At 32.8% G+C, this 62,592-nt stretch overlaps 4 protein-coding genes across 8 annotated transcripts; 1 reads left to right on the top strand and 3 right to left on the bottom strand.

The window, feature by feature from the left end:
• Nucleotides 1–4,130: 4,130 nt before the first annotated feature.
• On the bottom strand, nt 4,131–7,297 carry LOC120128696 (vesicle transport protein GOT1-like). 3 transcript variants are annotated; one of them, XM_039146321.1, is made up of 7 exons: nt 7,232–7,297; nt 6,958–7,015; nt 5,392–5,483; nt 5,217–5,297; nt 5,036–5,133; nt 4,872–4,953; nt 4,131–4,295 (listed from the first exon to the last, which is right to left on the bottom strand). In XM_039146321.1, the coding sequence occupies exons 2-7, from the start codon at nt 6,986–6,988 to the stop codon at nt 4,257–4,259; spliced, it is 423 nt and encodes a 140-aa protein (XP_039002252.1). In that variant the 5' UTR covers nt 6,989–7,015; nt 7,232–7,297; the 3' UTR covers nt 4,131–4,256. The 3 variants fall into 3 exon arrangements, with proteins under 3 accessions (XP_039002252.1, XP_039002253.1, XP_039002254.1); XM_039146322.1 differs by having other exon boundaries at nt 6,958–7,009; nt 7,233–7,285; XM_039146323.1 differs by having other exon boundaries at nt 7,228–7,260.
• Nucleotides 7,298–22,344: 15,047 nt separating this feature from the next.
• On the top strand, nt 22,345–24,485 carry LOC120128793 (sucrose transport protein SUC2-like). Its single transcript, XM_039146422.1, has 4 exons — nt 22,345–23,611; nt 23,907–23,970; nt 24,064–24,107; nt 24,270–24,485. The coding sequence occupies exons 1-4, from the start codon at nt 22,400–22,402 to the stop codon at nt 24,447–24,449; spliced, it is 1,500 nt and encodes a 499-aa protein (XP_039002353.1). The 5' UTR covers nt 22,345–22,399; the 3' UTR covers nt 24,450–24,485.
• A 207-nt stretch (nt 24,486–24,692) lies between these two features.
• LOC120128719 (tetratricopeptide repeat domain-containing protein PYG7, chloroplastic-like) lies at nt 24,693–32,924 on the bottom strand. Of its 2 annotated transcripts, none has more exons than XM_039146350.1 (5): nt 32,697–32,924; nt 26,039–26,094; nt 25,579–25,870; nt 25,213–25,359; nt 24,693–24,985 (listed from the first exon to the last, which is right to left on the bottom strand). In XM_039146350.1, the coding sequence occupies exons 3-5, from the start codon at nt 25,846–25,848 to the stop codon at nt 24,959–24,961; spliced, it is 444 nt and encodes a 147-aa protein (XP_039002281.1). In that variant the 5' UTR covers nt 25,849–25,870; nt 26,039–26,094; nt 32,697–32,924; the 3' UTR covers nt 24,693–24,958. The 2 variants fall into 2 exon arrangements, with proteins under 2 accessions (XP_039002281.1, XP_039002279.1); XM_039146348.1 differs by having other exon boundaries at nt 26,039–26,090.
• A 2,130-nt stretch (nt 32,925–35,054) lies between these two features.
• On the bottom strand, nt 35,055–37,487 carry LOC120128718 (NAC domain-containing protein 30-like). Of its 2 annotated transcripts, XM_039146347.1 has the most exons (4): nt 37,375–37,487; nt 36,346–36,518; nt 35,814–36,085; nt 35,055–35,720 (listed from the first exon to the last, which is right to left on the bottom strand). In XM_039146347.1, exons 2-4 carry the CDS (start codon nt 36,506–36,508, stop codon nt 35,202–35,204), a joined length of 954 nt encoding a protein of 317 aa, XP_039002278.1. In that variant the 5' UTR covers nt 36,509–36,518; nt 37,375–37,487; the 3' UTR covers nt 35,055–35,201. The 2 variants fall into 2 exon arrangements, with proteins under 2 accessions (XP_039002278.1, XP_039002277.1); XM_039146346.1 differs by lacking the exon at nt 37,375–37,487 and having other exon boundaries at nt 36,346–36,694.
• Between the last annotated feature and the right edge of the window lie 25,105 nt (nt 37,488–62,592).

The following is a 62,592-nucleotide window of genomic DNA, read 5'->3' as shown; positions in this document are numbered from 1 at the left end:
AAGATCTTGTCTTTGTACAGAAAATTTCTAATAACCTGTTAGTAACTTCTGAGAAGACAATTGACCTGAAAATCTTCGAGTTAAGAATAAATTATCGAGGGTGCTCTTTTGTCAGAATTGTTTGAAATGTCTGGAATAGATAATAAGTTGGAATTGAATAATAAGACAGAATGGAAGGAAATGATTGAAATACTTCGGATCTGTAAAATGACTAGAATACCCCTGTAATGAAAATGACTCAAGAATATCACCAAGTTCAGGAATGATTGGATATCCTCGAGCTCTAAAAAGAATGGATAGAAACTGAGCACCAGAATGACCAAAATAACCTTATGACCTAAACTTAGTAGAAGTGTTGGATTAATTAAGGAATCTAAATAAACATGGATGTGGTACTGCTCTTAAAAGTTATGGATCTCATATTAAGCCGAGCAATCAATGCTAGTGTTATATCAGTACCTGAACGGCATAGATATTACTTGAATGCGTGTTCGTCTTCTCAAGTGTGGCTCGATGATAATTTTGTAAGTATTCAGCTTAGCTCAACTCTATATCGTATTCAGTATTATGAATTTGATATTTGTCCGACAAATCAACCACGAAGACCAAATTAAATTGAACGAAATTACAATATGTATATGAAATTCAGAAACGTCTGGATTACCCTGAAAAATCCCGAAGTAACTATAATGTACTTGACTGCTAAATGAATTAAGTAACCTTAAGGACTAAGAATTAAGTAAATGATTTGGATGAGTCTGGAAACGTTAATGAACATACATAATGTAATGTTCTTATGATCATGAACTACAAATCAAGCACGTCAGCAGTTCATGATATAGTGAAAGCGTGAACATGAAATTAAGAGCATTGGAATATATGTTCGTCTCCTTAAGATCGGTTCAGTAATAACTCAGAAGATGATCTGTGGATAAGAATATTTGGTATTAAAGAGTAAATACCCTGGAAGGTTAATGAATTGACAAGTTGACAAGTATTAGTTTTGAGAGCTATTCATCTGGATTTGTTAGATAATCCGAGTAATCAACATAGATTGTAAATGTCCTGAACTTTCATTTCTTCCCTATTACCTCAAGTTTCATTTTGAATAACTGATGATTCCATCAGTTATTGATCTCTTCCAATAGTGACTCTAAATTCCAACATTCTATTGACATACTAAAGATCTATGTTTTTCTGTTTGATAAGATGTTCCAGTACCTCTGAATAATATATGTAAACTCTAGTGTGTTCCCTAATCATATAAATATTTTATCTGATTTCTGACTTGAATTCTGTTATGATACATTACCTGAATTCTGTTATGATTTCTGATCTGGATTCTGTTCTAATATCTGATCTGAATTCTGTTTTGATTTTTGATATCTCTGTTTACCGACGGAGAAATGTTTAATATGGGGGGTTTATTGTTAGAGGAAGATTATCTGCAGGCTTCTCGGTTGTGTGCTCAGGGCCTCACTGGTTGTATGGGGTCTATGATTCCGGGGAACCTACACAAACAGATTGTGAAAGAATGTGGGTGTATATATATATGTTTTAAAATAAAAATCTGTATATTTTTACTGGTTTTATGGGAGCACACTAGATAACCTATTCTGATCTCCTGAACCTAGATATCTGAAATATTTTCATTTGAACTGAATATTATCTGTTACTACCTAAAATATCAATGGGACCTCAGCTCAGCCAAAGAAATATGTAAATATCTGAACCAATAAGGAAAAAATATGTTTATCTGTATCTGCACGTTCTTCAGCAACATCTGATAGTTCAGTATTACTGAGCTTTCCAAAGCTCACTCTATTACTCACCTTTTCAGGTTAAAAGAATTATATCAGTGCATCTATCGATATCGGTAAAGAAGCTCTTCTTGCGTTGCTTGCAGAGTATGGTACATGTGATTAGGGGGCATGTAATTGTATTTTGTTTTATATACGAGTCTGAAAATCTGTTTTATTTCTGCATATTGATAAATCATTTTATAAGTTACGTGTTTTAATAAAAATTTTAAATTTTCCGCTATTTTTACAGTGGGTCGCTCCGGTGGCCCTAATGTGACACTCCAGATCGGATCGGGTTACCCGCATCAGTCTGAGGGGTTATATCAATATTGGGGGAAGACCTACTTTCTTGCTCACTCAAGTGTTGAATATTATATGTTTTAAGAGATGTTCAATTCCATCAATGAATTTGATTGTTAGACTGCAACATAATTAAAAGGCTTAATACCAAATTAAGTCCTCAAATTATACCATTTTTCCTGAATAGGTACATAAACTATTTTTTGACTCATCCAGGGGCTTAACGTTACAAACATTACCACTTTAGGTGCCTAGATTCTAGCGCCCGTTAAAATAACCCATTAAGTGACATGTGTCATAATTTGATAATTTTGAAATTTTACTATTAAAAAAAGACTTAAACATATTTTTATAATTTTAAATAGCTAAGAGGCTCAATAAAGTAATTCTCAATAGCCGGGGACCATTTGTGTGCTTTAGCCTTTAAAATATTAATAGAAAAGGCAAAATTTGTTATCAAGTTGAGCACTACATCACGGCTTCACAAATACGTTGAAAATGATATCATAATATTTCCTAGAAGGGTTACACATGTCCCATTTTTGAAATATACTTAAAATATTTTTAGTTTTACAAACTTCAATAATACAACCCTCTGCATAAATCAACCAACTATTTCATGCTTTATTTACTGCATAAATTAACCAACTATTTTATATACAAATATAAACCAAGAATGGTTCCTCCCTTAATGTCTGCACAAAATAGATGTGGTTGTGAGAGAATCGTGAGAGCAAGTCAGGGAAGTTCATTTTGAAGGGTAGGTCTTTAGAGTTTCTAATAATGAAAAAAATGTTATCATAAAGGTTCCAATTAATGAGTGATACACAACAATTCAATCCTTTTAGCACATTGGAAAATGACCGGATAAACTTCAAATCATTCTGTTGGTCGACAGCCACAATTAATGACCTATATTAATTGGGTTAGCATTGCAACTCAATTCCACTTTTCACTTTCGATTTTATATTTCAGTTCCAGTTCATTTAAATTCTAATTAACGGATGAACATCTTTTATTCAGTTTAAATTCTTTTAGTTTAGACCTTTCAAGTTTGAGTATGAATTGGCCAGGCAGTGCAATGATTGATAGGAACAGCATTTTGGCCATCATCTAAGAAATCCAATGGACCTGGCTCATTTAAGAAATGCTATTTCTAATGCAACATAACACTTTTAATACATGTATCATTCAAAGTTTTAATGGAATAAAAATACATGATACACAATATGCACATATAAATGATTGGTTAAAACAATAAAAAGTTTATTAATTCTTCATATAATTATCTGAAGAATAAGAAAACGATTATGGCACTTAAAATAAGGATGGGTCAAATTCAATTTGATTTTAAGAAATCTATTTTTTCCCAAAAATTTGAGTCGAGTTACTTAAATTAATAAATCAATTTTTAAATTCATAAAGCTCTCTTATTATTATTTTTATTTAAGTAACCTTTTATTTTTAAATTCATTTGCACGTCCTCTTAACTGGTTGAATAATATCCATTTAACTTAATGTTTTAAAAAATTTCTCAATTTTACGTAATTTTTAATTTCTTGTTCTTTCAAATCTCTTTTGACCAAATTTAAATTACATATCCCTCTACCTTTATTAAAATCATAATGTAAAAAATATTAAAATAAAGTCGTAGGCATACCATTTGTTCTTTTATTAATCACGTGCAACATCATTTTATTTTATCTTTTTGAAAAAATGTACAACATAAATTTGAATATGAAAATAGTCCATTTTGGAACAGAAAACAAAGGAAAAAGAACACTAAATAACCACTATTATTAAGAATCAGTTATGAAAATAATCAGATCACTGATTTTTGATGTAACGGATTCAAACAATTGAAACTTCAGGATAATAATATTTAAATAAAAAATGAAAGAATTCATAAACAAACAAACATTTTTCAAGAATTAAAAAATTGGTTTTCATCATATTTGGCACGGGTAGTACATAGCATGTTTCACCACTTGGCATAAGCTTTTCTTTATATGTATAAAACTCGCATCATTTTTTCAATCCATTCAACTTGCGCCTATTTTGTTCGTAAGAACTCCATTCAATTCCACACACTCGGTGAAGAGGACCTACAAAAGTCGAGTAGTCTATCACTATTTCCAGTTTAGGGGAAGTCCATTATACAGGCACCCTCCTGCCCCGATATCGGTCCAACAACTGCAGCATTAAGGGAAAAAAAGGGTCAACATTAGTTCAATAATTTCCTATATATAAATATGAAGATAGTCTGTGTAGGTGTTTGGTCAAGCACTTTTTTGCTTCAGCTGAGCTGCTACGGCAGGTTCTAAAGGCAACCAATTATATATGCCATCATTGGGTTAAGCTGTGCCAACCAGAATTTGACGATTTCATCTTTCCAATAATTCAATTCCTAGTCATTGAAATAGATAATTATTTAACCTTCTCCTTGCACCAGCTAGACGGAATACTGATTCAGCTACTGACTTATTGGATGCAGCACAATAAAATGGCCTCAAATCTGATTTCTTTGAACTAGTTCCAAATACCGACGAAATTCAGAATTTGATGATTTGTTGGCCTTCATTCATACTCTTGAGACTACTAAATATATCAATTACCAGTTTTTCAGTTTTTGGAACTGTTCCAGGATGCTTTTAAACTTTTACACCGATCAACCAAGAACAAACAAAATAATAGATTGCAAGCATACATGCCCACCAGACAGTTGGTGATTTAAAAAGAAAATTTACTTGAATTTGAAACTGAACATACCGATCTGACATATGGTTGCTGGAACACCCAACCAAGAAACGGTATCCTCTGCAGAAACACTGCCAGTGTCGGCCAAAAACCACTGAAAGAGAGGAGGATGTTAAACAATAAGCTAAAAAGTTAGCATCTGTGTTAAATCAAGATAATAAAAATTTCATGTAGACCTGAAGAGTACAACGAATCCATAAGTCTCCAATATCATGCCAATGATAGGCCACCCAATGACGACAAAAAAGAAGCCGACACCAAAAGAAATTGTTCCCTGCATTCAGTATCAATACATCATAAAGAAAATGAAAGATACATTTATACGTGAGAGTGTTTTTGTGAGAGAATAAATAAAACCTTAAAATTTTGAGGTTTCATGAAAAATTGCATGGCGGGCTTCAAACCAATGGTTAAGGACACTCCTGATATGAAAAGGATCTGATTAACAGAAAAATAAACGAAGTGTTAATCCAGTATGATTCAGTGTGGAAAACAAAATAGTTGTGCAGAAAGATAATAAAAATTAGCTTACATTTCCCATGGCAAGCAAGCCCTTGTCGAAAAAGAAGATAATTCCCAGAAATGAGAAAAATATGCCAAATCCCGTTAATCCCAGCCCAATTTCTGTTTTCCATAATTTCAAACATTAATAAATACAAAAGTTAACAAAATAAAAGTGGACAAAAAATAGCCTTTTTTCCTCAAAATATTAATGACAAACTAAGTCATATGTCTCCACTAGCCAAGTTCATGTGAATCAAATGTTAGAGGGTATCAAAGCAGCCCGCTTACCTCCAAACATCTTCATCTCAGAATAATCCACATAACAGAACAAATAATTTGTTCAGATAGGTTCGGTTTGAAACCAAAAGAATTAAATTCTAGCAAAAATAAGAGTTAACAAAATAGTCTATATCTCATATAGTTAGGGTGTTGGTAAAAGTCTTTATCACCAAATCATCTATTCAAAAATTTACATATGGTAAGACATTTTGCAATAGTCCTAAGAAAATTGCATAACTCCAAACCATTTCAATTAGCATTTCTATACGAAAACTACATGTAAGAGGGTTTGTCATTTTGTGCATCTTAAACAATACCATGATGAGCAACTCCAAACATGCATAATGCACATGCTTTGTCAAGAATAAATGAATACATAAATGAAGTTAATAATTGGAACTACAGCCTGTTGAATTCCCTATCTATATGAACTTTGAAGAACAAGAAGGCCGGTACAAATCAATTAAAAATCCTTCACTATATAACTAAATCAAATGTGATCAACAGAGATCCACTTGTAAAATTTTCTTGGAGTTTGGCTAGCTTCAATTTATCAGAATTACCGGCTGATAATTTTTTCTTACTAAAGCAGCATAACTTAGCAAACAAATCCTCATAACTTATTGAAATATTTGTTTGGATAATAGATTAATAAACAATAATAAAAGTTCTCTATAAAAAATGATCATGCTGAAGGCAGTGGAAAGTCATTGATAAGGAAGATTAAAAACATTTGTAATAGGCATTGGGATGTTAGAATTGATCATGGCCAAGCTTGAGCTCAATAATATGCCAGGTTTTTTTAATTAAGTCAATATGCCGTTGGGCACTGAGAACATCCTTGCCAAAGATAGTTTAGGATTTGGTTACGTTACGTAAGATCCCATTAATGTATTGCCAAGTGTTAATATTAGCCTTTTTCTACTATCAAATAATAATAATAAAGTTTTCTTCGTAAGGAAATATATTCGACTGACTTTGTCAAACATATTTAAACGGCTGAAATAAATTAGTTCATCAAAGCATTCCAAAATTATCTCAATGTAAAATAACAAGAAAACTTGAAAGACTTTCCTAACTCAGAATAAGTTCTAAAATTTTACTAACATGCGTAATAATGAATAAAATTTGCAAGAGTAAAAGAAGAACCAATTTCATAGATTTGTATTTCACTAAAATTGCTATGGATTTCACATCGAGTCATATTTTAAGTATCAAACCAACAGAATTTTCACAAAATCACAGATTCAAAGACGCGTTCATTGAATTGAAAGAGGCAAAGAACGCACAACAAAAAAGGAATATAATAGCTCACTTTTTCGATCGTTCATTTCAAAGGAAACCATTTTGCCGATTCTTCAGATACGGGTTACCTTCAAAGAACAAAACAAATTAAAAAAAAAAAGAATCATGAGAGAAACTGAAAACAGAAACCTAATTTAATAATTAAATACAGATCTAAAAGAGTAGACAGTCCTCATAAAAAGAAGAAAACAAACAAATCTCAAATCCAAAATTTCGTTTGTTTACAAAGGAAAAAGGAAAGTAGTTTATCGGCAATCAAACAGAAAGCGAAGAGAAACACCTACGTGAGAGTGATTTCAGAAATGGGAATCGAGCGAGAGAAGGAGCCGCGAGGTAATGTAATTATTAAAAAAGAAGTTGAAAGACTTGAGATAAATAAATAGAATTTTTAATTTTTAATTTTAATTTTAATTTTAATTTTACATCTTTGTTTGCATTAGGTGCAAGGAAAATGACATAAAACTCCTCATCTTCGATTTATATTTTCAAAGTTCACTTACATCAACATTTCAGGCAAAGATGGTCACATTCTACAGCTCTTCGTCTCATCCAACATATAAAAAGTGAAAAATAGATTATAATTTATCCCTTACACTTCCGGTTTTAGCCTTTTGTAATTGCCGAACCCGAAGCTGAAGCTTGTCCATTGCTGCAGCTGAAATACCCATTTTGGTAATAAAGTATTGTATCAATGGGCAAGATGGCCCTTTCAGTATTAATGTGGAACAGTTTGTTAAGTATATGCTTAATTAGGGATACTTGGGTCAAAAGAAAAATATATGCATAATTAGGTATAAGTAGCATAGTTTAGATGATGAGCACGGATTGATCCCTACCCATACAAACAATAAAAATTTGAAGATAAATCGTTATTTATGTGAAACATAATTTGACTGTGTAGTCTTTTCTGGTTATGAAATTTGAATGTAAAACTTCTTTCTTTTTCTTGAAATTTACATATATAAATCCATATTAGCAAACAGTTTATTTTATCTATGATTTTACAATAAACCTTATGTTGATTGGATGTTAGTCTTATTGAATCGAATCTTTTAGCATTGTTCGTGCATATACATATATATATATATAATAGGGCTAAGGCAAGCCAATAAAAGCATTGCCTACCTTTGCGCTAGGCATTCCAGCCAAGCAGAATGACTGGTTTTGGATCATATTAATATGCAGTCGCCGACAAAACAGCGACTGAAGAAATTAAAGGAGTGGAGAAGATGAGGCATTCAAAGAGGTTCTTATTCAACTGCTAAGCTAGGTGAAGAAGAAGATAATGATGAGCAAGTAAGATGAACTAGTGAAGAAACATAGAAGGAAGAAATAGAAAGCTCTCAGTTTATATAACCACACAAGCCACTTAATAATTGAATAAGCCCATTCAGTTGGGGAAATGAATGACATATTAATATAAGGCTAAAAAAGGCATAACTGAAAATTTGAAAAGGAATTTAACAAAATAGGTTTAACTACATCGAAAATGTTAACCTATATATGGTATATTGAGTCGTAAGTATTTTAAAATAACTTAAAATGGCTTAACCGAAAAATCTATCTTACAGGTTAAAAGTAAAATCAAAAAAGTTATCAATGTAGTAACATAATATGTTGCACTTAAAATGTTACAAATGATAATAAAATAACTTATAAACACTAAATGTTATAAATATTATTAATATTTTAGGTTGCGATTAAAATGTTACAATAGTTTAAGTTGATGGAGCCTTAGATTTTCCCTCGATAAGAAAATAATCTAAAAGCCGAAAATGTTATGAATATACATATAAGAAATACGGTAGCATTTAAAAATGACATAGTTTACTAATAAATAGGTTGTTATCTGGAATGTTAATATTTTATTAATAAAATATGTTGTGCCTACGAATATTATGATTCACTTAGAATAAGTTGCGATATAGAATGTTAATATTTTTATTAATAAAATGAGTTACGCCCAAGAATGTCATAGTTCATTAAGAAATATATTGTAATCTGGAATGTTAATATTTTTATTAATAAAATGGGTTGCGCCTAAAATGTTATCAGAATTTAAGGTAATGGAGCATTGGATTTTCCCAAGATAAAAAAATAAGTTAAAGATGAAAATGTTATAATTATATATAAGAAATACGGTTGCACCAAAGAATGTCATGGTTCACTAAGAAATATGTTATGATTTGAAATGTTAATATTTTTATTAATAAAATGAGTTGCGCCTAAAATGTTATCAGAGTTTAAGTTAATGGAGCCTTGGATTTTCCCACGATAAGAAGATAAGTTAAACATGAAAATGTTACAATTATATATAAGAAATATGTTTGCACCAAAGAATGTCATGGTTCACTAATAAATAGGTTGCGATATGAAATGTTAATATTTTTACTAATAAAATGGATTTCGCCCAAAAATGTCAAGGTTCACTATGAAATTATTTGTGACATTGAATGTTAATATTTTTATTAATAAAATGAGTTGCGCCTAAAATATTATCAGAATTTAAGTTAATGGAGCTTTGAAATTTCACACGATAAGAAAATAAGTTAAGGATGAAAATGTTATAATTATATATAAAAAATATGGTTGCACTAAAGAATGTCATGGTTCACTAAGAAATAGATTGCGATCTAGAATATTAATATTTTATTAATAAAATGGGTTTCGCCCAAAAATGTCATGGTTCACTAAGAAACATGTTGCGGTTTGGAGTGTTAATATTTTTATTAATAAAATGGGCTGCACCTAAAATGTTATAAGAGTTTAAGCCGATGGAGTTAGATTTTCTCACGATAAGAAGATAAGTTAAAGATGAAAATGTTATGATTATATATAAGAAATATGGTTGCACCCAAGAATGTCATGGTTCACTAATTAATAGGTTGCGATAATGTTAATATTTTTACTAATAAAATGGGTTTCGCCCAAGAATGTCAAGGTTCACTAAGAAATTGGTTGTGATCTAGAATGTTAATATTTTTATTAATTAAATAGGTTGCGCCTAAAATGTTATCAAAGTTTAAGCTGATAGAGCTTTGGATTTTCCCACGATAAGAAAATAAGTTAAAGATGAAAATGTTATGATTATATTTTAAAAAAAATACAGTTGCACCCAAGAATGTCATGGTTCATTAAGAAATATGTTGTGATCTTGAATATTAATATTTTTATTAATAAAATTGGTTTCACCAAGAATGTCATGTTCACTAAGAAATAGGTTGTGATCTGGAATGTTAATATTTTTATTAATAAAATGGGTTGTGTCCAAGAATGTTACAATTCACTAAGAAAGTAAATTACAATATGGAATGTTAATATTTTTATTATAAAAATTTAAAAGTATGAATACTTTTCCACAAGTATAAATACTTTCGAATTAAAAAAACATAGAAAATAAGAAGACTGCAAAGTATCGATACTTTTAAAACCGAAAGTTAAAATATCATTTTCATTTTTTTTAATTCAAAAGTATGAATATTTTTTTCTAAAGTATCGATATTTTCGAATTGAAAAACATGAAAAATGAGAAGGTTGCAAAGGATCGATACTTTTCCAAAAGTATCGATACTTTCGAATTTAAAGAAAAACATGAAAAATGAGAAGAATGCAAAGTATGAATATTTTTTTTAAAAGTATCGATACTTTTGAATTCGAAAGTTAAAATATTTTTTTTCATTTTTTTTAATTTAAAAGGTGAATACTTTTTCACAAATACCGATACTTTCGAAATTTTTTTATAAATATTCATAACATTTTAAGTTTTTAATCTATTTTATTATGCTCATGATAACGTAAAAGGTAACACCTTTTTTAGATATCAATTGTTTAAGTTACAAGTATAAAAATGTTTATATGATGCAAAAGTAAAACAAAACAAGTTTCTCATGATAACGTAGTAGGTAACGCTTTTTTTATGTCAACCATTTAAGTTATAAGCACAAAATTGTTTATATTATGCAAAAGTAAGACAAAATATGTTTTTCATGATAACCTAGTAGGTAGCGCATTTTTTATGCAAAAGCATCAATTAATATAGATTAGTATTGATATTTTCTGTTTCGATCTGTTTTCTTAAATAATTTGTCTCGATTCACTCATAATAAATATCGATACTTCTCCGCAAAAATCGATACTTTCGAATTAAAAAAACATAAAAAATAAAAAGCTTGTAAAGTATCGAACTTTTCCACAAATACCAGAGCATAAGTATCAATATAAATACAACAGTATCGAACCTCAGAACATATGTATCGATATTTTAACTATCGATCATATTCATCAACTTGTTTAATATCTAAAAGTAACGATCATCATTGCATATGTATCGATATTTGAAATTTTGATTTTTTTATCAACTTTTCAATTTCTAAAAGTATTGATCATTATCACATAAGTATCAATATTTTAAATTTCAATCTTATCTTCAATTTTTTTACTATTTAAAAGTATCGATAATAATATATTAAGTATCGATATTTAAAATTTTAAAATGTTTATTTTATTTTTTTCGGCGTAACTTATTTTATTAATAAAAATATTAAAATAACATATCACAACTTATTTATTAGTGAATCATGATATTCTTGGACGCAACTTATTTTATTTAAAAAATACTAACATTACATTACCAATCGCAACATACTTTCCTAGTAAACCAGAATATTCTTAGATGCAACCTATTTTATTACTAAAAATATTAACATTACAGATCATAACAAGTTTCTTAGATAACCATGATATTATTGGAAGCAATCGTATTTCTTATATATATTAATAATATTTTCAACTTTTAACTTATTTTCTTATCATGGAAAAATCTAAGGCTCCATTGGCTTAAACTTTGATGACATTTTAGGTGTAACCCATTTTATTATTAAAAATATTAAAATTTCATATTGCAACATGCTTTCTTAGTGAACCATGGCATTCTTAGGTGTAACATATTTTATTAATAAAAATATTAACATTATAGATCACAATCTATTTCTTACTGAACCATGACATTATTGGGCACAATCATATTTCTTATATATACACATAACATGTTCAGCTTTTAACTTATTTTCTTATCGTGAGAAAATCTAAGGCTCCATCAGCTAAACTCTGGTAACATTTTAGACGCAACTTATAATGTTAATAGTATTCATTACATTTGCAATTTATAACTCATTTTCTTACTATGTATAAAATTTTAGTACAACTTATTATGTTACTCTGACTGATAACTTTCCTGGTTCTAACGTATAACTTTTTAGGTAGGGCTTTTAACCTGTAATTTCTTTTACTAGTCATACCATTTATTAGCCTTATTTTAAGCTCCTCACAATAGAAACTCCCCATTCAGTCATAGCAACTTCACAATACTTACTCAGATTATAAAAAAACTTTACAATACAAAGGTTTATATATGAAAACTCATTTTTCAGTTTTTCTTTTGTTTATTCCTCAACGAGCAAAACATTAAGCCTTCATCTCATACCTTCAACAATCAATTTCGACATGTTTGATTTTAGCATGGTGTCTGCCATGAACATAGTGAATTTGTTGTCACACCAGGACCAAGGAACTGAACACCCATCTTCTGCCCTACATGTTCAACCCAAACAAATTCAGAAACATTCTAAATTCAGCCTCAGAGGTAGACTTGGAAACCACCACAACAAGAAAATGCACCCTTAGTGCTAATGCAAATAGTCACTAAAAACATTAAATTTAGACACTAAAATGCATAATGATAAAATTTTCAAGTCATCACTTTTCGTCACTAATAACTCCGTCAATGTTATATTAATGACAATTATTTTAAAAATTATCACAATTGTTCTTTTTTTTGCGATCATCTATTCGACACAATTATTAATATAAATTGTGATAAATTTTTTTACTCTAAAAATAGATTTTGTGACTATCATTATTGTCACACTAGGTATTTTTTAGTGACCAAATATTTGATATTATTATCAATAGAAATTGTGATAAATTTATTTGAGTTTGAAAGTATATTTTGTGACCAATTTTTTTTAACACAGAAATATTAATAACAATGACAAAAATTTAGACACTAATATCATCCTTATTAGTGACAAATATTTTATCACAACTACATAACTAAAGGGATGTTTGTTTACCTCTTAATGGAACCATTCAACGTTGAATGTTGAATCGTTTAGCATTCAGCGTGTTTGTTTCTGACCTCTGAATGAAGACTATGCTGAATGATTCGGCACCAAGGAACATTCTGAATGATTCAGAACCATTATCAAACAGCATGTCACATTCAGAGCTAATTCATACAGAACCTCTGAATCATTCAACATTTGAATCATTCAACGCTTAATCATTCTGAAGTAAACAAACATCTCCTAAGTTAATTAAAAAATTTATTATGCAATCAATTATAGTAGATATTACATTTTTAGTTATATCCATCTTTTTTAGGAACTTGCATTGTAATAATTGTCGTTGGTTAGTTATTTTTCGTTAACGATAGATGATGTGATATCTCCACATAATTATTTTGTATAGCCATCAATATCTTATTTAAGATCGTGTACTACATAAGCAATGATTTAACATGTTATTTTTGATATATTAATCAATACATGACTTCTAAGATGATCAAACCTGAGACCTTCAGGGAGAGAGTGCAACGTCTAACCATTGTGCTGAGAAATAAATATATGTTGTTGGCAAAAAATAATATATGTTAAACTATTGTTAGAACTAATTTTATTAATTTTAATATATATAATATTTATTATTATTATTATAGTAATTTAACTAAATTTTCTATGATTTCTCATATGAAATACGTTCATGGAAGATAAATATAAAAAATAATTTGGTTTATTTTAAAATATAATCATATAATATTAATATTTAAATTTAAAATAATACAAAGTATTCTTAAATTATATTTAAAAAATAAAAATATTTGACAATGTATTAACCCTTATAGTGGAAGTCCTAAATTAAAAAAGAAAATATTAATAATTAACTGGTGTTTGAAAAATCTATATATATATATAAATATCATGAATTACATATAAAAATTAATCAATTATTTTAAAGAAAAAACTAATCATAATTGAAGATTAAATGACACTATCAAAGCTTATGGTATCGACGGTCATTTATTTCGTTAATAAAAAATTGATAATAATTTAAAAGGTTAAGGTAATTTTATTACTCATATAGTCATTGTACAATTTGGATGGTTATTGAAATTTAAAATTTTAAAATATATGCAGACTAAAATTAATCAAATTAGAACATAAGACTAATAACGAAATTTTAACGTTTGACAAACTAGTTTATCTTAACAAAAAAATTTAATTATTATTGATGTCAATATTTATCACAACAAAAAGATAAAATTTTAAGTGGCAATCAACTTTATTGTTACAATAAATATTAAATAATAGTTATCACTTTATATATTATCACTATCATATCATTTATCGCCAATAAAATAATTGTACCAATTTGCGTACTATAATAGTGTCAAAATTTTTGTGATGATAAAATTTGAATTACAATTATATACTTATAGTAAGAATTTAATTATGAAAAAAATATAATCATCATAGTTATTACTATAAAAATGAAAAAATAAATATATATCATCATACTTATTTTTATTAATAGTGTGGTATAAAATTTTTGTCACTAAAAATTTGATATTTATGACAAAATTATTAATAGTCATTAATTTACCAGTAAAAACATTTACTCTTGCAGTGATACTTAAGATCGTTACAAGTATACAATTGTAAAATGATAAACTTATTAGTGAAAAATATTATTGTCACAATTATGAATAATGATAGAGACAAATTAATATGTTATAACTATTATATCGTTTATTGTTTAAAAAATTTGATGTTAATTCAAACATTTTATTAGTGACTAAATACACGTAGGACACAACTATTCACTTTAATAGTGATAAAAATTATTGTCTTCGCAAATCACTAACTAAGACTAGTGACAAAAACAATTATCATCACAAATCACAAACTAAGACTAGTTACAAAATATTTTCATCACAATTATGAATACTACGTAATATATCGTCACTATAAGAATTTTTCCCGCGAAAAATAAGTTGGTGCCAATTCGACCATTCTATTAGTGACTAATTGATAACAACTTGTTTTGGTCTCAATAAAACACTACCAATGACGAATTACTTATGATTAACTTCAAAATTATCACAATTATTATATAAAGAGTGACAAAATAAAAATAATTCATAATTATTCATTCTAAAAGTGACAAAAATAATTTTCATCATAAATAACATATTTTGTGACGAAAATCTTTAACACATAATTAAATGATCACTAAAATCTTAATTCTTGCCCATAATCAACAAAGTTTGAACCCAAAAAAAAAAACTGGTTGATCTCCTGTGTTCAACCGATGATGCCCAAGCTGCATCAGCATAGCAAACTAAACTAAAGAATCCACTCTCTGTTCAAGTTTGCAAGATGCTTTACCAGGAAACCACTGCTCATTCCATGTATCAATGGACTCACCATTTCCAACACAAGGATTCTTCCCCCAACCCCAACCCTAACCCTAACTCTGAATACTAGTCATTAGTCAAATCATAATATTGAACTTACCCATGCCCTCCCTCCACCTTGGCATACATAATCCATTTACTAATTCAAATTATGTGCCATCAAACCCATGCCCTCCCTCCACCTTGGCATACATAATCCATTTACTAATTCAAATTATGTGCCATCAATACAACCGAAGCTGATGTACGACCTTCTGATTTCTAATCATCTCCCAACTTTCAACAAATTTCTGTTCACCAAAGCATACGTCCAAAAGTTTCAATTATTTATTACAATTATATCTCTATAAAAATATATGAACATCAAATATTAAATATTTTTTTATAAATATTAATTTATATTCATCCATATTAATAAGCGATAACCTCGTAGAACAAAATGTATTTCTTGGGAATTTATGCTAAGACGTAACATTTTACTTCTTTTTCTACTTGATCATGCATGTCCCCAGGCAATGCCGTTGAATTATCAAATATTATAGAAATATTAAAATTATGAAAACTATAAGAAAAAGAAAGTCAAACGTTTAAATTTAATTCCAAATATGGAAAAGAGATAAGAAAAAATAGAGGAAAAGTTTTAAGATATTTGAAACTTTGATTCTAAATACCAAATTAGGATACAAAATTGAATGCGTTTACACTAAATAACACCTAAAAATACAAAGCAGGGTACGTAGAAAATTTCTTAAATAAACTATCTAATTCAACTATTAAAATTTTAATAATAAAAAATATTATTTTTTTTATAAAAGATTGAGATTCAAATAACTACATCTACAAAATATATGTAGATTATTAATTACTAATAAAAAAAATTCCTGATGATTATTTCTCCTAATTTTTGGATCTATAAATTATTTGACTGAAATATGTGTTACGGATAAAACTACTAATTCATCAACTAATATATTCCTAAAAAGTCAAAAACTAAGTGATAAGAGTTTTGTGAAATCCTCTAAAATGTTAATGGGTAAAAGAATTGGAGTTGGTTGAATGTATTTACTGAAATGCCCTAATCCTTTTTGAAAGGACCAACACAGAATTATGTTACTGACGTGAGTAAACCTAAAGCGATAGTAGTATTTATATCATTCGTGGGTTCGACTAACTCTTTATGAGGTAATTGTATGATTTTCCAAGGTAAAAGAACACTGAGACTAAGGAAATTCCTTCTTCTCAAATAAAATAAAGGAAATTAAATATAGTATAGGAGAAGTAAGGGTCGATCCCACAGAGACTAAGGAAGCCGATGAAGTTCTTGGCTTTTGATTCTGACATTTGGCGTGAATTTAAGTAAAATAAATAAAATGGGGGGTTTTGTAGTTGAAAAATAAAAACAAGGGAAAAAAGAAGATTTAAAGGAAATAGATTTACCCTTCGGGATTTACGTTGGCTACTTTGTCTACAATGATATATCCTTGTGACTAACTTGTATACTGAATACCTAAGTGAAACTCTTAGATATCGAATTTGGAAATTGATCTAATCAACATTAATTGTTGTAGATCAAAAACCGCTTAAGCGCATAAAAACCGACTCAGATAATTGTTTTCATACAAACCGTTTCCAACCTCAATTCTCACTTTAGTAGCAATTTGCTAGTTGTGTTCCTTGGAAGTTTATTTGCTATCAATTAGCTTATCCATCCTCCCACATGTTTAATCGCAACAGCATTCTGACCATCGGCTATCTTTGATTTTGAAAATTTGTTTTGATTTGAAATAAGTGCAAAAGAAATTGAGAAATGTATTCGAAGTTACTTAAGCGATTTTGTAACATCCTCAATACCGGGTTAGTGACTAAATTGTAAAATTTTAGAATTTGGTGATAAAAGTAGAATAGTTGAATAGTTCAATGATTTATGTGGAGATATTTCCTGAAAGTTGTTAGTAATTATTAAAATAATTAAAGGGCAAAATGGTTATTTGACATAAAAGATTTTTATTTCCCTTATAAGATAAGGGAAACCCACGTGGAATCCATGGTGATTCCACACAATTCTCTCGTTTTCTTCATCTTCTTCTCTTCTCCACCGTGGAGCATGCAAGCAAATGTGAATTTCTTAATTAGTTGATTATTTGTTGATTTTATGGTTGTGTTTTGATAATTAGATGATAACTAAGCTTAAGGAAAACTTAAGTTGTCTTAAAGTGATAAGTTGAATTTGAAGTTAAATTTGACTTGTCATCAACTTAATTAAGAAATATGAAGTGATAGAATTGAATTTAGAGTATATTGAAAATTGGGTATGATTATTGATTTTAATATGGATAATAGGATTTTGAGGTTTGAGATGTGATAAATGAGTAGAAATTGGTTTAAGTATGTATATTTGAATTAATAATATGAAAGGGAATGAAACATGAAGAATTGAAGTTGGAAATAGTGAATTTTCGTGCATGAACTGTGATTTCTGGGCAGGTGCATCGATACACTATGAGTATGTATCGATACACTAAGACAAATTTTGAAGGTGCATCGATACATTAAGGAGTGCATCGATGTATGGGAATTTTGAAGCTATTTTGTGTACCGATGCACCTATAGTTCATCGATACACCCCTAAAGGAAAAATGGAATTTTGGTTCATTAAATTAGCCTAAGTTATTAATACCAAGTTATAAGGTTTAGACTTGTGAAAAACGTCTCGAAATTTATGTTATGTAGATATCGAGCCTAAACGAGTTACGGAACAATCGAAGAGTTAGAATTGAATCAAAGAAAGCAAGGCTAAGATGAGTGTAATTTAATTTGTACTTATATTATTAAATAAACATTGCCTTGCGATGAGCCAGTGACAGAGTTACTATGGTAAGAAGTGACTCCTTAAATGTCATTTGAATTTTGATTGATATGATGCTTATGTGGCATAAGTTATTTGGCATGGATACACGAAATATATGTAAGTATATATATGAATACATGTATAAGTTTATATGCTATGTGATTATATGTACATGTGATACATGTTATATGATATGAAACAAATGTTTACACATATATATGGTATATGAAAGAAGAAAAGAAATATGTGATTATAAGATCAATGATTACACGTACTTGTGATACGTGACAGAAAAGAAGAGATATGTGAACTGTTATAAATGATAATGCCCATGTTATGTGATCTGAGAGCTAGGGGTATAGTTGACATGCCAAGGGTATAGTTGACATGCCAAGGGTCGAGGGTTTACCTATGTTCTTCGGGACATATGGACTGTTTACCTATGTTCTTCGGGACATATGGATTGTTTACCTAGGTTCTTCGGAATCTATGGACTGGTCCTTCGGGACATTTATACGAGCTGTGGTGACAGCATAGTGGTGCACAACCTCAATGTACTCACATACCTTAAGTTCTCAAAAGTATACATGGGCTAATACAAGGGCTTTAAAGATAGTAAATAACTTGATATGATATTATGTGTGCTCTGTTGTGAAATGACATGGATTCCCGATGATGAGTATAGAAAGGTTCAATATATGCTTACATAATATAAAGGAATTAGTGATAGTAATATGAGTACTGATAAGTACTGTTAATGGTATATGCTTTTGTATGATATGATAGTATTAATTGTTTATACATTGATATGACTAGAGTAATATCATATGTTTTCATGCCTCACTAAGTCAACGACTTAGCCTGTGATTGTTTCACGCGTAGGTTCTGAGAAGAAGAAGATTGGTAAAAGTTATACAAGACAAGTTAGTTTCTCCTTTCCAAAGATCAGATCAGAAAAGAAATGTATAGTATGTATTTTGTAATAAGGATAGTGGTTGGCATGTAAATAAAGGTTTAAATCCGATATGTTTTAATCGGTTTTGTAAAATCACATGATCGAGTTCTGTAATGTTTTAAAAGTGTATATGTAAATGGTAATTTTATACGAATGAAAACTTAGATTTTTATGAATTTATATGTATTTTGCCGAAGTCATTGTAACAGTGCATCGATGCACTGTAGCAATGCATCGATGCACAAATTTGCTTCGAAATTTTAGTGCATCGGTGCACTATAGCAATGCATCGATGCACTGTAGCACTGTTCATGGTATTGTTCATTAATGTTCACGGTACTGTTCATATTTTATAGTACTGTTCATAAATACATTTTGACTTAAATTTTTATAATGAAGCATAATTTGATAGTATATCATTGTATTTTTCATAATATGAGTTTAAATGTTTTAATATTCTGTAAGAATATTGTTTCAAAAATTCAATGTGACATCTCGAACTCGTATCAGGGTCGGGTACGGGTTGGGGGTCTTACAGCTTTTCAATTCTCACATTAGAATTGAGTCATCGCTTAGGCCTCGGCTTAGAAGAAAATTAGCTAAGCATGGCCAAAGTCATAGTTAGCATTTTAAAAACAAAGCTTAAAAGAAATTAAACAAAGTAAAGAAAAAGAGAAATTTTATAAAGCGAAAAGAAAGAACAAGAAATAAATGTTTTATTATTGAATGAATGATGAAAAAGGCTTACCCTTAGAGGGTATTTATAGCCTTCTAAAACTCTGGATTAAGCATAAGATAATTCTAAAAATAGTTTGAATAAATTCCTAAGGATAATACAAAATTTTTGAATTTTGAATTGCTTGAAATGCTCAGCCGTCCGTCCACCTTCTGGAAGCTGTTGACTGGATGCTGCTGACTGGGTCTTCTAGAAGCTGTTGACTCACTGCCACGTTAGCATTTCATGCCCACTATTCTAGTCTTGATTCCCAAAAAAATACAGTTTTCGGCCCTTTTAAGCACATTTTCCAAAAGTCATTGCACTGCATAGAAAGCACATTAAAAACATCCAATTCAGTAGTAAACATGAACAAACAAAGAATATTTAAGCATAAAATGTAGCACAAAATAAACTCTAGTCAAACACCTGATCAATTAGGAACAAAATTAAATAAAAACATTGTTCCAATAAAGGGAAACTGATGGGCCATATTCTTCTCCAAATTGAGTTTTGCTCACGTGTGTGTGTGTATATATAGAAGCTACATAATTGCTAGAAGGGATTTCTTGCTCCTTCCAAAATTTTTGGTATAATGGTATTTTACGTCTTTTTTAGTTTAAATATTAATCAAATAAGATTTTTGTCCCTCACAATTTTTAGATTTAAATATTTTATAGATTTTTTTGTACTTTTAGTATTAAATATTTATTCCCCTCAACATTTGATCCTAATTTCATCTTTGTGAATACATAATGTTAATGAATTTAGATATCGCTTAAATCAACTTATTTTCAATTTAAACTATCATGTCCAAAGAACTTATCATGAACTCAATGATTAAAGAGAATGTTGTTTTCTCAAAGGTATTGCATCTGCAACGTGTGTGTTTTCAATTGGTTAATAAAGTTTTGAATATATATTATCTTGTAATCATCCTAAATTATGAAAAAGATATTATATTTCAATTTGACATTTTATCTTTACAAAAAATACTTTTTGACTCATAAGTACTAAATATTAAAATCTTAAATTTAACTTTTTAAAAATATATCTTTTGGTAAAAATCACTAATTTTATTCTAAATAAGAAATATCTTAAATTACAATGAAGATTTGTAATCATAATCGTAAATTAATCACATAATTAAGACAAATTTTCAATAATCATTGAAATAAACTAGTCACTTAAGATCACATAAGTATCATACAAGAAAATATTAAAATCTAACCAATAAAATCGAATAGAGATCAACAAATTGGGTATCAATGAACGTGAATTGGGTATCAAAATCCAATCCAATGGTTCAAAGCAGGAAAGATCAACAATATAACATATAAGCGCCACCTTAATTAGTCATGACGTTATCAAATCAACCCTTAGAAAAATATTTAAAGAAAACAAATCCAAACGATTGAAAAACGTATCAAAATACAGAAGAACATGTGTCATAAAAGCATATGAAAACATGTAATACAAACAAATTTATTGAAAATAAGAAATAAAGAATAATAAAAAATACCGATGAGTCGACAACCAACAATAAAATTGATGTCGTCGTCGATCAACAAATATAAAAAAAAAGATAAACGGTACACCAATAAAAAAAAGAGTAAATTTTTAACTTTTTTATTTTATTTATATCCGCTTCTGAAAATATTTTAAAAATACTTTTCAAAGTTAATTTGTTAATGGATAACATAAAATACCCAGTAAATACTCATTACTCCATATTCTCTCTTCTGGCATCGTTCAAAAATTTAAGGTTCATCATTTTAGATTTATATTTTAGTGTTCAGACATTACAATTAATTCTAATCGATCTTCACTTTATTTGATTTCTTTACTTTCGTAATCGATCCATCCTATAATTTAAGTTAAGATCAAAACTTACCGTGACACGGAATACGGGTGTCGTGTAACTTTGAGGGTGAATTACTTATTCATTATTTAACTTTTATTTTAATCAATTAATTTTTAATTTTTTAAAATCATGTTTAATATTATATTTTGATGAATGTTAAATATTTAATAGTAATATTAATGTAAAATTTTAAAATTATTTTCTATTATTAATATATTATTATCTTATGACATATAAATATCATCGATATTTTTTAATAATAAATAATTAAAATTAAATTAAAACGTGACTTCAAACATGAGTACTGAGATGGAAATAAAGTGATAAGTTTAAAGTAAATAAATGCTTTACCCTAATTTACAGACTTTCCATTTTACCATACTCGTAATATTATTTATGATTCACGGTTCGCAGATTCTGAATACATATAACATATAACATATATACTCATCGACCTTTTCAATCAATCCATCCTCTTGTTTATCGATTTTTTATCTCTCTATAATAAAGTTCGAATTGAATTGCAGCAGCAGTTCCATGGAGACAGGTCAAAACGGAAACCCAAGTCCGCTATGGCATATTGTGGTGGTTTCAGCCATTGCCGCCGGGATTCAGTTCGGCTGGGCTCTGCAACTCTCCCTTCTAACCCCTTACGTTCAGACCCTCGGCGTTCCTCATGTTTGGGCCGCTTTCATTTGGCTTTGTGGCCCCATCTCCGGCCTCCTCGTTCAACCCATCGTAGGGTACAGTAGTGATCACTGCACCTCCCGCATCGGTCGTCGTCGACCTTTCATTGCCGCCGGAGCTTGTTTCGTTGCCGTAGCTGTTTTCTTCATCGGCTTCGCCAAAGACATAGGCCACCGAGCAGGCGATCCACTCCTCAGTCCCACCAAGCCGAGAGCGGTGGCTATCTTCGTCACTGGTTTTTGGATCCTCGATGTGGCGAACAACATGTTACAAGGTCCTTGCCGCGCTTTCCTCGCCGACCTTTCGGCAAACGATCATAAGAGAATGAGGATCGCCAATGGGTGGTTCTCGTTCTTCATGGCTATCGGGAACGTTCTGGGTTACGCGGCTGGTTCCTTCTCCAACCTCCATAAACTTCTGCCTTTCACTGTAACAAGAGCCTGTGACGTTTACTGCGCAAACCTCAAAACTTGTTTCCTCATCGACATTGTTTTCCTCATGTTGGTGACGATAACCGCTGTCACCACTGTTAAAGAGACGCCGTTAACGAGTAAAGATGCTACAGAAGGAGACGAAGGAGGATCATCCGGCCGGGCATTCATCGGAGAGTTAGTGACGGCATTCAAGACCTTGAAAAAGCCAATGTGGATATTGCTACTGGTTACATGCCTCAATTGGATCGCTTGGTTCCCGTTCTTGTTGTACGACACTGACTGGATGGGAGTGGAGGTATACGGAGGGAATGTAAAGGGAAGTGCTAATGAACAAAAACTGTACGATCAAGGAGTGCGTTCGGGTGCATTGGGGTTGATGATAAACTCGATCGTGTTGGCGTTTGCGTCGTTGGGTTTGGAGCCTGTGAGCCGGTTGATAGGTGGGGTTAAGAATCTGTGGGGTGTGGTCAACTTCATCTTGGCCGCTTGCTTGGCCGCAACGGTGGGAGTTACTAAGGTGGCGGAGGCTTGGCGGCATAAAAGTGGACTACAAATCTTGACCCCTCCACCGACCAACATCAAAGGCTCTGCTTTGGCTGTCTTCGGACTGCTCGGTGTTCCATTAGCGGTCAGTTTCTTTTTCCTTTTTTAATTCACACTTATCCACACCGCTCTCCCATTAATGTTTGATGTTACCGTCGAACAAAAATAAAAATGTAAATGCTTTCCAGTGGCAGTCCGTGATTCCTTTTTAGAATCACGGGCACCCCTATATCATCGCACCCCTATATCATCGCGTCACCTTATCTTATCCGTTTAGCGTTTAATTAATTCTTAGTTTTTTAAGCTAATCTATTTGTATTCTTAGCTTTCATATTATTAATTAAATTATTAAAATGACGATGATGCATGCATGCATGTAGGTAACATTTAGCATTCCATTCGCCTTGGCATCCATCTATTGCTCAGACGCCGGTGGCGGTCAAGGTATGTCAAGCTGTTACACGTATAAACATACGTACCAGTTCTCTATTTGCTATATTATGAAATAATTTTGATGAGGATATCTCAAAATTGTAGGTCTGTCCTTGGGAGTGCTAAACTTGTCTATAGTTATCCCACAGGTAAGTGCATCAATTTCCATTGCATTATACAAATGATTGCTTTAGTTTGAGAAGAAAGATGAAGCAAAATCCAAAAATAGAAGCCATTCATTGGGTAATGATGGGGTTGTTTCATCTTAAATCGGTAGAATTGGGTTTCGTAAAAGAGTTTGTTGTTGACAGATGGTAATATCAGTGGTGAGTGGACCTCTGGATGCTGCGTTTGGTGGAGGGAATTTACCAGCCTTTGTATTGGGCTCAATCGTGGCTACCATCAGCGCTGTGTTGGCCATATTTGCACTCCCCAATCCCAAAAACCAAGTTCCTCTCAACTCTGGAACTGCAATGGCCGGACCTCATTAGACCATTTCACCATCCTCAAGTATACATGTTGTGAGATACCAGAATTCTTATTATTATTATTACTATTATTAGTTTGACTGTAAGAAGGATATTCTACTTCCTTTTAGTTATTTGCTGGATATCAAACTTTAATTATTCAAAATTACAGTGTTTACAACATAAACAAGTAATCTAAAAGTGTCACAGTAAAATAAATTACAATTTCTTTCCCGACTGTTGCCTTGTTTGAACAACCCTTTAGTCACACGGTCCAAAATTATGTCTTTTGATTTGATAGGAACGCCTTTGTACATTTCCATACGATCCTTCAAGGCAACTCGCCTCGGACGTGCTATCTTATTATTAGGATCGAAAAGCAACACTTCCTCAAATGCTTTCAATGCAGCCTTATAGTCCTTTTTCTTCTTGTACGCATCGCCAAGATTGTTCCAAGCCGAGACATATCCTGGTTGAAGCTCCACAGCAGTTTTGAATTGATTGATTCCTTTCTCAAGCTTCCCGTCCCGAACTTAGCTGACACCAAGAGCATTGTAAACCTGTGCAATGATTAGTAGAACACATTAGAATCATTTCATGTTCACAAAGCTTCAATCAGTATATATATAGAAGGAAAGTCCGCAATTATGATGTTCGCGATGCTCTTCCTTTAGAACACATGCTTAGTGCATGATTCACAACTCGAAAGGACACTTCATTAGCGGACGAGGATGTCATGTTAACAGCCGATAATGATCTCGAGGAAATCGTCCAAATGATATAATAACTGGGCGAGATCTTGATCATCTCCGTCCCATTTTTCTATTGCCTGAAGCAAAAATTTATTGGCAGACGGATAAAATTTCCTTCTCAACATAACGGCACCGAGCTCAAAAAGCTCAGTTGCACTGGCATCTCCACTTCTGACTTGTTCCTGAAATAAAAAACAACCATTTTAAGGAAGGTTTAAGCAGAAAGGAGCTGTCAAAATTCACTGTAAAGCTAGGAACAAAGTGTTGAAAGTCTTCACCAATTTGGATTTTGTTTTGTGATGGTTACTGGAATAAATAATCAGACATTTAGAAATGAAAAATAAACAAAATCGAAGGCTGATTTAATCTGCATTCTTTTGCACGACAAAACAGGCTCTTACCTGCAATTCTTTAGCAGAAAGGTCAAGTTCTCTACGAACAAGTACTTGATGGATTACAAAGAAGGTTCCGACCCCAAGAAAACCTAGAAGTAAAAGCAGATTAGATAAATGGATTCGTAACTCGAACAACTCTCCAATCACGTAGACGGCATCTCCGCTAGTAATTTCACTTGCATTTGCTAGTTGTTCAGAAGTCAACAACAATGCTTGACCAAAGAGGAAAGCAGACACCACAACTAATGGCTTCTTCATTTTTAAGTCATCAACCATTGCCAGATGGTTCTTAAAGATTCCGTAACAAAATGGTGGAACCAATTATTTAATTCAAGCAACTAAGGTGGAATCTTAATGTTGTTCGGCCTTGATTGAAGTAGTATTTTGGCCAAAACCTTGGGCGAGATTTGGACAGATATAGCCACTGATTTAAACTATAAGGTGCAACAAAGAGAATGGAAATTACCATCAAAGTGTGTCGAGATAAAAGATTTTGCAGCCATTCCCTTTTGAAACATCTGCCTTTATCCACAATCAATTGAAAAATGGGAAAGAAAAATTAAAGAAAGCATGCTAGGATTAGTAGAGTATCTTATAAATATCTCCGTTAACTCAAATAAACCCAGATCAAAATTTTAAACATGCAATTTTCACGAGTAGAAAGAAGTAATTATTGATACACACTGAAGATGGGGCATTATTCCAAGACAGAAAAATTATACTCCCATTTTTGCACTTATCCCACAACACAGTTTAGGCTTTTTAAAATGAAAACTACACGCAACCATTCAACTTCATTTCTTTTAGCTCCTTGTATAGCATACAATACATACGAGTATCACTATCATACACTCCAACATTATCAGGTTAAGGGCTAAAACCTTCAGAATATGATTCTTTATGTACTCAAAAGCAGCATAATAGCATTGACAACTACACGGTCAATGTCTCTTTCTATCTAGAATTCTTTTGAATACATTTGACATCCCGACCGCACTACACATTGGTGGAAGCTATGTGCCGCTAAACTGCAAGACTACAGAACATGACAGCATAATCCTTCGACCAAATTTTAATGTCAAGGCCAGACTAAGATAACATCATTTCTTGAAACTTCAAGTTCAAATTAGTTTTAAAAGTGAAATCCTAAACTCTTTGACTTTAACCCTTATTTGACCCTTACAAATAGTAGAAACAAAAGCTGAAATTAAATGAGGGTAGAATCCAAAATTTTAATGATGTAAACCAAAACACCTTTCTTGCAACTAAAATAGGGATAAACAATCATCATTCCAGCTCGCCAGCATTACTCCTCCCAACACTAATCATATTGCCGGTTTCTGAGAATTATGCATTTCTTAATATACTTTGGAATAAAGATAAATATGATCTATACATGCAGAGCGGAGTATAGTTTACCTCTCTCAGTTTTACTGCTAAATTTCTCAATTTTCATAAAAGCAAAAGAGTTTGCATATATAAAAAGAGTATCAAAAGGAAAAAAACATGCTTACTTCTCATGATCAGTCAAGACATTTGTTTGGACCAATATATGTAGGAATAAGCACCAAGTAAAATAGTTTGAAGGTGCTAAACTTTAAGAAATCATGAAATAAAATAAAAGGAAATCTAGCCGCTAAAAATCAACTTTAAAAGCAGCCAGCCCTAAAAATGAATAAAATTTAGCTGCATCCGTTAGGTTGAATGGATTTATCTACAAGTAGAAATTATTAAAGTCAAAATGCTGAGAAAAAACATAATGAAATTTACTTTAGGAAAACGATTGTAACAGTCGGGATGAAACCGAAGGGGCAGACTGTTAGAAGTATGAATCTGTGAGTGATTAGTGTGGGCATCAGCATTGCTCATTCATGCAGCTTAGTAATTCTAGAAGTTTGCTAGAAGCTAGGGTTGTTTGTAATCTGTTGAGTTTGTTATATGTCAGTTTCAAGACTGTTAAAGAAATAACAAACCTGTAATGCTGTATATAAGGATGTAAGGAGAGCTGATCAATACAATCAACTTACTTCATTCAATTTACATGTATTCTTGTTAGTCATTTACCATAGTAGCTCAACATGGTATCAATCGCCATTGATCGTGGGATTTTATGCTCTTACTTCCGCTCGTGAATAAAGGTTCTTGAAGTTCAGCTCATTCATGGATCTTACCTCGTCTACAGCTCGAAGCTTCTCCAACAAGAGAGTTAATGTGGTTCTTGATGAAACCAACTTCTTGCTTTGGAAACAGCAAGTTTTACTCACAGTTAGGAGTCATCGGCTGGAGCGTTTACTAACTGGTGATGTCTCTTCACCGCCTATGACGGTTCTTGATCCAAATGGTGAGACGCGAGTGAATGTAGAGTACGAGGATTTTGTTGCGCAGGACAGTGCGCTGGCATCGTGGCTTCTATCAACGATGAGTACGCATTTGCTACCACAGTTCGTTGGAGTAGAAACAGCTGCTGCTGTTTGGGAAACAGCTGCTGCTGTTTGGGAAACAGTTTTAAAATTCTTTGCAAATCGCTCGACTATGTCTGTTATGAGCCTACATTACAAATTGCAGTCTATAAGAAAAGGTAATGATTCTATGAGAGTATTCTCACGCGCATCAAGGAAGTATGTGATGCTCTTGCCTCGTGTGGAAGTGTTGTTCCAACAGTCGAGCAAATTGTGGCCATCTTGAAGGGCCTTCCTCGTGAATACCAGCCCTTCATAGCTGTTGTTTCTACTATGAAGGAGGATTTATCAATTGATAATATCTACACTATGCTGATGGATGCTGAGGTCCAAATTGCGGGCTTTGATGAACGTCAGGACATTCTACCAATGTTTGCTAATTATGCTCAAGGAGATACTGATCGTAACGTCTCTAACCGTCAAGATCATAGGGGCAATCGTGCAACATCATCTTCGTCTGGATCGAGGAATGGTGGTCCAGGGCGTGGTCGGTCACGTGTTCAATGTCAACTCTGTGGGAAGCTAGGTCATTTGGTTGACCGTTGTTGGCATAGATTTGATGAAGACTTCACATGTGTTAATACCAACTATTATCACTCGTCCAAGGACAGTTCCTCCAGTAGCTATCCCTCGTCTGGTTCAGTCTCTACCAGTGGTAACCAGGGCTGCGAGTGTTGCTCACGGTTGAAATCAGACTCTCAAGCAAACATGGCTACTGCATCCTCTGAACGTTGGGTGGTGGACTCGGGTGCCACACATCACATCACCTCAGACAAAGCAAATCTTACAAATGCCTCTGATTTTCTTGGACTAGGTAAAATTACAGTTGGTAACGGTGTTTCCCTTGACATTCAAACGGTTGGTAGGTCAATCTTACCTGCTAAATTCAGAATTTTGATGCTGCATGATTTGTTGCATGTTCCCCATATAACCAAAAACTTGATTTCTGTTTCGAAGCTTGCTAGGGACAATAACATATTCTTTGAGTTCCATGCAAATAACTGTTGTGTACGTGATGAGGTTACCAATAGAGTGCTTCTAACTGGTGAAGAGTCTGGAGGGCTTTACTCATTTATAGCAAGTCACACTGAAGATAGATGCACTGCTGCTGATGTTTGCTTAGTTACTAAATCTCCTACTAGTGAGCTCGAGGAGTTATGGCATAGAAGACTTGGCCATCCCTCTACTGAAATACTGAGACAAATAACTAAAGAGCTTGATGTAAAATTTTCTTTAGATTCTAATAACACATGTACTGCTTGTCAAATGGGAAAGAGTCGCAGATTACCGTTTATGCATTCTACCACAATTTATGATACCCCATTCCAGCTTATTTTCACTGACTTGTGGGGACCTCCACACATATCCTCGAATGGATTCAGGTATTATGCTTCGTTTATTGATGCATGTACTAGACACACATGGATCTATCTTCTCAAGTATAAATCTCAAGCCACTAAAGCATTTCTATTATTCCAAAAGATGGTATCAACACAGTTTGGTGCCTCCATTAAGTCTGTACAGAGTGACTGGGGAGGTGAGTTTCGTAGCCTCTCCCCACTTCTAGCCAAAGATGGTATCATTCACAGATTGTCCTGTCCTCACACATCCGAGCAGAACGGAGTTGTTGAGAGAAAGCACAGGCATTTGGTTGAGATGGCTCTTGTATTACTGGCACAGGCAGCACTACCACTGAAGTTTTGGTCATATGCAATTATTTCTGCTGCTCAGTTAATAAACAAACTGCCTACTAAGGTTTTGCAAGGGCTCTCCCTTAGTGAAAAGCTATTTGGGAAGAAGCCAAACTATGATGAGCTCAAGGTGTTTGGATGCCAATGCTTCCCCATTTAAGACCCTTTCAAGCTCATAAACTTTCTTTTCGAGAGGCTCTTGTATTACTGGCACAGGCAGCACTACCACTGAATTTTGGTCATATGCAATTATTTCTGCTGCTCAGTTAATAAACAAACTGCCTACTAAGGTTTTGCAAGGGCTCTCCCTTAGTGAAAAGCTATTTGGGAAGAAGCCAAACTATGATGAGCTCAAGGTGTTTGGATGCCAATGCTTCCCTCATTTAAGACCCTTTCAAGCTCATAAACTTTCTTTTCGATCTCAACCATGCACTTATCTCGGTGTCAGCCCCCAACACAAAGGCTTTTTGTGCCTGTCTGCTGATGGAAAGGTCTATGTCTCTAGGCATGTAGTCTTTAATGAAACTATGTTTCCTTTTGCAGGTCAGGTACCCCCGGTTATATCACATGTGGTTCAAAATCGCTACTCTCAATCCCTTGAGATTGTACCACACAGACAGCTTGTACCTGTGCAGCAGTCTGCTCATCCGAATACTCCAGGCATTTCTACACCAGGAGAAACATCGCCCTTCAACATGGATGATGTTAGTATGGAAGAGGCAGTGGGTGAGTCTTCGAATGATTTCACTAACGTGAGTGGTGGAACCATGCCAGACAATCCTGTTGAAGAAATTTTGGAGAACCTCTCACCTAGCTACTCCCAACAGTAACACTAGTGGAACAAATGCGAATACTGAAGGCAATTCTGATATTCCTGCCAGTAACCTCAATTTAGAAATTCCTCCTGCTGGTGATAGATTTCATGTGAACGAACATCCTATCACAAGGGCAAGCGTGGTATTACAAACAAAACCTTTCTCCTGTCATTTTGATGAGTTGTTCCCTCCACTGTCGATGAAGCACTACAGTCACCCAAGTGGGCTGCTGCTTTGTCAAGAAGAGTTTGATGCTCTTATCAGAAACGTCACCTGGACTCTGTTAAACTCCCTCCAGGTCGGTTGCAGTAGGTGTAAGTGGCTATTTAAGGTAAAGCGTAACCCAGATGGTTCAGTTCATAGATACAAGGCACGCCTGGTTGCCAAAGGTTTCTCGCAGGTTCCTGGACAAGACTATTTGGACACCTTCAGTCCTGTTGTAAAGTTTACAACACTGAACATTATATTGTCTGTTGCTGTAGCCAATGATTGGGAATTAAGACACATCGATATCAACAACGCTTTTCTTAATGGTGATCTAAGAGAAGCAGTTTTCATGCAGCAACCACTTGGTTTTGTGCAATCCGCAGCAGATGGTTCGCCTCTTGTATGTCAACTGCAAAAGGCGCTTTATGGATTGAAGCAGGCTCCTCGCAACAGGCATACAAAACTAAAGGATGTGCTTCTACAAATTGGCTTTTAAGTGTCTCGAGCTGACACCTCACTATTTTTCTCAATATCAGGTACCGAACATATCTATCTTCTAGTATACGTGGATGATAGTAATCACAGGGTCATCATCATCCTTGATTAATAAGATTGTGAGCACACTTCGAGATACTTTTTCACTCAAAGACCTAGGGCCTCTTAGCTATTTATTGGGAATAGAAGTAAAACGGTGTGGTGGTTCTTTAATGCTTAGCCAAAAGAAATTTATCTTAGAACTGGAGGAAAGTTGCATGGAAAATCTTCACCATGTGCAACGCCTATGATTCTGGCACCCCAAACTAGTTGAAGATGGTGAGCCATTGGCTAATGCTACAATGTTTCGGTCCATTGTTGGATCATTACTATATGTTTGTCACACCAGGCCAGAGCTAGCATTTAGCGTTGGGAAGGTGGCCCAATTTATGCATGCTCCCACTGCAAGTCATTTCTCAGCTGTCAAACGAATTCTGAGGTATCTTGCAGGAACTCTTGAGTATGGATTAATGTTCCTGCCATCCAAGGCACGGTATGCCGTTTCTGCGTTTGCTGATGCTGACTGGGGTGCCAATGTTTCTGATCGTCGCTCAATTTCAGGTTTTGGTGTGTTCCTTGACAACCACCTGGTTGCCTGGAGCTCCAAGAAACAAAAAAATGTGTCACGTTCTACCATGGAGGCTGAGTACAAAAGTTTAGCTGATACCACAGCTGAAGTCACTTGGGTCAGTACACTAATCAGTGAACTTGGGTTGAAGCAACATGGAAAATTTGTTATCTGGTGTGACAACACAGGGGCTGTGGCAATGAGTGCCAATCCGGTTTACCATGCTCAATCAAAGCACGTGGATCTCGATGTGCACTTCATTCGCGAAAAGGTAGCAGCTCAACAGCTTTGTGTGAACTATATTCCTGCATCTCATCAAATTGCAGACGGTTTTATTAAGCCTCTGTCCAAAGCAGCTTTTGAAATGTTTCGAGAAAAGCTTGGGGTTCAAGTTCTCTCAAGACCAGGAGAAGAGAAGAAGTAGAGGGAATGTTAGAAGTATGAATCTGTGAGTGATTGGTGTGGGCATCAGCATTGCTCATTCATGCAGCTTAGTAATTCTAGAAGTTTGCTAGAAGCTAGGGTTGTTTGTAATCTGTTGAGTTTGTTATATGTCAGATTCAAGACTGTTAAAGAAATAACAAACCTGTAATGCTGTATATAAGGATGTAAGAAGAGCTGATCAATACAATCAACTTACTTCATTCAATTTACATGTATTCTTGTTAGTCATTTACCATAGTAGCTCAACACAGACCAAGTCAATAACAGATGCAAGCATGTAGAATGACTAAATTAAACAAAGAATAAATAATCGAAAAGTTATCTACAATAAATGTTGCAGTTTTTCTCTGTGAAACAAAGATTTCATGTTAAAGCAATTGAAGCTAAGAGAGTAAAAAACACTTACCTATAGGTTGAGAAGTTTAGTGTGATTCACTCCATCGCCTGCCCCTGAGTTTTTCAGAGCCGGTTCACGATAGTACCTAACAATAGCCTGGACCATTGAATGCAGCATTATCCAATGTTCTTTATTAAGCTAAAAGAAACAGGTTTATCTCGCTTTTCGACTCTCTTTTAGCAGAATTTTGTAGCCTATGTTGCTGCCACCCATGTCCAGCACACATTCGGACATATGTATGGGGATATAATTCTCCAAAGGCTCTTCAACCCCATGAAGAAACTTAGAAAAAAATCAAACATGTAAGCGTCAGAAACAACCAAATCCGACACTCACATCGAAGTCCAAGTAACATAGCCTGTGACTAACATGGATGATTTCACAAATTTGTGAATGTTCTGCTACTATTTTTAACGTAGTCATTGCTATCACATCATTTAATTCACAATATAACTATGCCAATTGAAGCAATCAAACAAGAACATTAGCTTGATTAATTTGCTACTAATTATTTCCCTAAGAAAATTGTTCTTTACCAATAAAACTAAAAACAATTGAAACACCTTGTCATGTTAGAAATTGCTCCTCCCCCCACCACTTATCCCACTTTAACCTCTCTTTTAAGTGAGTTTCTTACTAATCACCTCGAGTCTGATAAAAAAGAATTTGGGTCACACAACTCTAACAGCAAAGATCTCTCTTTGCAATGTTATATCCCATATCTATCTATGCCTCCTATATGTACAGCTGCAGCATGCCGAGTTGTTTTGAAAAAGTTGATATGATTTAAAGCAAAAACCCAGGTGTGAAGAATTATGAGAATAAACAGGGAAGGGTAGTGATGTTTGACCTGGAAAAAGAGTTTTTTGCGGGTGAACTTGAGAGACCCAGATACACAGGCCCATGATACACAGGCCGAGGTGATATTGTAGTTTGGAGAAGCATTTCCCTTTCTTTCTAAGTTTCGGTCCTCGCTGTTCAAACATCAAAAGAACTAACTCTCCGAATCAGAAGCGGACTTTGCTAGTGGTTGAAGGTAAGGCTTACCCATGACTCCCATGACATTGTTCAAAATGGGTAAATATATGTTTTGGTATCTAAATTTTACTTCAAGATTCAATTTAATACTTAGTGATTGTTTTTGGTAGAATTAAATATTTGAACTTGATGTTTCAGTTTAATTTGATGTTTATCCAATTAGAAACCTTCAGATTTCTTATTAGTTCAAATTAGATTACGTGGATTTACATTGGTAAGGTGGAATTAAAAGAATTCAAATAATTTTGAAATATTATAAAATATAATTATTATTTAAATGTAATAATTAATTGGATAAAAAATAATAATTATTAAATTGAGATAAAATTTAAAGTTAAAGTCTCTACTAGGAAAAAAAGAATCATCAGTGTCAAATTGAATCAAGAAATTAGGTTAATGTACCGATTTAAATAGTAGGATTAAATTCAGGCGCTGAAAATATATTTACCCTTTTCAAAATAAGAAAATGTCAGAAGAGAAGGCCGCGTTTCGACAGGCCTTATGGATTTGAAACTTTTGGGCCTTTGGGTTCCTATTTTCATTTGGATTTAGCTCTCGCCAACCAAATTGAATTTGATTTTTAATTTTTTGTTGCCGGGATTTATTTTTGTTAATTCAAAAAATTATATTAATCCACCCATAATCACAAATTACACGTTCAAAACTAGATGGAAATTCATAAAAAAAAAGGGGGGCAATATGACCCCCCATGAATTTAAAAGACGTTAATAAAGTAAACTGCAAATTAAAGAAATGATGAGGTCAGCCGCATGCAAGCCACTGTTCTGTCATGTTGGACTAAAGAACACTAGTATTTTCAGCCACCATTTTCTGCCATGCTCTTCAAAAGCGACACCATCAGTCTAGTACTCAACTTTCCCCCTTTATCGTCGATGCAATAAAGATTTATAATTCTATACATTCCAAATGATACACACTGTGAACAGTTTTAAAACTAAATTCATCTTACAACAAATATAAATAGTGATCGAGCTGACCGGAAACTTTTCACCTCACTTGCAATTTATAGAGAAATGCCAATGATACTGTCAATGCCATTTTTTCTGTCCTCTACCATGATAAATAAATAGAGAGAATATAGAGAAGTTTAACAATTTATAGAGAGATCTTCATGGCGTGACCAAAGAAAAAGAGTCGAGTTAATGAAAAACAATAATCAAATGAGCAAAGACAAACATTATAACATACATATATATGCACCTGTGCATGCGCAATATACAGTTTCGTAAACATGACAAATGAAAAGAAGAAGAAAAAGAAGAAAAGTAAAAAAAGTGAAACTTTCTGCACTCTAAAGCATGCAGGAAGTCTCTCTTTATACGTTTGGTAAATCTGATCAAGGATAATTTTCAAATTTATATATATATATATATAATATTCATTTGACACAAGAGTTTCAGGTGTCTGAATCAGGCATTCTATAGCATAAATGAGTTATAGAACTTTGTGCTTCCGCTATGATTCAGGGAAGCAACCCAGCAGATTGTGTTGTTCTTGAGCTTCTACTTCATCGTTGTGGGATATTAGAGTCGCAGTACTTTGAAATGGATAAGATGTGGTATCGGTCAACTGAGAGTTAATCAAGTTGTCAAAGTTCTTCCAGTCGATAATGTGTATTTGACTGCTGCTATTATTGTTTTTTTCTTCATCGCAGTGGAAAATCACTTCTTTTTCTGCTAAACTTGGTGAGACAGTAATGGCCGGGGGACTATCCAGTTGCGGTAGTTCAATGACTTGTTGTTGGCTGTCCAAAAAATTGTGGTTATCGGAACCATAGGATTCATAAAAACTCGATCCTTGATTCGTGTGAAGATGAAGGTGAGATGGAGTTGCTGCTATATGATCTGAAATGGAAATATGAGGCCTAACTTGGCTGCTATCTCTTATATAGTAAGCATGGTTCCATGCTTCGAAGCCTTGCCTTTGATTAGGACTCGGCTTTCTAAATGCCCTGCACACCACCCATCCTTCTTCCTGCAATCGCAATGAACTCATTATATCAGTAAACACACATCTCCAATTCTTCATCGATATATATATATATATATATATATATATATAACTTACTTGGGGCGGTCCGAGTTCAGAAGTTTGGAGTCGATACTCATGCATGATCCAATCAGTTTTCCGACCATTAGGTGCACGGCCTTTATAGAAAACCAGGGTCTTTCTCATCCCTATAATTTTGTTCTTAGAAAGCACAGATTTATCCCTCCCTGTTGCCTTCCAGAACCCAGCCGCAGTGGCTCTATTCGTCCTTGTTCCCGTTGGATACTTCCTATCTTTATAACTGAAGAAGTACCACTCGGTTTGTTCTTCATTCCCTACATTACATGTTGCTGCACAAACCCAAACCGTGTATTAGCTAGTGTGAACATATGTTAGCTTTGAAAATATCCCTTTGACCTCTGTCATGGCATGGTAATATATATCATTACATTCATTAGTTTATGACTAAGAGAAAAGTTGGACTAAAAGGAATTGATTCTTTTTACATTTTCTTTTGCAAAACGTCAAACCCTAGCTAGGGTAGGACCAACAAGTTAAAAACTTTCAGATCTTAGATATACAGCATTGGTTAATTGATGAATAAATTTACCTTGGATATCCCACGGCTCCATCTTGTGTAGATCAATCTCGATAATAACATCTAGATCAATTTTGAGTGCATTAATCTTTCTTTGGAGATAATATCCTACAAGTTCTTCTTCAGTAGGATGAAATCTAAAGCCTGGTGGCACGCATGATTCCAAATCCATCATGGATCTACTCCTGGAAAACATGAAAAAAAACTATTAATATCAAAAGAACAAAGAGTGAAAGCATAAATCAAGGTTTTCCCAAGGGTTTATAACAAAGCTGTTGTGTCCCAACAAACATAGGGTTGAATGGCCTAATCCTAAATACAAGGGAAACTTGGGAGAGAAAGACATGACTCTTGGATGACATGAATTGCCAATGCTTTTTATAAACGATAATGGAAGTGAACGCACATGTTTTTGCCTATATACTTCATTCCTCAACTCTTGAGTTGCAAGAGTAGCTACTTTTTTTATGATATAGTGGGTGATCAATGATGATTATGATGTAACTTATGGGGACCCAAAGCTGGTTGGCCCCTGCATGCTTTTTTTTTCATTCAATCTCATAATAAAATAAAATAAAAAGAGAGAGAGAGAGAGTCAGGCTATACTGAACCCAAAGTAGTGTTATGTTTGGTGGAGTTGCATGAGCTTAGGCGGGGGCAAATTAAGCATAAAAATTTTGCCGAAAAGCTTGACTTCGTTTTCTGGCACAAACAAGCATGGTGTTGCTTTGAGTGGATAATATGTTTTCACACCCCACCAACTAAATATGTTAGACTAAAATTACACCCTCAAATTCTACTCGGTGATGGGCTATCAGAGCTCCATCTTCTCCATTAAACGAAAGAAACTAAACTCTTCTGATCTACTTACCACATTGATGCTACTTGATCTATATGCATGATTTAGAAATTCAATATTCTTTTGAATATATATGCATGACAAAGGCTAACAAAGAACCCTGATCGGAGTGAACTGCCGATTGCAGAGGGGAGCTCCTATATATATATATTAAAGACGCGCGCGCAAATATGTATACTCACAAGATGAAAATATTGGGATCTTTGGCTTGTTCTTCGATTGAATACTTTGCCCGAAGATCGAAATCAGAGAGTTTATAAGACAGTGTTAGTGTTTGGGAAGGGAGAGAGACAGTGTTGTTATATATATATATATGAAAATGTAAGAGATGTAAAGAAAAGAATGAACATATAAATATATATATAGTAAGAAGGAAGGGAAGGAGGGTTATTGATTGCGCGTGGGGTGGCATATGCATAGATAGATAGGGTAAATGAATGAATGATACGAAAGGTTCGTTTGGACGGCGTGACACCGAATTTTCACGCCACCCCCTCCCTCTCTTCCTTCCCACCGCAATTTTATGCCCTAAGATTTTCCTCACTTTACCAACAATTAAACCCCACGCACACAATAAAAACAGTATAAATTAGGATAAAGTAAATGGTATTTCAAATATACCGCGTTATTCTGTTGAGTCTTTAGAATAAAAGTTATAAAATAATCCCTTAATTTTAGAGTATTGTTCTGTTGAGTGTCTCTACTATTAAAAGTTATAAAATAATCACTCGACTATTCATATATTTTATACTCATCATTTTTCGTTAAAAATTGACGGTCGACTGAGTTTGATGTTAACTTGTTGATTAGGATATGATAAAATCATATTTTAGTAATGTATACTAATATCGTCGATGCTTTGAAGCACTGACTTGACAATATAATATTTTAAGCGCCGGCTCGACAACATATATTTTATACTCATCATTTTTCGTTAAAAATTGACGGTCGACTGAGTTTGATGTTAACTTGTTGATTATGATATGATAAAATCATATTTTAGTAATGTCTACTAATATCGTCGATGCTTTGAAGCACTGACTTGACAATATAATATTTTAAGCGCCGGCTCGACAACATAATATAAACGAAGAATTAATCCACAAAATACAAATTAAACAATTACGAGATCAGATTTTATCATATATTAGCCAACATATTAACATCCAGCTTAGACAATTGTCAATTCTTTAATAAAAATAATGAGATTGAAATATATGAATAGTTGAGTGGTCATTTTATAACTTTTAATAGTCAGGTGGCTGAACAAAGTAATATCTTACATCAAATAATCATTTTGTTATTTTTAATAGTAAGTGACTCAATAAAACAATACTCTATAATTGAGGGATCATCTATATATTTTAACCTATAAGTTATTACTACTTTTTTAACTCTCGGCAAATATTAAAAAAAAATATTTTTTTATAAAAATAAATTTCTTTAAATTAAGAAATATTAAACATAATCAATATTATGCCATCATTTTATCTATAAAAATAATATTTTAAACAAAGTAACATCTTACATCAAATAATCATTTTGTTATTTTTAATAGTAAGTGACTCAACAAAACAACACTCTATAATTGAGGGATCATCTATATATTTTAACCTATAAACTATTACTACTTTTTTAACTCTTGGCAAATATTTAAAATATATATTTTTATAACAATAAATTTCTTTAAATTAAGAAATATTAAACATAATCAATATTATGCCATCATTTTATCTATATATGTATTTAATTATATGGATATACCACTCCTTTTTCGTCATTTCTCTCTTAATTTCTTATATTTTTCATCGTCGATAAAAATAATATTTGAACTAGTTATCAATTATTGGTCTTTCTTTTCTTTTCTTTTCTTATAACATATGTTATAGTTTTCTGTTTAATTAGTTTTCCCTTTCTTATATAGAAAATGATACATAATTTTATTTATTCTTGTAGCACATTTTTTTAGTGTTAGATTTAACATCATTTTTCAAAATTCAAATAACATTTTTTTTATTGATTTATCTTTATTTTGGACTATTAAACTGAATATTGATAAACACTCGTAATACCAAAGTTATGTCGTGATTGAGTCGTGCTAATGTCAATTCATCAACTAGTCATTATTATTATGCATATCTTTTTATGTTATTGTTGACAGTGTTTATTATTTACCGTAAATAATTATTTTTTGTTGGTATTTTTCATTTGTTATGGTTGTTTGTGTTAAGTTTACAGTTAGATTTCTGTTACTAGTTAATTAGAAGCAATTTTGAATAAGTTAGGTTGTTAGAGTTAACACTTGTATATATTGTGAACAAATTGTAAGTTTATAAAAAAAGGTGGATATGAGAAGTAATTTTTCACATTATGATTTTACATTTTAACATGGTACCAGGCTAACTGAAATCACTGGCCCTTTCCTTCTTGGGCTCGTTCTTGTTTTCTCATTTCACATTTTTTGGATAAGTTAGATTTCTGCCGACGACGAAACCACTGAACATGCCACCAACGACACTTCTTATGGCGGACTCCACCGTGATTGATTTCAATCATCCCTTATATCTTCATCTTTCGGATACTCCTGATACGGTTCTAATTTCGCATCAATTGTCTGGGCTAGACAACTACACTATCTGGAGTCGATCTATGAGAATCGCTCTTCTCGCCAAAAATAAGTTAGGATTTGTTAATGGAGTATGATGTCGCGATGATTTTCAACATCTTCTTCAAGCTCAATGGGATAGATACATTGCCCTTGTGCTCTCCTGGATCATCAATTATGTTAGCAATGAGCTGTCTGTTGGTATTGTTTTTGCTTCAAGTGCGGCTTTGGTTTGGGCAGATCTCAAGGAACGATTTGATAAGGTTGATGGTTCGCGAGTGTTCTTCCTCCATCGTGAGATTGCAACACTGGTTCAAGGTGAATTTTCTATGTCTGGATATTTCTCACATCTGAAACTTCTCTGGGATGAGTATGATACGTTGGTGCCTCTTTCGACTTACACCTGTTAGAATACTCAATCTAGTTCGAGGCACATATCTCAACAGAGACTTTTTTAGTTTTTAATGGGATTGAATGATTCTTATGCTGCCATTTGTAGTCAATTGTTATTGATGTGGCATTTTTCATCAGTCAATAGTGTATACTCTATGATAATTCAAGAAGAGTCTCACTGTCTTCAATTGTCTGGTGTTGTTCCTTTCATGGAATCTACTGTTTTGTATTTTAATGTTTCTGGCACTCGCATAAGGTTCAATGGAACTTGTGATCATTGCAAGGTCAAGGGGTATAAGAAAGAAAATTGTTATAGGCTTATTGTTTTTCACCTGACTTCAAATTCAACAAAAAGAAGGGCTCCCAGGTTGCCATGGCAGTTCATTATGAGTCTGATAGTTATGTTCCTGAGTCGTTTCTCCAGATCCACCAGTCTTTACATCAAAGCAATATAAGCATCTTTTGAATCAGACTTCTAGTCCAGATTCCTCTATGAGTTTGGCAGGTACTTTCTGTTCTCTTGCTCATACTTCAATTGAATGGATTCTGGAGCAACTGACCACATCTTGTCAGACTTTACTTCATGATTAATCACGTGCCTTGTACAACTACTCCTAGATATGTTCAGTTCCCTAATGGCAAATCTTTTTATGTCACTCACATAGGTTCTGTTGAATTACCAAATGGTATTCAGTTGTCTAATGTTCTTCATGTGCCTCACTTTACTCACAATCTTGTCTCTGATTTCAAATTAGCTCATGATTTAAAATGTGATGTCTTGTTTATCCTAATCTTTGCATCTTGCAGGATCTTTACAGTGGCATGATGAGGGTGATTGGTAAAGGATTTAGGTGTCTTTATCTGCTTAGGTTCCCTTTAAATACTGTTTTTTCTGTTTCTGGTTTATAAAAGTTTGCTTGTAATCTTCTACTAGTTCTAAGATATTTCTCAATGCTTGTAAATCCGTTGATGCTAATAAAACACATCTCTGGCATGCTCGTTTAAGGCATGTTCCAGTTTCTCAATTGAGTAGATTGCCTATGTTTCATAACACTGCTTTGCATCATGATTCAGTTCATAATTGCTCTATTTGTCCTTTAGCTAGACAGTATAGGCTTCCATTCCCAATTAGTAGTTCTAGGACTATTACTCCCTTCAGCTTGATTCACATTCATTTATGGGGGTTTTATCGCATTTCAACTCATGATGGTCAACGATTTTGTACTGTTGTTGATGACAATACTAGAATGTCTTGGGTGTACTTATTGAAGCTTAAGAATGATGTTGCTTCTTGTCTTTAAAACTTTATCTTGATGGTTCAAACTCAGTTTTCTGTCTCAGTTAAAATCATATGTAGTGACAATGGTCGCAAGTTTTTTAATTCTGAGTGTTCTCCCTTGTTTGAATCCTTGGGAATTATCCATCAAAGTTTCTGTATGCATACTCCTCGGCAGAATGGGGTTGCAGAATATAAGTATATGTATCTTTTGGAGGTTGCTTGAGCTCTCCGTTTTCAATTTCAAGTTCCTTTTAAATATTGGGGATAGTGTGTATTAGCTGCCTATTATATCATTAATCGTTTGCCTTCTTTAGTATTGTCTTGGAAAACTCCTTTTAAACTTTTATATCATAAACCACCTACTTATAGATTATTTTAGAGTTTTTGGATGCTTGTGTTTTACAACAAATCTCACTCCTCGTGATAAGTTTGATTATCGTGCCTTTGCTTCTGTTTTTTGGGATATTCTCCAACTCAAAAGGGTTATTTTTTGTTTAATCTATATTCAAAGAAATTGTTCATTAGCAGAGATACTAAATTTCATGAAGATTAGTTTCCTTTTCATCATTCTTTTTCCTTTTATGATTCTATTTCTGCTTTTTCCCACCAATCCCTTTTGTTCCTGATGGTGATTTTTTAGTTTTAATCTCTCCAAGTTCTCATACTTCTGTTCCTCATAATAGTGTTTCCACTGAGCAGGTTTCTACTGCTAATGAACATGGTTCTCCAATTCATGTCCAGTCTTCTGCTTCAATAAGTGCGCATGTCCCTTCCAAAAAGTATTCTAGAGTGTCTAAGCCTTCATCTTTGTTAAATAATTTTGTATGTTCTTGTTAATCTTTTTCACCAGGTCTCAGTTCTAGTTCTCTGTCTTATTCTCATTTTCTTATTCATACTCAAGTGTTTTTGTTTTCTGTTTCTCAAACTTCTGAGCCTCAATCTTATTCTGAGGTTGTTTAAAATCCTCTTTGGGGTCAGGCAATGAAAGAAGAAAATCATGCATTGGAGTCTAATAAAACATGGTCCCTTGTTCTATTACCACCAGGAAAAATTCCTATTGGATGTAAGTGGGTTTACAGAGTTAAGTACAAAGCATCAGGAAAGGTTGAGAGGTATAAAGCTCGCTTGGTTGCTAAAGGATATAATCAGCAAGAAGGGATTGATTTTGTTGGTACATTCTCTCCTATGGTCAAAATGGTTACTATTCAAACCATTTAACTCTTGGTTCTGCCTTCAATTGACCATTGTTGTAGATAGATGTCTTCAACGCATTTTTACATGGAGATCTTTCTGAGGAGGTTTATATGTAGTTACCACAAGAGTTTTGCAGTCAGGGGAAGATGATTGTATGTCGACTGCAAAAATCATTGTATGGCCTTAACCAAGCTTCCAGACAATGAAATCTGAAACTTACAGAAGTATTGATTTCTGCTGGCTATGTTCAGAGCAAGCATGATTATTCTCTGTTCATCAAGAGGCAACAAGGTAAAATGGCTTTGTTGTTAGTATATGTTGATGATTTAGTCATAACAGGTGATAGTAGTGTGTTAATTACTGAATTGAAACAACTCTTGAATAGTCATTTTAAGATGAAGGATTTGGGTGAATATAAGTATTTTTAGGAATTGAAATATTAAGATCAAGGGAATAAATACTTTTGAATCAAAGAAAGTATGCACTTCATCTAATTAAAGATATTGGTTTGGAAGAAGCCAAGTCTGCTGCTACTCCATTAGAACATAATTTAAAAATAACTTCTTTGGATTATGATAAAGTTATGCAACATAATGTTGAAGGTGAATATGATCTGGTTGAAGATAAATCAGTTTACCAAATACTCATTGGGAGATTGATTTATTTGACATATACAAGGCCTGACATTATATATGCAGTTAATTTTCTCAGTCACTTCAAGCAGCAACCTAAAAGGTCTCATATGGAGGCAGCTTTAAGAATAGTCAAGTATGTAAAAAAGGAAGCAGAACAAGGAGTTTTGTTGAGAACTTCTACATATTGTCAAATTTCAACTTATTGTGATTCAGATTGGGTGTCATGCCCAATGACAAGAAAGCCTGTTACAGGGTTTTGCATTAAGATCGATGATTCACTGGTTTCATGGAAATCAAAGAAGCAAAATGTTGTAGCAATGTCTTCAGCATAAGCAAAATATAGAGCTATGGCAGTAGTTACTTCTGAGTTAGTATGGTTATAAGGTTTACTTGCAGAACTTGATATAAAAATTTGAAACCGGTAAAGCTTTATTGTGACAACAAGACTGCTCTTCAAATAGTTGCCAATCCTGTGTATCATGAAAGGACAAAGCATATTGAAATTGACTGTCATTTTGTGAGAGAAAAAATTCAAGAGGGAATGATTCAAACAGAACATGTTTCAACACATGAACAAATTGCAGACATCATGACAAAAGCCTTGGGAAGCCAGCAACACATTTATCTATTATCCAAGTTAAGAGTTGAAAATGCTTTTCAACACCCAACTTGAGGGGGAGTGTTAACTTTACAGATAGATTTTTGTTACTAGTTATTTAGAAGCAGTTTTGAATTAGTTAGGTTGTTAGAGTTAATACTTGTATATATTGTGAACAAATTGTAAGTTTATAAAAAAGATGGATATGAGAAGTAATTTTTCACATTCTGATTTTACATTTTAACAGTTTGATTACATTCACTACAACAAAACTGACTTTTTACGACGTTTTTTTACCTATAGTGGCGTTTTTAAACGCCGCAAAAAACACTTGCGGTATTATGACAAACGCCGCAAAAAGCACCGCTGAAAATAGCGCCGCTAAAGTTTGCAGCGTTTGTTAACGAAAAACGCCACAATAGGTAACAATATATAGCGGCGTTTGTTGAACAAACGTCACAATATGTGTTGATATTTAGCATCGTTTGTCGTAATAGGTGTTGATGTTTAGCGACATTTTTCCCATAAACACCGCAATAGGTGTTGAGATTTAGCGGCATTTTTATCACAAACTCCGCAATAAGTATTGAGATTTAGCGGCATTTTTCTCAAAAACACCGCAATAAGTGTTGAGATTTAGCGGTGTTTTTCTCGAAAATGCCACAATATGTATTGATATTTCGCGGCATTTTTAGGATACAAACGTCGCTAAATGTCTGGTATATAGCAGTATTTTTAGGATACAAACACCGCTAAATGTATGGTATATTGCGACATTTTTTGTTACAAACGCCGCTAAATAACACATAATTTAACCAATTTAAAAATTATGTTCGATTACCCCAAATTTGTTTTTTCAACCTGTTCCATTATCCAACAAACATGACAGCAATAACATCAAACTCTATATCCATAACAAGCAACATCAAATCGAATATAATAAATAAAAGTTTTCATTAACGTAATATAAGTTCAGTTAAACACGGTTCAGTAACATTAACATAATGCTGATAACATAAATGAGACTATGATGGTGGATTTTGAGGTTGCGTTTTCTATATCATCTGAATCATATCATTGAGTCGTTTTTCAAATTCTTCACATCTCTGCTGATATGTTGCTTCTCTCTGTGCTGCCGCTGCTTCTCTCTGTACTACCGTTGCTTCTCTCTCTGCTTCCATTGTTGCTCTGGCTGCTTCTACTGCTGCTCTCTCTACTTCCCTTGCTTCATTTTCTGCTTTCATGTTAGCCATTTGTTGATCCATCTCAGCCAACTTTTGTTTTAAACGACTAACTTCTAATTGGGAAGATTGAGACTGTGATTGTAACACCCCAACCCGTACCCGACCCGGATACGAGTCCAAGATGTCACATTGACATTTCAAAACCTTTTATTTTTGTAAAATAACTGAACATTTGAACTTATATTAAGAAAATGCGATCATATATTGTTCAATTGTGTTTGGTATAAAATTTTGAGATAAAAACGTATTTATGAACAGTGAATTACGGTATCAATAGTGCAATGAACAGTAATGAACAGTGTCATGAACAGTGCTACAGTGACTTTCGTAAAACGTTCATAAAACTCGTAAAAATTTAACCGTTCATTACTATACAATTTTCATTTACATAAACACGTTTAAAACATTACAAAACTTAATTGTATGACTTTTTAAAACCGATTATAACATATCGGATTTAATCTTTTATTTACATGCCAACCAGTTTCCTTATTACAAACTACATACTATACATTTCTTTTCTGATCTGATCTTTGGAAAGGAGAAACTGACCTGTCTTGCATAACTTCTATCAATCTTCTTCTTCTCAGAACCTATGTGTAAAACAATCACACGCTAAGTCGTTGACTTAGTGAGGCATATAAAACATATAATAAAAATTCTAACTTATAATTATGCATGAACAATTACTACTATCATACTCCAGCATATTTCCATTCATATATCAAATTCATACATATACATATATGATTATCTTCTTCTTATCATGATCCTACTATTGTCATTAATACATTTTTATCGTATAATCATATACTTACTATTTATACACATTATATATCATTTCAAATAACCAAATAATACACTAATACATGAATCCTGTAATTTATTCCATATAACAAATCACATTCAATATATTTGTTTAATCTCTTTAATAGCCCATGTATACCAGGGAGAACTTAAGGTATGTGAGTATATTGAGGTTGTGCACCACTATGCTGTCACCACAGCTCGTATAAATGTCCCGTAGGACCTATCCAGAGGTCATAAAGAACCTCGGCAACTATCCATAGGTCCCGAAGAACCTAGGTAAATTGTCCATATGTTCCGTAGAACATAGGTAAACCCTCGACTCTTGGCATGCCAACTATACCTACAGTTCTCATAACTCATATCAATAACATGGGCATTATCATTTATGACAATTTACATATTCATATCACTTGTTCATATCATTTCTCTTATAAATATTATCTCTTCTTTTCTGTCACGTATCACATGTACGTGTAATCCTTGATCTTATAATCACATATTTCTTTTCTTCTGTCACATACCATATGTATGTGTAAACATTTGTTTCATATAATATAACATGTATCACATAATTTATAAACTTATACATATATTCATGTACATACTTACATATATTTCGTGTATCCATACTAGATAACTTATGTAATATATTTTCCTTTATTCATGTAATCATACACACATAAGCATCATATCAATGAAAATTCAAATGACATTTAAGGAGTTACTTCTTACCATAGTAACTCCGTCACTGGCTCATCGCAAGCCAATGTTTATTCAATAATATAAGTACAAATTAAATTGCACTCACCTTAGCCTTGCTTGCTTTGATTCAATCCTAACTCTTCGATTGTCCTGTAACTCGTTTAGGCTCGATATCTATATAAATATAATTAATTTCCGAGATGATTATCAAAATCCTAAACCTTATAACTTGATGTTAATAACTCAAGCTAGTTTAATGAACCAAAATTTTATTTTTCCTTTAGGAGTGTATCGATGCACTATGAGTGCATCGATACACAAAATAGATTCGAACTCCCATGCATCGACGCACATTCAAAAATTATCTTAGTGCATTGATGCACCTGTCCAAAAAATCAATGTTCATGCACGGAAATTCACTATATCAACTTAAATTCTTCATGTTTCATTACCTTTCATATTCTTAATTCAAATATACATACTTAAACCAATTTCTAATCATTTATCACATCTCAAACCTCAAAATCCTATTCTTCATATAAAAATCAATAGTCATACCCAATTTTCAATATACTCTAAATTCAATTCTATCACTTCATATTTCTTAATTAAGTTGATGACAAGTCAAATTTAACTTCAAATTCAACTTATCAACTCTATTTCAAGATTTCACTTAAAAACTCCAAATATTTAATCTTCCCAAACTCCTTTATCTTTTGATTTTAAGATAACTTAAGCTTTCCTTAAGCTTAGTTATCATCTAATGATCAAAACCCAACTTAAAATTTAGCTAATAATCAAAAATTAAGAAATCTTACCTTTTCTTTCTTGTTCACGATAGAGAAGAAGAAATGAAGAAGAAGAAGATAACTTCCCCCTTCCCCACGTGATTCATTCATATATAGTGTTGAAAACATTTTGATATTTCGATATAACAAATTAAGTTAAATAAATTTTAAGATTTTCCAAATGATTTTCTAAGTATATTCGATAGAATTATTCGAATATCAAAACATTACTCCAAATCTTTCAAAGATCATTTTTTTAATCCTTACTCAAAGTGTAAAATTAAGTTTTAAACTTAAAATAATTTCAAAATAATTTTACAAAGTATTTCGAACCATTTCAAAGCCAAAAATTCCAGATTGCTCAGAGGGAACCGATTCCCCCCCAAGGGGGTACCGATTCCCCCCTGAATGGTTTGGCTCCGAGAATTCCAGTATGCTCAGAGGGAACCGATTCCCCCTCAGGGGGTACCGATTCCTCCTTGTATAACGGTCGAAATATTTGAATTTTACACTTAGGGAACCGATTCCCCATAGGGGGTACCGATTCCCCCCACGCTCCAAACTATTTTATTAATTGTTTTCACACTAAAACGGCTATATTATTTTCTCTAATCATCCCCAACGTTCAGAAGTGATTCAAGGTGTATTTAAGAAAGCTTAGAAGCCATTGATCAATAACAAGAAACATCAAGCAATTAGAATCAAGAGAGAATCAAAGAGAAAGCATCAAACCTCAAGTTTGAGCATTTCAAGCCTATTTTTCATTCAATATTCATTTTGCTTTCAAGAACACTTATTGTGCTCAATTGTATTTATTCTTGAGTGTTCTTTATTTGTTCTAGAATTGTGCAAACACATTTTCCTTGTGAGGTTTTTCTTGTAAGTTTGCAAATTTGTATTTCTCTTTGAGAAAAGAGAGTGTTCTCAAGAATTGGGGTATATTCTTGAGGGATTTGTAAGGTAATCTCTTTGGCCTCAAAAGAAAGAACAAATTAGTGAATTTGTTAGAAAATCCTTAGTGTGGATAGCTAAGGTAGTGGACGTAGACTTTGGTTGATAAAGTCAAACCACTCTAAATTGCTGTGCAATTTCTTTCAATTTTCTGCAAAAGCTTCCATAAAATTTTTTATTGCCAATTCACCCCCCTCTTGGCCGATTCAGTCAATCGATTAACTCAAAAATTGGTATCAGAGCCTAACTCATTTGAAGACTTAATCGCCTCTTAAGTCGATTCGAGAAGAGTTATATCGATAATCAAAGTCATCAATGGCATCCGCTTTAAACTTCAACTCCAGTCTCGATTTGATGCTCGTCAACAAGCCTCCTTTCTTCAATAGAGCTAACTATGCCTATTGGAAGAATAGAATGATGTACTTCATTCAAGCAAGTGACATGGGAGCATGGAATGCTGTAGAAGAAGGGTACATCACACCTCTCACTCATCCAAGGTTGTGGAGTGAAGGAGAGACAAGAATGTTCCAGCTCAACTCCAAAGCCATCCATATCATTTTTTGTGCTCTTGGACCAGATGAATACGTAAGAGTTTCATCGTGTACAACCGCCAAAGAAATATGGGACAAACTTCAAGTCACTCATGAAGGTACCGATGAGGTAAAGAAATCTAAAATTAGTATTCTAACACATAGCTATGAAAATTTCAGGATGAAACCAAATGAAGATATCAAAGCTATGACGAATAGATTTTCAACGATTTTCAATGGTCTCAAATCATATGGAGAGATCATTTCAAATGAAAAGCTTATGAGGAAGTTAGTCTACTCCCTCCCCAAAATCGTGGCAATCAAAGAAGACGACAATCATCGAGTCTAAGGACTTAACGTCCTTAACTCTTGAAGAGGTAATTGGGTCACTCCTCACTCATGAAATGATGCTCGAATATGAGGTGTACCTCGACAAGATTGACGAGACACCAAAGGAGAAGGAGAAGAAGAAAAACATTGGAGTTGCTCTCAAATCCACAAAAGATGAGAGTGATTCGAATAACGATGATGAGGAAATGACATTGTTTGCCAAACGGTTCAGAAAAATGATGAGACCTTATCGAGGAAGAAAATTCAAATGAAATGAAGGCCTTAAAAATGAACCAAAAGAGAAAGACCCAATCATTTGCTACGAATGCAAAAAGCCAGGGCATGTCAAATATGATTGCCCACAATTGAAGAAAAAGGGTCAATCAAAGAATAAGGACAGGGCTCATGTGGCTACATGGAGCGATGAAGAAAGTTCCGATGAAGAGGAACAAGAAGTAGCTAACTTGTGCTTGATGGCATTTGGGGAAGATTCTAAGGTAACCTATAACTCATCCGATTTTGATGATTTATTGATGAGTTATTAGAGGAATATAATGGGTTGGCTTCGGATTATGAGAAATTATTTTTAAAATATAAAAATGATGTTTCAAAATTGAAAAATGAAAACAAACTCATATCCAAAACCAACAACGATTTTGAAAGTAAAATCAAAGATTTGCAAATCAAACTAGAAGAGTTTGAAAAGAAAAATTTAGATTTGCAAAATTTACTTTCAAAGATCAATGATGATCATCAAAAGAAAATTGATGATCTTAAAACTTCTTTTGATAAAGTTGGAACAAAACATTTTGAAAAAGGTGGAAATTCAAAAATCCAAATTTGTTAGAAAAAGTTTTAGAAACTACAATCATAGAGGTCCCCAAAGAACCTCTAATGGAAAATCGTTAGAAGTATGTGGGTTCCTAAAGAACTCATTACTACTAAAGATAAAAATATCCTACACAAATGGATACCTAAGGGGACTAGGATTTTGGAAACTAATGAATATGGACCCAAAGAATTTGGGTACCAAAAATCAAAATTAATCTATGTTTGTAGGGAAAGGAGCATTGCTACAAGGCACGGGAAACAAATTCAAATTCATGGTACCTTGATAGTGGATTCTCAAGACACATGACCGGAGACAAAAGCCGGTTCATTGAGCTTAATGCCAAAAATGGAGAGAGTGACTTTTGGAGACAATCAAAAGGTCACATTGAAGGTATTGGTACAATAGGTAATACCTCTTCCATACAAATTAAAATGTTTTATATGTGAATGGATTAAAGCATAATCTATTGAGTATTAGTCAATTATGCATAAAGGATTCAATGTCTTATTTGAAATTAATGGTTAAAGTCATTGACATTGCATCTAATCGGATTATGCTTGTTGGTCATAGAATAGGAAACATATACATGGTGCATTTAGATTCTTTTGATACTAATTTATGCCTAGTTGCTAAGGATGAACATGATAGTTGGTTATGGAATAGGAGACTAGGACATGCTTGTATGAGTGTTTTGCAACGGTTAATTCAAGGAGACCTAGTAAGAGGGTTGCCTAAGCTTAAATTTGATAATGATAAAATCTGTGATGCTTGTGCTAAAGGAAAAAAAAGCGAGTTTCTTTTAAATCCATTAATGATGTATCAACTAGTAGAGTTTTACAATTGATCCATTTAGATCTTTTTGGGCCAACTAGAACTACTAGCTTGGGTGGAAAACAATATGCATTTGTCTTGGTAGATGACTATTCTAGATATACTTGGGTTCTATTTTTAAGTACTAAAGATAAAGCATTAGAACAATTCATCACATTTTCAAAAGTAATCCAAAATGAAAAAGGTTACTCTATAACTAGTGTTAGGAGTGATCATGGAACTGAATTTGAAAATCTTGGATTTACTGAATTTTGTAACTCTAACGGTATTAGCCATAATTTTTCAGCACCTAGAACCCCTCAACAAAATGGAGTTGTTGAGAGGAAAAATCGAACTTTAGAAGAAATGGCTAGAAATATACTTTGTGAAAATAATTTGCCAAAATATTTTTGGGCGGAAGCCACAAATACCGCTTGTTATGTTGTAAATCGAGTAATGATTAGGCCAATTTTAAAGAAAACTCCATATGAAATTTTCAAAAATAAAAAGCCTAACATTAGTTATTTTCATCCTTTTGGATGTAATTGTTTTGTTTTAAACAACGGTAAAGAAAACCTTGGTAAATTTGATTCTAAAAGTGATGAAGGAATTTTTCTGGGTTATTCCTTAAATTCTAAAGCCTATCGTGTATTTAATAAAAACTTTAGTTGTAGAAGAGTCTATACATGTTGTTTTCGATGATAATCCCCTTCCGAGGAAGGATCCTTGTGTGAATGATGATGTAGGTGTTATAAACAAATGACGTTAGACATGACATTGGAGAACCATCATCAAAGAAAGAAAAAAATGAGGAAACTCATGATCCTCTTGAGAATCCAACCATTGAAGAAAGGGAAGTATCTTATCCAAGAGAGTACAACTATGTCAATGATGGTGAAATTATAGGTGATCCATCCAAAGGGTAACAACTCGATCTTCTCTTAGAATATTTGTAATTATGTTGCATTTATCTCATGCATAAAGCCTAAGAATATTAAAGAAGCATTAAATAATGAACATTGGATTATGGCTATGCAAGAAGAGTTAAATCAATTTGAGAGAAGTAAAGTATGGACATTAGTTGAAAGACCTAGTAATAATCTACTGTAGGTACTAGATGGGTATTTAGGAATAGCTTGATGAGAGTGGTAATAGTGAGAACAGGCTAGACTTGTTGCTCAAGGGTATACTCAAGAAGAGGGCATAGACTATGATGAAACATACGCTCCCGTAGCTAGGATAGAAGCAATTAGAATGTTATTAGCATTTGCATGTTTCAATGAATTTAAATTATATCAAATGGATGTTAAAAGTGCATTTTTAAATGGTTTTATAAAAGAAGAAGTGTATGTGGAACAACCTCCAGGTTTTGAAGATTCAAAATTTTTGGATCATGTTTTAAAATTGACAAAAGCTCTTTATGGTTTAAAGCAAGCTCCTAGAGTTTGGTATGAAAGATTGTCAAATTTTTTAATTGAAAAAGGTTTTTCAAAAGGGAAGGTTGACACTACATTGTTTTTGAAGCATAAAGATAAAGATTTATTAGTAGTTCAAATTTATGTGATGATAATATTTGGTTCTACTAATGATGTTCTTTGCCAAGAATTTTCTAAGCTAATGCAAAGTGAGTTTTGAGATGAGCATGATGGGGGAGCTCTCATTTTTCTTGGGACTCCAAATCAAGCAAAGAAAAATGGGATCTTCATCAATCAAGCTAAGTACGTCAAAGATATGCTCAGAAGTTTGGACTGGAAAATGGGAAACCTCATGACACTCCAATGAGCTCTTCAACAAAGCTTGACTTAGATGAAGGAGGTCAATGTGTAGATGTTAAATTATATAGGTCAATGATTGGATCTCTACTTTATCTAACTGCAAGTAGACCGGACATTATGTTTAGTGTTTGCTTATGTGCTAGATTTCAATCATGTCCTAAGGAATCACATTTACTAGCTGTTAAGAGAATCTTTAGATACCTTAAGAACACTCCTAGTTTAGGACTTTGGTATCATAGAGACTCTAGTTTTAGCTTGCATGCTTTTTCTGATGCGGATTATGGAGGATGCAAATTAGATAGGAAAAGCACCTCCGGTACTTGCCAATTCCTTGGAAATATGCTAATTTCTTAGTTTTCAAAGAAACAAAATTGTGTTGCATTATCTACCACTGAAGCTGAATACATTTCAGCTGGTAGTTGCTGTGCACAAGTTTTATGGATGAAACAACAACTTTTTGATTATGGAATTGAAGTAGGTACCATTCCTATCAAGTGTGACAATACTAGTTCTATTTGTCTCACTAAAAATCCCATCCAACACTCTAGAACTAAGCACATTGAAATAAGACATCACTTCATTAGAGACCATGTCACTAAGGAAGATGTAGTTCTAGAATTTGTTGATACTTTGCACCAATTATCGGATATCTTTACAAAACCTTTAGACAAGGAACGATTTTGGACACTTAGGAGAGAATTAGGTTTGACCATCTATCTTCACTGAGTGTTTAAAATAATTTTAGCACTTTTAATAATAATGAAAAATGCTTATAATAATTTTTGATTGCATTCATTGCTATTAGTTAGAGGGAGTTTTATGATTCTTGATGAAAATTAATTTTATGTTCAAATATCGTTTAAAGATTAATTGAATTGTTTGAACATGATTAATTTTCAATATATGAGTTGCCAATACCACTAGAGGAAATTAATTTAGCATTTTGGGTGTTTAAAACCGGATTTTAGCATCTTGGTGCAGAGGGAATCGATCCCCCCTTGAGGGAACCGATTCCCCCTTTGAAGGGGAACCGATTCCCCCCACAGGGGAATCGATACCCCTCTGGGGTTCTGGTTATACACGGGTAGAACCCTTCAAAATCCTCAAAACCCTCTATTTTTCCATCCGCCGTTTCTCACCCTCTAAGCACTCAAATCTCTATTTTTGCCTCAAATCAACGTTTTTAATCGGAATTCACTTCAAATATCATCCTCTAAACCTGTTGGAATCATCAAAAACTTGCAAACTTCATCTAATCTCACTCAAATCTGAAATCATTCAAGGTATTTTTCCAAAACTTCTATTTTATCAATTTATGAACATAGAACTAGTTTTAATTAGTTCTAGGTTGAATTTTAGATCGGGCATTGATTATTTAGTGATTAGAAACTAGATATTACAACTAATTTCATCAAAAACACACGAATTTTCCAAAATTTTCTAAATTTTCAAAACAAAAAAAATTAATTTTCAAATTATTGTGTTTTGATTAAATTATGTTGTTGTTATGAAAACTATACATATATTGTTTCTCAAAACCATATTTTTCAAAAGTTTTTCAAAAACTTTGCCCATTAGGATTGATTTAAAGAACCTTGAAATATTGAGGACTCAATTGAGTTTTGGGATTGATTGAATTGCATACATGTGTTTTCTAAATTGCAGGTTATCAATTCTATTCTGATTTCCTAAACCATCAATCCTTAACGTGCTAGGTCATCATCTAGTCGATCACACCGTCAACCAAATCCACCTCAAAATCCTCCTCCTATTCCAATTTCTAATCCTAATCCCATTGATCCTAACTTGACTATCCAAAATTTGTGTTTCAATCATCCTGGTCCTAGAAATCATCGTTTTTGGTATTATCAATATTTTGACTCTTACAAAATCCGGAAAGAACGTATTCCTTCTCGTCAAGCTATGTTAGCTATCAATTTTAAATATCTTCCTCTTTTACAAGAGTGGAAATTTGATAAACTCTTTGACCTTGAACCCATCGTTTACCTTCAACTTGTTCGTATTTTCTATTCTAATGTCGTTTGTGTTAAAAAACCAAACTGAACCCGAAACCATAGGAATTCGTTCCTACCTCCTAGGACAATTTTTATATATTGACTCGGCTTACATAGCCAATACATTCGGACTAGATAATGATGGTATTTCAAATGAAAAACAGGTTTTAGGATCTCGTTATAAAAGAAGGGATAGTGCAAGTGTCTTAGACCTTCATGAACGTGTTCTTCATCTAATGATTTCTTGGTGGTTTCGACTATCCGGAGGTCGTTATTCTACTCTTAGAGCCTTAGATCTTTGGTGGTTACATTGTTTCGAAAACAATATTAAAATTAACCTACCTCAGATTATTTTTGCTGAAATTGTTGAAACCGTAAATCTTGTTCCTAACAAGAAACTCTGTTCATCTCTTGTTTACGGTTGCATTTTGAGTAATATGTTTTCCAAAGCTGGGCTTAGAGTCGGTCTAGATGCTGTTTTTCCCCTTAAGAAATAAATTAACCTTCTTTCCTTAACAAGAGAGAGGGATGGATTAAGGATAAGGAAACCGGTGAATGGGTTCGATCTTCTGCAAATACTCCGTGAGCTAGTTCTTCACAAGCTCCACCCGAAGCTGACGAAGATCTCGAGCTTGAGCAATTAATGAGAGACATCGATAAAGCCGAAGATGAGCCTGAGCAGCCCGAGGAGCAGCCCGAAGAGCAAGCACAACAAACGCATCAAATGCCTCCATATTTCCAATCCTTTATGGAGATATTCGATTTTCGATAAGCTACCATGGATTCACGCTTTTCTTCTATAGAGTCCCACTTATCTACAATGGGAGCTCAACAATTAGAAATTCTTCGGGAGATGCGTGCAAACAATGAAGCAACCAACGCGTGTATTAATGACCTCACTAACGAAATGGCCACTATGCGAGCTCGTTTTCCTCCTCCTGATCCTGATATGTGATTCTATGTTTTGCTTTGAACTCCAAACTTATTGTTTTAACATTTTGAATATTTTGGAATGTTTGAATTTGTGGATTGATTGACTTTGAATTTGTTTGGATTTATGAATGGTTAGAAATTATCTATTTGGTGTGATTAAATTTATTCATTATTGCATCATTTACTTCATGATTAGATATATGACCAATTTTGCCATTTCACATTAATTATGAATATTGATTATGAAACTAATGGCTAACGTTTCTCTTGCTTGTGATCTTAGCAGCTTATATTATATATAATCAATTGGCTAAATGATTTCAAAACCTTGTTTAAATTCTTTAAAATGTCTTTTTGATTTAACAAAAAGGGGGAGAAGTGTTAAATGTGTTTTAAATGATAAATGGGAGAAGTGTTAAAGTAAGGGGGATTAATTTCAAAACTTGATTTCAAAATCTTAAAATTACTAAAATCTTTTGTTATATCAAAAAGGGGGAGATTGTTGAAAACATTTTGATATTTCGATATAACAAATTAAGTTAAATGAATTTTAAGATTTTCCAAATGATTTTCTAAGTATATTCGATAGAATTATTCGAAAAAGATCATTTTTAATCCTTACTCAAAGTGTAAAATTAAGTTTTAAACTTAAAACAATTTCAAAATAATTTTACAAAGTATTTCGAACCATTTCAAAGCCAAAAATTCCAGATTGCTCAGAGGGAACCGATTCCCCCCAAGGGGGTACCGATTCCCCCTGAATGGTTTGGCTCCGAGAATTCCAGTATGCTCGGAGGGAACCGATTCCCCCCCCCCCAGGGGGTACCGATTCCCCCTTGTATAACGGTTGAAATATTTGAATTTTACACTTAGGGAATCGATTCCCCATAGGGGGTACCGATTCCCCCCAAGCTCCAAATTGTTTTATTAATTGTTTTCACACTAAAACGGCTATATTATTTTCTCTAATTATCCCCAACGTTCAGAAGTGATTCAAGGTGTATTTAAGCAAGCTTAGAAGCCATTGATCAATAACAAGAAACATCAAGCAATTAGAATCAAGAGAGAATCAAAGAGAAAGCATCAAACCTCAAGTTTGAGCATTTCAAGCCTATTTTTCATTCAATATTTATTTTGCTTTCAAGAACACTTATTGTGCTCAATTGTATTTATTCTTGAGTGTTCTTTCTTTGTTCTAGAATTGTGCAAACACATTTGCCTTGTGAGGTTTTTCTTGTAAGTTTGCAAATTTGTATTTCTCTTTGAGAAAAGAGTGTTCTCAAGAATTGGGGTATATTCTTGAGGGAGTTGTAAGGTTATCTCTTTGGCCTCAAAAGAAAGAACAAATTAGTGAATTTGTTGGAAAATCCTTAGTGTGGATAGCTAAGGTAGTGGACGTAGACTTTGGTTGATAAAGTCGAACCACTCTAAATCGCTGTGCAATTTCTTTCAATTTTCTGCAAAAGCTTCCACAAAAATTTTTATTGCCAATTCACCCCCCTCTTGGCCGATTCAGTCAATCGATTAACTCAACATATAGGGAAAAATATCTTTCTTGTCAATTGACCATTTTTCCCTTTAAATCATTGAATAATTACTAACAACTTTTAGGAAATCTCTATGTAAATCATTGAAATATTCAACTATTATACTTTTATAACCAAATTCTAAAATTTTATAATTTACTCACTAACCCGGTATTGAGGATGTTACAAATCTCCCATCCTTTTAAGAAAATTCGTCCTCGAATTTTCACTGCATATCTTGATAAAAACATATCTGCTAATGTTCTCATGTTGCTTCATTTACTTAATTTTTCTTGTCATCATCAGAAAACTTACTTTTCAATCCTTTAGCTTTTTGACTACCTTTTTCCTTTTAATTTCCTTATCCCTTTACTCTGTCATAAATCAAAATCTCATTGTAACATATATAATATCTTTTCTTCAGACTCTCATACTTTTTTTTTTCATATCACCTTGCACATTTCCTTACTTCTATATCAAACTTATCATTGATATTCCATATGACCTTTATCATATTTGATCTTTCAACCCTTTTCATTTCTTTATTCCATTATTCCTTTATTCCATCAAAGTCAAAATTTCCTTATACTTAGATCATATATTTTTTCCCTTCATGTTTACATACTCTTTTCCTATCTCACTTATACTTATCCCTGATTATCGATCTTCATCGCATCTTAGTAACTTTGATAATTCCCTTCATTTATACAAAATCTCTCTTTTACATCTTTGTCCTTTTATTCTTCACTTATACAAATACTTATTTCTTTCCATATCTATTATCAGAATACATAACTTTGATAATAGTAACTTGATAATTCCCTTCATTTATACAAAATCTCTTCTTTTACCATCTCTTGTACTTTGTATTTCTTCTTTAATCTTATACAAATACTTATTTCTTTGCCCACATCATATCTATATGATCAGAATACACAACCAAATCCAGATTCACATCATACTTGATTAACTTAATTTTATATCTTTTTCCAAATCTTACCATTCTATCATCCTCATTATTACAGTTAGTAAATATCAATTGTTCAATCTAGAACACAAGCTCTGATCAATTAATTATATACACCCTTTCCAATATGAATTATCTCAATAATAGTTTACTTACCTTATCAAATCAACATTCATTCTCATATACCATGAAATTTTCTTTGTTCATTCTCAAACTTTATATTACTCTTTATATTCTCTTGAACATTCAAATCCTTATCTCCTTCACTACATCACATTATATAATTAAAATATACATTATATTCGAATCATCTTCATATTTGGTTAGCATAACCTGACAATATCTTATAATTCCAATACATTTCCATCACATAATTTTGTTAGCCATTGCTAACTCTTTCTATTTATAATACGATTCCTTTGGTCCAAAATCAACCATTCCATTTACCTTTTTATAATCAACATTGTCTTATACATAACTAAATCATATCATGTCCTTTATACTCATATGCTCTTGTATATCACATATATTTATCCTTAACTATCACTCCTTATCATATTTTTCATAAATTTGATAGTCAACTTTACTTGCACAAAACCTTATTCTTTATCATTCTTATACTTATGTTTTCTCCACTTGTTTCAACAATCACCAGATTTCAATACTCATCTAATCCATTTAAAATACTTTTTTCTACTTCGATTTACACAACTTCTAATAGATCTTTTAACCCAATTCACAAAGGTTATCTTTAACCCTGACTTATTATCAATTAAATCCTTATTTAATCTTTCAAGATTAAACCCTTCTGCTAGAGTCTGCCGAACTCTCATCTGATTTGATTCTCTGACGGAGAATACAACTAATTCATATATGGTTTAAAGTTAAAAACCAGAATCTTTACCTTTCTTTGATAGTGCTTAACTCTATGAAGCACTAATTCTCTTAATCATCTGATATTTTTGTTCTACAATCCTTTTATTCTTAGCTCTCTCTCTCTCTCTAGAGCTTTAACGCGATTAACCATTTCTTGAATTCTTCTACAAATAATACCCACGTCACTTGATCTTTTTACGTTCTTATGGTGACATTTATCCACCATATTTCTAGCTTGCCCACATAGTAACGAAAATACTCAATTTAACTTCTCCACTTTGGAGAAATGAAAACTTTCTAACATTATATTCATATCATTTAATCAAATGTCTATAACAATAGAACATTTCTCAAATTCACCCTTGAACTCGGGTGCTCTTAACTCTTTTAACTATCTCAATAAATTCCTTCTATGAATTAAAGGAGTATAAAATTGAAACATATCACAATATCATTCAACATCATGAAAACATTCTCTAATCTTGTACAGGCACTCCCTGAGGTTTTTCGCTCTTCTCCCTGCCTGGCCAGGGCAGGTGAATGCTATTACCTTCAGTCTATTGCCTTATGCTTCACTTTGGAAACTCTTATGATCATACATCTAATATAACATAGCATTTTAATTATATTAGCAAGATAGTACACTCATTACATTATCATATCAGAAAATTTTCCACTTTGTGTTGGCATGTATACTTTTTAAAACACTTTTGACTTCGTTTTTAGCCTAGAATCGGTTAAACCGTAGCTCTGATACCATTAAATATAACACCCCAACCCGTACTCGACCCGGTACGAGTCCATGATGTCACATTGACATTCCAAAACCTTTTATTTTTGTAAAATAGCTGAACATTTGAACTTATATTAAGAAAATACGATCATATATTGTTCAATTGTGTTTGGTATAAAATTTTGAGATAAAAACGTATTTATGAACAGTGAATTACGGTATGAATAGTACAATGAACAGTGCCATGAATAGTGCTACGGTGACTTTCGTAAAACGTTCATAAAACTCGTAAAAATTTAACCGTTCATTACTATACAATTGTCATTTACACAAACACATTTAAATCATTACAAAACTCAATCGTTTGACTTTTTAAAACCGATTATAACATATCAGATTTAATCTTTTATTTACATACCAACCAGTTTCCTTATTACAAACTACATACTATACATTTCTTTTCTGATCTGATCTTTGGAAAGGAGGAACTGATCTGTCTTGCATAACTTCTATCAATCTTCTTCTTCTCAGAACCTACGCGAGAAACAATCACACGCTAAGTCGTTGATTTAGTGAGGCATATAAAACATATAATAAAAATTCTAACTTATAATCATGCATGAACAATTACTACTATCATACTCCAGCATATTTTCATTCATATATCAAATTAACACATATACATATATGATTATCTTCTTCTTATCATGATCCTATTATTGTCATTAATACCTTTTATCGCATAATCATATATTTACTATTTATACACATTATATATCATTTCAAATAACCAAATAATACACTAATACATGAATCCTGTAATTTATTCCATATAACAAATCACATTCAATATATTTGTTTAATCTCTTTATTAGCCCATGTATACCAGGGAGAACTTAAGGTATGTGAGTACATTGAGCTTGTGCACCACTATGCTGTCACCACAGCTCGTATAAATGTCCCGAAGGACCTATCCAGAGGTCATAAAGAACCTCAGCAACTGTCCATAGGTCCCGAAGAACCTAGGTAAACTGTCCATATGTTCTTTAGAACATATGTATACTGTCCATATGTCTCGAAAGACATAGGTAATTCTGTCCATATGTTCCTTAGAACATAGGTAAACCCTCGACTCTTGGCATGCCAACTATACCTACAGTTCTCATAACTCATATCAATAACATGGGCATTATCATTTATGACAATTTACATATTCATATCACTTGTTCATATCATTCCTTTTATAAATACATATCTCTTCTTTTCTGTCATGTATCACATGTACGTGTAATCCTTGATCTTATAATCACATATTTCTTTTCTTCTGTCACATACCATATGTATGTGTAAACATTTGTTTCATATCATATAACATGTATCACATAGCATATAAACTTATACATATATTCATGTACATACTTACATATATTTCGTGTATCCATACCAGATAACTTATGTCATATATTTTCCTTTATTCATGTAATCATACACACATAAGCATCACATCAATCAAAATTCAAATGACATTTAAGGAGTTACTTCTTATAATAGTAACTCCGTCACTAGCTCATCGCAAGCCAATGTTTATTCAATAATATAAGTACAAATTAAATTGCACTCACCTTAGCCTTGCTTGCTTTGATTCAATCCTAACTCTTCGATTGTTCCGTAACTTGTTTAGGCTCGATATCTGCATAAAAATAATTTCCGAGATGATTATCAAAAGCCTAAATCTTATAACTTGATGTTAATAACTCAAGCTAGTTTAATGAACCAATTCCTTTAGGGGTGTATCGATGCACTATGAGTGCATCGGTACCCAAAATAGCTTCGAAATCCCATGCATCGATGCACCCCTTAATGCGTCGATGCACATTCAAAAATTATCTTAGTGCATCGATGCACCTGCCCAGAAAATCACTGTTCATGCACGGAAATTCACTATATCAACTTAAATTCTTCATGTTTCATTCCCTTTCATATTCTTAATTCAAATATACATACTTAAACCAATTTCTAATCATTTATCACATCTCAAACCTCAAAATCCTATTCTCCATATAAAAATCAATAATCATATCCAATTTTCAATATACTCTAAATTCAATTCTATCACTTCATATTTCTTAATTAAGTTGATGAAAAGTCAAATTTAACTTCAAATTTAACTTATCAACTCTATTTCAAGATTTCACTTAAAAACTCCAGATCTTTAATCTTCCCTAACTCCTTTTTCTTTTGATTTTAAGATAACTTAAGCTTTTCTTAAGCTTAGTTATCATCCAATGATCAACACCCAACTTAAAATTCAGCTAATAATAAAAAATTAAGAAATCTTATCTTTGCTCTCTTGTTCACGATGGAGAAGAAGATGATAACTTCCCCCTTCCCCACGTGATTCATTCATATATAGGGAAAAAATATATTTCCTGTCAATATACCATTTTGCCCTTTAATTCCTTGAATAATTACTAATAACTTTTAGGAAATCTCCATATAAATCATTGAACTATTTAACTATTCTACTTTTATAACCAAATTCTAAAATTTTACAATTTAGTCACTAACCCGGTATTAAGGATGTTACAGTGATGATATGTACTGTGATGAACTGGATCCAAAATATTTGGTGGGAGTAACGAATGATCCTTGATAGCGCACCCGGCCATATCTTTCAAGACCCAAAACGTCATTAATAGCTTGGTTTTCAATGTCTTCATCATTAACAATACATTGACTCGAAGCAGTAGCATGATACTCCGCCCTTTTCTCCCTCAATTTTTCCTAATAATAAAGTAAATAATTAATTAAAATAAAAAATGGCATGGTACAAATATAAATAAAGGCAGCTATGTTAAAACATCTACCCAATAA

Source organism: Hibiscus syriacus, unplaced genomic scaffold (genome assembly GCF_006381635.1).
Source record: "Hibiscus syriacus cultivar Baekdansim isolate YM2019G1 unplaced genomic scaffold, ASM638163v2 tig00110482_pilon, whole genome shotgun sequence".
In the NCBI taxonomy this organism is placed as follows: domain Eukaryota; kingdom Viridiplantae; phylum Streptophyta; class Magnoliopsida; order Malvales; family Malvaceae; genus Hibiscus; species Hibiscus syriacus.
This window is presented reverse-complemented; position numbering and strand designations above follow the sequence as displayed.

Bases quoted from the DNA above. Each gene is read 5' to 3' on its own strand.
- LOC120128696 (XM_039146321.1), bottom strand. From the start codon at position 6,988: ATGGTTTCCTTTGAAATGAACGATCGAAAAA. The intron at 5,134-5,216 runs GTTTTATTTATT...TACTGAATGCAG, and splicing joins TGAAACCTCAAAATTTTAAG to GGAACAATTTCTTTTGGTGT. The intron at 4,296-4,871 runs GTATGTTCAGTT...TTAATGCTGCAG, and splicing joins AGCAACCATATGTCAGATCG to TTGTTGGACCGATATCGGGG.
- LOC120128793 (XM_039146422.1), top strand. From the start codon at position 22,400: ATGGAGACAGGTCAAAACGGAAACCCAAGTCCGCTATGGCATATTGTG. The intron at 23,612-23,906 runs GTCAGTTTCTTT...GCATGCATGTAG, and splicing joins TGCTCGGTGTTCCATTAGCG to GTAACATTTAGCATTCCATT. The intron at 24,108-24,269 runs GTAAGTGCATCA...TGTTGTTGACAG, and splicing joins TGTCTATAGTTATCCCACAG to ATGGTAATATCAGTGGTGAG.
- LOC120128719 (XM_039146350.1), bottom strand. From the start codon at position 25,848: ATGGTTGATGACTTAAAAATGAAGAAGCCATTAGTTGTGGTGTCTGCT. The intron at 25,360-25,578 runs GTAAGAGCCTGT...TTTTTATTTCAG, and splicing joins TTTCTGCTAAAGAATTGCAG to GAACAAGTCAGAAGTGGAGA. The intron at 24,986-25,212 runs TTATTATATCAT...ATCATTGCACAG, and splicing joins ATGATCAAGATCTCGCCCAG to GTTTACAATGCTCTTGGTGT.
- LOC120128718 (XM_039146346.1), bottom strand. From the start codon at position 36,529: ATGTTTTCCAGGAGTAGATCCATGATGGATTTGGAATCATGCGTGCCA. The intron at 36,086-36,345 runs GTAAATTTATTC...GGGTTTGTGCAG, and splicing joins GGAGCCGTGGGATATCCAAG to CAACATGTAATGTAGGGAAT. The intron at 35,721-35,813 runs GTAAGTTATATA...TTGCGATTGCAG, and splicing joins CTGAACTCGGACCGCCCCAA to GAAGAAGGATGGGTGGTGTG.